A 72,089-nucleotide genomic window follows, 5' to 3' on the forward strand; every position below is an offset into this window, starting at 1 on the left:
AAGCACCTTTGAGGTGCTGCTCTCACGGTGTATGGAACCTCACATCCTGGACCAAAGAAATCCATGTGTACAGCTACGTTGCACATGAATATGTCCCACATCTGTGTGCACTACATCGAGGTGGCCAAGTGCTTGAGGCGATGGACTGCTAATCTATTTCACGCCGCATGTGTAGGTTTGATGCCCATCCTCTTCGCAGCCCTTGCTGTTGCTCCCCTTCTTACTTATGCAGTGTTGACCAGTCTGGGTTCACGTTCAACTTCTTCCTTGCTCTGGCATCTGTGTTGCTGCTCTCTGGTCTCTCTTACTGTCATCCATGTGCACCTATTCTCAATGCCATAATGTGACTAGACCAGGGGTCGGCAACCCGCGGCTCCGGAGCCGCATGCGGCTCTTTCAGCCTCATACTGCGGCTCTGCGTGACTTGGGAAAATAAATTTTAAGTATTTAATTGAAGTGTATTTTATTTGTGTTAGCTCTTTCTTGTGCTAGTTTAAATTGGAAGATTATTATGATCTTAAAATAAAATTATATTTTCTTATTTTTCGTTGCTCAAAATAAGTGTCACACTCGTGGAACAATGTTAAAAACAAACATGGCTCACGTCTCACAGACACAGCTCACAGTCCTGCGTAAAGAGCCCTGATTTTCAGACGCTGTGCGCACAGGGGTCAGGAGCAACTTTGGCCCGTCCCTAATGACACACTAATAAGCTCGTCCGTAGATGTATCATGAAAATCCTGCTGGAAATTGCCACAGAAATCTATTTGATGTAGTGGCAAGTTTATTATCTGCTCTTGTCTCCGCGATGACGTATCACGTATAACACATCAGACACGTCGCTCAAAAGTAGAGCCACAAGCGAGTGAAAATGAGCCAAAACAAAAGTCTTTGGAGAGGTTTTTAACAAAGGAGAAAAGGCCAACTGAGGAACCAGAAGAGGAGACGACCTCTAAGAAAAAGAACGATCAATTTAACAGACAACACCAGGAGTCCTACTTAAAATCTGGGTTTGTCGCTACAGGTTTTTGTCGCTCAGCTGTCGCAAATGAGGCAATGAAACCCTCAACACTACTTTGGCACATGGAGAATAAGCACCTGGGATTAAAGGATATGCCTTTAGAGTTTTTTGAAAGAAACTGCGGAGCAGAGTAGACATAATCACATAATCAGCACAGGGCTCCCTCTGATGCAGCGGTGTGGTGGGTTGTATTTTTTATGCACTTAACTTATTTTTGCCATATTTATCTGCCACGCGTAGAAGGCTTGTCCGTGAAAATAAAACCGACATTATTCCGTTACATTATTATTATTATACACAGTGTTGTCTTCATTTTAGATGTCAAACTATTTGCAGCTCCCAGTGTTTTATTTTTTTCGTGGAAAGTGGGTCCAAATGGCTCTTTGCATGTTAAAGGTTGCCGACCCCTGGACTAGACCAACAATTTTAAGGGTCTTAAAAACCTTCCCAAGCAGGCATTGGTGGTTCAGTGGAAGAATTCTTGCCTGCCACGCGGGAGGCCCGGGTTCGATTCCCGGCCAATGCAGCGCAAGTCATGGTGAATCCATTCTTTGTTGACTTATGTAGAATGTAAATAATTCTGTCAAAAGGTCGATGTCAGAAGTGGGATTTGAACCCACGCCTCCAGGGGAGACTGCAACCTGAACGCAGCGCCTTAGACCGCTCGGCCATCCTGACACGGTCCACAGTGACACTTTGTTGTTCCACGGGACAGTGACACAGAAAAACAACATGAATTCATTCAGGATTTGCCAGAAAATGAGGAACGCTTCACGAGTTTGCGTGTCATCCTTGCGCAGGGGCCATGCTAATCTTCTCTGTATCGTTCCAATTTTAGTATATGTGTTAGCGAACTAACACAACTGCAGAGTGTTCCAACAATGTTTAAAAAGCACCTTTGAGGCGCTGCTCCCACACTCACGGTGTATGGAACCTCACATCCTGGACCAAAGAAATCCATGTGTACAGATGACGATACATTGCGTGTGAATATGTCCCACATCTGTGTGTACTGTGTCGAGGTGGCCAAGTGCTTGAGCCCTTGCCGTTGCTCCCCTTCTTACTTATGCAGCGTTGACCGGTCTGGTTTCACATTTAACTTCCTCCTTGCTCTGGCGCTAAGAGCTGAATAGGGTAGCTTCAGCTGAAACTGGAGACAATAGATGTTTACAGTTTCAGTGTAGTTAGCCCCTCCCTTCAGATTAATATAAGGCAGTGCCCATGGGCAATCTGACCAGAACTGAAGAAGCGGCTTGGATGAGCAGCGAAACATCTTCACTCTTACGCTTTTTTCAGTTGATAGATTTAAACTTCATCTTTTGCTTTTTCCTAAGCTTCAGACCAATTTGTCCATGCAGTTTTCCACGCTTTTGCTCACATAATGTTAGAATCACTTGAATGAGGACTTGTATCCTGGATCATCACAGTAGAAGTCTGGTGTTTTTCCCATGTGACTGTGGTCTTGTGCCTTGGTTGTGCAGTATACAAAGTTCTCTTTAAAGCTTAACAACATGCCAGTAGAGACAGCACTTTCCCTATCTTTCCTTTTGCTCATATAATGGACAAGCTGCCTGAACAGGGACTTGAACCCTGGACCCTCAGATTAAAAGTCTGATGCTCTACCGACTGAGCTACCCAGGACCAAAAAATACACAAGCTTTTTAGGCTAAAAGGTTGGATCGAATCTGGTACCAAAGTCATACCTGACACCCATCTGACTATGGTCCTGCACAGTGCAGTGAGGTTTGGGAATAAATCTCATATGGTTCACTGTACCTGTGGAGCTATACCAGAAACTCTTTCCTAAGTTTCAAACTCCACTGAAAATAAATTTGTCCAGGATGTTTTTCACGCAGAATACAGAGATTTTGCCCTCAGATAAAAAGTCTGATACTCTACTGACTGAGCTATCCAGGCTCTCAACAAAAGGGATTTGCATTCCATAGGATGAAAAAAAAATGCACAAGCCTTCAGCTGCACAACTGATTTGGCAATGTCCTAAGCAACTTAGAAACACTGCACTTCCCTGACCGGGAATCGAACCCGGGCCGCGGCGGTGAGAGCGCCGAATCCTAGCCACTAGACCATCAGGGAGACACTGTTGTTGTGATTTTGGGCGTTACAAAAATAAATGAATTGAATTGAAATTGAATTGAATTGAAATTGAATTGAAGTTTAAGACTAGATTGAAAGCCCACCTTTTCTCCCTGGCATTTAATACTAGCTACACAGGATATCTTGGTGTTTTATTGTACTTTTCCTTTGTATAGTGTGATCTGTATTGAACTGAATTGAAGTAGTCCTTCTGACCAAACGTAGGTCAAACTCTTCAGATGAATGCCCACTGCTCCTGACAGATTTGATACTCAATACTGACTCCAATACTACAATGATAATTAAAAAACACTCTTTCTTTAGACAATAAAATGTAATTTTCAACATTAAATCATAGTAGTTTCTTTTCTGTTCCCATGTGGCTTTATATCTGTGTCATCCAGTTGGTGGTTCCATCGTGGTCGTAGTGTGTGGTCTTATACTTGTTCTGATACAGCTCAAGATCATTCTAAAGCTTTTCAGGAAAGATTCATTTCTGTCATGTGAATGTGACATTTTTAGATACCTACACAAATGAGTATCTAGTTTCAATACTAGTTTTAGCATCAGTATCTGAGTTTTGATACTATTGACAACCCTAATACGTCATAATTATACAAAAATAGACTCAAACAAATTTTTATTGTTTTTAATGCTCATCAAAGGTAAAGATGGTCTCTGTGTGTTTACGTCCTCTGCTTCTTGTTGTTGGAAGTCTGAGGCCGGTTAGAACTGTGAGAGGCAGACCTCCTCTGCTGAAGGATCATTCCTATTTTTACAGCCTGAGCGACGTACCGGCCTTTTACACCCTCAGGTAGACGCTCCCACTGTGGAGAACACAAGCACATACATTTGTTAATATCATTTCATGCATTTCTGGTCCCTCCAAGTTTTGCAGTCAATGAACTTTGAAAGTGGGACTAAGCACATAAACTCCGCCCACAACCACAAACAGAAGCTGAGGGTAAAAGGAACAGTGTGATTGGTCAAACAGGAGTGCACACTTCAAACCTCGCTCCTGCAGAGAGGTGTTTGTGATCACACACTCCTGGCATAAGTGTTTAGTTCCACTTTAAAGGCCCCGTACCTGATCATTTTCATGTATTAGAGCAAAATTCATACGGATAAATTGTTTGAGCAGATCTTGAGGTCAAAATAAGTCTGCTGTCTACTTATCTATCTGCATCTAATTATAAAGCATTATATTGTCTGTTAATCAGGAAGTACACAGTACACATGCTAGTTGTTGTAAATGTGATGGCGAAACTGAAAAGCGGGTATAAATTCATCGTGGTGAATAATTAGGATGTTCAGAAAGTATAAGGTAAGTGAGGAATAACTTTGGATTGCTGCAAACGGTTTCAAATGAATTAGTTCTGTTTTTCTTGTTTTTGGACAGTGAAAATCAGGTACAGCGCCTTTAGCATTTGTCTTTAGGTTAAGCCTGATTGTAATAATCTTTCACTCATCAAATTAAGTTTTACATAAGGCTCTTCAGCACTTTGAATTATTTTGTATTAGCATGTTAGCATTAGCAAAGGCATTTTATAGGAAGAACATAGAAAAGACTTGTTTCAGACTTACTCTTTTTTGCAGCACAGCGTTCAGGACCATCGTGTTTTTGGTCCGGAGCTCAGTCTTGACCTTCTCCCACTGATGCTTTTTGAAAACAGAAAAGGCTGTGGGGGCCTCAGCAAGAGGTGTGGGGCCCATGGATGCAGGAGCAGGGGCTGTGGGGGCCTCAGCAAGAGGTGTGGGGCCCATGGATGCAGGAGCAGGGGCTGTGGGGGCCTCAGCAAGAGGTGTGGGGCCCATGGATGCAGGAGCAGGGGCTGTGGGGGCCTCAGCAAGAGGTGTGGGGCCCATGGATGCAGGAGCAGGGGCTGGACGCTTTGACTCTGTAAGTTTGGCTGTCAAGGGTCTAGAAAACGCAGAGTCCAGCCGGTGGAGAGGAGGGGTGTGAAGTATGGAATCTGTGGGCTCCAACGCAGTATCATGGGCCTCAACCAAAGAGCGAGGCTCCTCAAACATAAAGTCCAGGACCTCAAATCCAGGGGTCTCAAACACAACAGTAGGGTCCACGGACACAGGAGGAGGGTCGATGGACAGAGGAGTGGGGTCCACGGACACAGGAGAAGGGTCGATGGACACAGGAGGGTCCACGGATACAGGATTGGGCAGAGAACAGATGGCCTTAAACATAAAGTCAAGGACGTCAAATCCAGCGTCCACAGACACAGGAGCGGGGTCCATGGACACAGGGTTGGGGCTCATGGACACAGAAGAGAGGGCCGGGCGTTTGGACCCAGGACCCTCATCATGAGAAATTTTACGTTTTCTTGTCCCTCGACAGTGCGGAGACTTGGGAGGAGGGACGTCAAACACAGGAGTAGGGTCCATGGACACAGGAGTGGGGTCCATGGACACAGGCGTGAGGTCCACAGACACGGGAGCGGGGTCCATGGACACAGGGTTGAGGCTCATGGACACAGAAGAGATGGCCTTAAGCATAGAGTCAAGGACATCAAATCCAGGGTCCATGGACACAGGGTTGGGTCTCATGGACACAGAAGAGAGGGCAGGGCGTTTGGACTCAGGACCCTCATCATCAGAACTTTTACGTTTTCTCGTCCCTCGACAGTGCAGAGACTTGGGAGGAGGGACGTCAAACAATGGAGTAGGGTCCATGGACACAGCAGTAGGTGGAGCAGTAGGTGGACTGTCCTCTGTACGTATGTCCTCCTCCTCATCGCCAGGCGTAGGGATAATACGGTCCAACCAGGCGTCTTCATCCTCATTATGGTCTACCCATGGATAAGATAGAGGGTATTTAGTAGCGCAGAAGACGTCAAGCAGGCGGTCTTCTACCACCTCGGGTTCGGCCAGTGGTACCTGAACATAGTCAGGTACAGGGTTTGGTTCTGGAGGACATGGGGACCGGAAATCACGGTCCACCTCAGCTTTGAGAAAGTCCTCGATGTCCAACCAGTGGTCCAGCTCTGTGGTGGACTCAGTATGGCCCATTTCTGGGATGAGTTCATTCTCTCGCGGGGCACTCAGGAGAGACATGATCTCTAACCTCAGGTTGAAGGAGGCCATGTTGGGCTCTTTGAGCGACAGACAGAGGTGAATCTGCAATGGAAACAAATGCATTTTAATACTGTGTTTAAAGTAAAGACGATGTTGATGTGTTTTGTGTTGTTTTAAGGTCAAACTTGTAGTAGTATGCACATGTCGTTCATGATTAAAGTTATAAAAAGTGAATCTAAGCTGTATCTTGTACATAAGACAGTAAAGGGCCTGCAATCAACTACACTTCAAGATGTGTTACTGTTCATTTACATAATTGTCAAATTCTAAATATAACAAAAATCGTTCTAAAATAGAAGAAATAGTAGGTTATTCAAGTTTAAGTTAAGTTAAACCAGGCTACAATTGTAGCTTTAGTTCACATTTTGATCTCAACTTTCTGCAGTAAACACTAGATTACTGTAAACTAAATGAATTTTAATGAAATGTACTGCTATGAAATTCCTAAAACCAGTCTAAAAATGTGCTCACAACACTGTCAACAAAGTTAAAATTGATATGGCAAAGAAATATCTGAGAAATTTGCGTTCACGTCTTTGGTACACTTCAGATCATGGTTAACAGTTTGCACTAAGTCAACGTGTATGTGCATAAACAAATGCAACAATCATATTCACCTGTAGTACTCAAAAATCTGTTTAGGAAGCTGAGGAGTTTTGGAGGAGTTTTGAACTAATGCTGTGTAAAGTCAGGAGCTGACGGGAAAAGGTGCTTTCAGTTCGCTGACTAGTCGAGAAATGAGCCAAGTCTGTGCCGTACAGCCCCTTATAAACTTTTAGGATTCTAGAATCCGATGCTGATGCACATCACCATAGCAACCCCCCCCCCCCCCCACACACACACACACCCCCCCCGCGAGAAACTACTACTACTACTACTGCACATCACCATAGCAACGCTCTGACACAGCTGTGAGGGTGTGTGCAGGTGTGCCCCCCCCCCCTCCCCCACACACACACACGCACCCCCCCCCATATATATATATATATATATATATATATATATATATATATATATATATATATATATATATATATATATATATATATATATATATATATATATATATATATAACATTCTCACAAAATTGAATTGTGAGAAAACAGGTATTATCTGACAACACCTTCAAGACAAAAACAACCACACAGTGAACCAACCACAATGTGGTGGAAATTTAAGTATACTGATGTTGTGGAGAAAATATTCTTGTATGTCGTTGCAGAGACCCAGAGCGCGTGTGCAAAGGCTCTGTCCCCATGGCGCAGGAAACTGTGTTGTTCTACCTGCCTAAGTGCACTCATGGCTTTGATGTGTTGAGCTCAGATGCTCTGGAGGGAGACTTGACACCAGAAGGCTGCCAGTCTGTGGCTGGGGCAGGTCTGGGCCCTGTCCATATCTGCTATAACTAAGAATAAACCTTTTTGTATTTTTTCACCTAGAATTTGTGTAGTATTTTTCCACAACAATAAATGTACAAAAATAGTGTCACACAACAGTATTTGTGATCATTGTCATCTATTTAGTATTTTAGAATGTAAGAGCAGGATGTTGTCAAACCTTTATATTTTTTTGTCATTAATGCATTTGATTACAGCTCAATATATTGGTACACAGAGGTACTACGATAAATGATAATATTATAACAATTTTATGCCACTGACACAATAATAATAACAGTGTAAAATGATTCTAATAAACCATTTTAAATAAGCAGTAGCATTAAAGGCCTGAGCTGCAACAGATAATGCACTATTACTGCTCAATAATAGAAATAGTCACTTATTCACCTTTTATAGCCCAAATGTAACTGTAAATGATGAGATTTGGGATATTTTTGTTGTACTACAAAGAAATTGTATAAACTGGAGAAATATTGAGCCACAAAATCTCTTCTCCCAGCTTTTATATATATATTTCATATATTGAACGAAAAGTGGATATAGTGATTTGGTGACAGACCTACATTACAGTCTCTTATAGACACACAGCTTTACATATTATTCATTCACTCCATGCTCTGTGGTGGTAAGCTTCTATTGTAGCCACAGCTGCCCTGGGACAGACCACCACAAATCACTCACCACATGTAGAGTTGTAGAGTAAGAGGACAGGGGGCGCTGTGTGCTCTGCTTGTGTCTTGTGACTATTGGTTCATATGTTTCACTGATTATTTTCTAACTGTTTCTGTTTATTTTGGTAATTCTTCATTTTTACTGAGACATAAAATACTTACAATAAATAAAACATTTAAACACTTAAACGCCCCTTTTATCCATTTTGACATTTCCCACTATTTCATTTCAGTTACTGCCAAAGACACCACATTTTGTGGAAAGGCTTAACTCTGAAGCTGAAGTTTTTAGTTCCCCATTTTTCTCACAACATCCCTTATCTGTTAAAAAAGGCAGTTTGAAAACTTTTCCAGAAAACTGAGGTCAGGGGATAATGGGATACATTTTGTATGTGTCAGAAAACTTCAACTCTGTCTAAAATTTGAAGTTTTTGGCATTTCAAGTTTTTGTGTAGGATTAGATAAAGTCACTCTCAAGACCGACATAAATGTTCACTTACAAAAACAGATGTAAAAATTATTCATATTTTTAACATATATACATACATACATATATATATATATATATATATATATATATATATATATATATATATATATATATATATATATATATATATATATATATATATATATATATATATATATATATATATATATATATATATATATATATCCATCCATCCATCCATCCATTTTCTTCCGCTTATCCGGGGCCGGGTCGCGGGGGCAGCAGTCTAAGCAGGGACTCCCAGACTTCTCTCACCCCGGACACGTCCTCCAGCTCCTCCGGTGGGACCCCAAGGCGTTCCCAGGCCAGCCGAGAGACATAGTCCCTCCAGCGTGTCCTGGGTCTTCCCCGGGGCCTCCTCCCGGTGGGACATGCCCAGAACACCTCCCTAGGGAGGCGTCCAGGAGGCATCCTGAGCAGATGCCCGAGCCACCTCAGCTGGTTCCTCTCAACGTGTAGGAGCAGCGGCTCTACTCCGAGCTCCTCCCGTGTGACCAAGCTCCTCACCCTATCCCTAAGGGTGCGCCCGGCCACTCTGCGGAGGAAGCCCATTTCAGCCGCTTGTATCCGCGATCTTGTCCTTTCGGTCATTACCCAAAGCTCATGACCATAGGTGAGGGTAGGAACGTAGATTGACCGGTAAATCGAGAGCTTCGCCTTCCGGCTCAGCTCCTTCTTTACCACAACGGACCGATACAGCGACCGCATCACTGCAGACGCTGCACCGATCCGCCTGTCAATCTCACGCTCCATCCTTCCCTCACTCGTGAACAAGACCCCGAGATACTTGAACTCCTCCACTTGGGGCAGAGACTCACCACCCACCCGGAGAGAGCAAACCACCCTTTTCCGGTCGAGAACCATGGCCTCGGATTTGGAGGAGCTGATTCTCATCCCAGCCGCTTCACACTCGGCTGCAAACCGCCCCAGTGCCTGCTGCAGGTCCTGGCTCGAAGAAGCCATCAGGACAACATCATCTGCAAACAGCAGAGATGAAATCCTGTGGTTCCCAAACCAGGCCCCCTCCGGCCCCTGGCTGCGCCTAGAAATTCTGTCCATAAATATAATGAACAGAACCGGTGACAAAGGGCAGCCCTGGCGGAGTCCAACATGCACTGGGAACAGGTCTGACTTACTGCCGGCAATGCGAACACAGCTCCTGCTCCGGTCATACAGGGACCGGACAGCCCTTAGCAAAGAGCCCCGGACCCCATACTCCCAGAGCACCCCCCAAAGGACACCACGAGGGACACGGTCGAATGCCTTCTCCAGATCCACAAAACACATGTGGACTGGTTGGGCATACTCCCATGAACCCTCGAGGACCCGATGGAGAGTATAGAGCTGGTCCAGTGTTCCACGACCAGGGCGAAAACCACACTGCTCCTCCTGAATCCGAGGTTCGACTATCGGTCGGATTCTCCTCTCCAGCACCCTGGAATAGACCTTACCGGGAAGGCTGAGGAGTGTGATTCCCCTGTAATTGGAACACACCCTCCGGTCCCCCTTCTTATACAGAGGGACCACCACCCCGGTCTGCCATTCCACAGGTACTGTCCCCGACCGCCACGCGATGTTGCAGAGACGTGTCAGCCAAGACAGTCCCACAACATCCAGAGACTTGAGGTACTCAGGACGGATCTCATCCACCCCCGGAGCCTTGCCACCGAGGAGCTTGCCAACCACCTCAGTGACTTCAGCCAGGGTGATGGACGAGTCCGCCCCTGGGTCCCCAGTTTCTGCTTCCTCCTCGGAAGACGTGACAGTGGGATTGAGGAGATCCTCAAAGTATTCCTTCCACCGCCCGACAACATCCCCAGTCGAGGTCAGCAGCTCTCCACCCGCACTGTAAACAGTGTTGGTGAAGCACTGCTTTCCCCTCCTGAGGCGTCGGACGGTTTGCCAGAATCTCTTTGAGGCCGTCCGATAGTCCTCCTCCATGGCCTCCCCGAACTCCTCCCAACCCCGAGTTTTTGCCTCTGTGACTGCCCGAGCCGCGGCACGCTTGGCCCGCCGGTACTCATCAGCTGCCTCAGGAGTCCCACGAGCCAACAAGGCTCGATAGGACTCCTTCTTCAGCTTGACGGCATCCCTTACTTCCGGTGTCCACCACCGGGTTCGGGGATTGCCGCCGCGACAAGCACCACAGACCTTACGACCACAGCTACGAGCAGCCGCATCAACAATAGAGGTGGAGAACATGGCCCACTCGGAGTCCATGTCTCCAACCTCCCCCGGGATCAGGGAGAAGCTCTCCCGGAGGTGGGAGTTGAAGACCCCCCTGACAGAGGGCTCCGCCAGACGTTCCCAGCAGACCCTCACAATACGCTTGGGCCTGCCAGGTCTGTCCGGCTTCCTCCTCCGCCAGCGGATCCAACTCACCACCAGGTGGTGATCAGTTGACAGCTCAGCCCCTCTCTTCACCCGAGTGTCCAAGACACGCGGTCGGAGGTCAGATGACACGACAACAAAGTCGATCATCGACCTCTGACCTAGAGTGTCCTGGTGCCATGTGCACCGATGGACACCCTTGTGCTCGAACATGGTGTTTGTTATGGACAAGCTGTGACTAGCACAGAAGTCCAATAACAAAACACCGCTCGGGTTCAGATCGGGGAGGCCGTTCCTCGGGGAGGCCGTTCCTCCCAAAATAATAATATATATATATATATATATATATATATATATATATATATATATATATATATATATATATATATATATATATATATATATATATATATATATATATATATATATATATATATCTTGAGCTTGGGAGGTCAGGGTTTGAGGATAGTGGGGCTAACGTTGATATGAATGTTGAGAATCCAAAGTGTTTTTTAACGTCTGTCCAGGCACACAAAATGTTATACACAACATAAATACTCGATATAGGAGGTAGCATTCTAATATTCATTCTAATATTATTCATAAATGGCAATGACGCCAATGAAACAGGAGAGCAAAGTTCTCTCTCTCAGAGTGTCCAGTGGGGAGCACTTTGTGTATCAAGCAGCCTAACAGCTTTTACTTAACATGAGCAGAAATACAACTGGACGTCTGGAAGCTCCAGTCCCCCTTTATCTTTGGGTTTGGACTGTGTTTTGTAGGCAATTTTATTATTATTCCAAATAAATTGAGTTATATGTTTATTCAGGGATTTAAAGAATGGTTTATTGATGTAGCATAGTAATGATTGATACAGGTATAGAAAACTAGGTCAAATATTCATCTTAATTACATTAATCCTACCAAGGAGTGAAATGGGGAGGAGATTCCAGTTTTCCACTAATTTTTCTAAGTAGTGGGATGTAGTTTGTCTCAAGTTTCCTTTAGATTACATGTTATATTTACCCCTAAGTATTTAAAGCCGTATGTGTCCAGGAAAAAGGGGACAATTCTTTAAGTTGCCTTGTAAGTAAAGCATGTTTTTTTTTTTTTTTTATGTTAACCTTGTAGCACGACACAGCTCCAAAATTCTCAATATCTTCTATTATTAACGGGATGGATTTTTGAGGTTCTGTAGCAGATAGAACAATGTCGTCTGCATATAATGAAATCTTAGTCTGTGAGAGTTCCATTAATAGAGATTCTAGTTTTCCAGTTAACGCAATTATCCCCAAACTAAAAATGTTTAATACTTGTAAAAGGTAGGACCACTCGACCCTCGATCAAACGCCTTTTCTGCATCTAAAGATAAAATTAATGCTTGTTTTTTGATAAGGTTGAGTGGTCAATAATGTTCAGAAGTCTCCTAATATTGTCAGATTCATATCTTGCTTTGGTAAAATCTGATTGATAAGCTGTGGAACTTATTTTTGTAATCTTCCTGCATTTAGGTTTGAAATCATTTAAAAGTCGACTGGTAATAAGGAGATTGGGCGGTAGGATGAGCTCTCAGAAGGGTCTTTACCTTCTTTGTGAATAAGTGATAGAATTGCTGTGTCCACATTTTCACAGAAATTATGGAACATAGGCATGAACAGAGGGACTAATTCAGGCTCGAAACTTTTATAGAATTAATTTGTATCCGTCTATGCCTGGTGACTTTCCAGAAGGCAACAACAAAATGGTTTTCAGGACTTCATCTGCTGTAAATGGAGAATCTAATTGTTTTTTTTAAATCTTGGTCAGATAGAGTAGGGAGAGATATTTTTATATTTATATTTTTTAGTTATCTCAGTTTCTGGTGGATTTTCTGTTGAGTATAATTGCATATAAAAATTTTGAAGGTTATGTTTTATCAACTCAATATCATTTTTGAGGTTTCCCTCAGAAGATCGTATGCATTTAATCATGGGATCACCTTGTTCTTTTTCAGTTGGTTTATTTCCAGATTCATAGTGTCTTTGTCGAGTGAAGAGTAGCATCTTTTTGATTTGTTCTGTTTGTACCTAGTTGAGTTTGTTTTTTATTTCATTTACTTTCCTCATATTTTCTGGTGTTGGTGGTTGTTTGTGATTTGGTTCTGCAACTTGTAGTTTTTTCCTGCAGCTCTTCTGTTTGACTATTTGCTTCTTTTTTTTCTTGCTGATGTATAGGAAACTGAATGACCTCTAATGACGGCTTTCGCTGCATCCCATATTATGGCACAGCTCATGGACATGTCAACATTTTCTTTAGTATATTGTTGGATCCATTTCCTAATGTTGTCACAAGTTTCTGCACAGCTAAGTAATGAAGAATTTAATTTCCAAAATGTATTTTAAGATTTCTGATTTGATATTGTAAGAGAAAGGTTTACTGGTGAGTGGTCAGAAATTAGAATTGATCCAATTGTGCAGGAAGTTACTGATGAGAGAAGGTTATAAGGTAAGAAGAAATAATTCAGTCTAGAGTGGCTATTGTGTGTTGCCAAATAAAAAGTCTAGTCTTTTCTTGTGGGGCTGAGGTGCCTCCACACATCAGTGTCTTTTTGGTCGTCTCCTCTAAAGCTCCTGATGCTTTTGGATTGCCCAAGCCTGTTGAGCTTCTGTCCAAATTATTGTCCCTACAACAGTTGAAATCCTCACCAATAAATCTAATTTGTTGTTATATTGACAATACAATGTTATCATTTCTGTCATAAATTGTGGCCTATCTTCATTTGGGGCATAAATATTTAAAATAGTAATTCCATTTTCAAAAATTGTTCCATTAATTATAGTACGTCACATTTGTTGTTTTGATGCTGATGTAACTGCTGCAATTGCTGTCATGTATGTATTTATTTATGTTGTATTATATTTTTTATGTTGTGGCGCCCCCTAGCGTTTCCTCTACGCTTAACACAAATGTAAACAATGTGTGTCCAGCACCAATCACAGTACAGAGGAGGAACGACTACTGATGAAGAAAATACAAATAAACAGATGTTTTCCTCTAAAATAAAGAGTAAAAGTTGATATAAAGTTGTATAAAAGACTATCCATAAAGCCCATTTAGTTCTGTTATATCACTGGTTTTGTTTAGTTGTTCTTAATTGTTGTTATCCCTTGTTGCACCACTAGAGGGAGCGCGAGTGTACTCCAGTGCGCCGCAGACACGCAGATTATTATTTTACATGGTTGCACAACGTTACGTGCACACACCCCAAGTAAGGACATTAAAAGGAACGTTCTACCTGTACCTGCCTGTGGACTCCCTCATTCTTAAGCCTCACCTGAACATACCTAATCACTGTCCTGACCCTGACTAGCCAGGGTTCAAGCTACTGCATATTACAGTCCTCATTACATAAAGTCGATATAATACTCTAATATTTGAGTATTGTGTGTGCGTGTCGTCAGAGTTGGCTCCTCCCTCACACCTGCCCTGTCTGCTTTAGGAAACGTTTAGTTTCATTTTTACACGTGAACTCGCAATTTCAGAAACAGGTAAACATCATTTATTTACTGTCCCAGTTTAGAGGCAGATCCGTCCTTATCTCCTCTGCTCTGTGTGTAGAGTGTTAGTCTGTGTAATGAGCTGCTGGAACATTTAAATAAACGAAACGACCTCATGTGGTTTTGTTTTGCTCAGATGAAGGAAGTTGAGGTAGTTATATAACTCTTACGTGGTCCTGGGCTCATTTATGACTCCAAAAGCAACATGAGCACAGCACAACTCTGTCATTTCTTCATCAGATGGGTCAAAATGGGGCCAGTCCTTCATTTGGATGATTTCTGTCAATAATGAAAAAAAAAAAAAAGATTGTAGAAAACCCTATGAAAAAAGTAATGTTCTTTTGGGGTCAATTTGACCCAAGTTTGTTCCTTTTTATGACTCATGAGAGAGAGAGAGAGGGTCATTCAATAAATAAGGTGAATTTTTCAGTAAAAGGACTTTTAATACACATAGAAGCTTACTTTTTTGTTTGTTTGTTTTACTTGTTTTTCACATTGATTTAATTTCTTTTGCAGATAAAAAAAAAAAAAAACTTTGAGAGTTTTGGCGATTAACAAAGATGGCCGACCAAGAAGCTCCAGGATTGAACAGTGGTCAGTTATCAAGTTTTCGGTTGCTGAAGGTGCAAACCCGTTGAAATTCACAGGAGAATGTCACTGTGTCTGGTGCCACATGTTTCAGCCAAAAAAAATGTCTACAAGTGGCTAAATAGTTTAAAGACGGAGCAGTGATGAGGATGAAGGCAGAGAGGTCTACAGAAGTGAGAACCAGACACAGTGACATTCTCCTGTGAATTTCAACGGGTTTGCACCTTCACCAACCAAAAACTTAATAACTGACCGCTGTTCAATCCTGGAGCTTCTTGGTCGGCCATCTTTGTTAATCGCCAAAACTCTCAAAGTTTTGTTTTTTAATCTGCAAAAGAAATTAAATCCATGTGAAAAACAAGTAAAAAAACAAAAACAAAAAAAAGTAAACTTCTATGTGTATTAAAAGTCCTTATACCGAAAGATTCACCTTATTTATTGAATGACCCTCGTGTGTGTGTATATATATATATATATATATATATATATATATATATATATATGTATATATGTGTGTGTGTGTGTGTGTGTGTGTGTATGTATGTATGTATGTATGTATATATATATATATATATATATATATATATATATATATATATATATATATATATATATATATATATTTCATAAAAGTTGTCAGTCTGATGTTTGAATGAAGTTGGTCTGAAAGGCCAAACACAGAAATGTATCAGGATTCACTGAATCCCACTGAAATGATCGAGACAATGGCTGAGCTCATTAGAACTTCAGCATCAACTTTTTGTTCTCATTCAAAACTCTGTCAAAAACAAAACCTAAAGTAAATTTAGACCCATCCCACCTAATTCACCAAATAGTGTTTGTCAAGTGCAGTCATGGAAATGAAGAGCTACAGGACATTTTGAGGTCAAAAAATGGGAAATGTGCCCTGTGCATTTGACCCACCTTCAGTGTCTGTGGGTTTAACTGTCACAGGAAAGAGTGGAATATCCATTTATCCATTTCCACATGTTGAGCTAGTTATTTTAACCTGCTAATAGATTATTGTCTTTCCATCAAACTGGGCCTGTCAAAAGTATCAAAAATCACATACTAATTGATACTACAACCCGCATCGAAACTAGATACTCATTTGAGCAGATATTGATACTGACATAAAACATAGTGTTTCCTGAACAGTTTTATGTTGTCTTAAAGGCAATTTTCATGTCTTGAAAATTACAATATTGTGTGATCATGTATTTTAAAATGATCATTGGGCATCACAACGGGGAACTATCTTAGAGTTTATTTTTTAGTATCAAAATCGAGTTTGAAAACTGTTCTGTTTATGTGTTACAGGTCAAAATGTCTGATCCGGAGGAACAGAAAACCTCAGATCCACCGTTTCAGTGAGTCTCTTTTTGAATCACTTCACAGTAAATGAACAGACCTTTACAAAATACACAAAGTAATGTGCAGTGGAGCTCAACAGTGACAGCTCGCAGAAGTCAATTCTCCATTTATTTTTCCCATAGATGATTTTAAAAAATTCAAATATTAAGAGTTCAAAGACATCAGCTAAGCAGCTACGTGCTCACCAAAAAAAAAAAAAAAAAAAAAAAATCACATTTACAATGAAAGATTCTGCAAAATGTTTCAATAATTTTGTGGTTTAGAAAAATTCAGAAACAGATTTTAAATACAATGACAGATCTTGTGGTCAGTAGTTACCACGGTATCCCTGATATGGAGCAGCAAGAAGTAAAGGATAAACTAAAGACAGGGGAACTGAAAAGGCAAACACGCACCGGCAAGAGTGAGGTGTGGAAATGCTTCAAATTGATTGTTGAAAATGCCATAGAAACGTGCGTTGGCTTCGCTGAATGTAGTAAATGTGGCGCTTTGCTTTCATACGAGAGCAAAAAGACTGGCACCTCGACGCTGAGCAGACATTTAAACAGCTGTACTGGCAAAAGTGATGATCAAACATCTATATTATCATTTGTCCCAAAGACCGCACCTCAGGCCATCACAGACAAGTGCGTGGACTTTTGCTGTCAGGACCTTAGACCATTTTCAGTAGTGAGTGACGAAGGTTTTTTATTAGTAGGCTTATTTTTACGCATGTTTAACTTTGTTTGGTTCTTTATTTTTTTTATTTATCCTCACAAATAAAATATGAAATTTCGGGTTTGCTTCGAGCTCGGGCAAATCAAGTTAATTGGTCGGGCTCGGGCCGGGTCGGGCTTTAATACCCGCGGGCCTGGGTCGGGTCGGGCTGGATTTTTTAGGCCCGATCTTACCTCTACATGTTCATACTTATCTAAACTACAGGGTCAGCACGAATACGTCGAATAAGACAAAAAACTGCAGCCTTTGTGATCTGTTCAAATTGCGATTTGAAGAGAGAAAAATCATTTGAGGTTGACAATTTGTGATGTCCAGATTCCAGAACAGTCCGAGCATGTCCAGAACTCTAAATCTGTCTCTACAGAGGTGCTTCAGACCTTAGTCCTGGATTAGTTTTGGTTTAGACCTGGGTCAGTCCCGGCCTGGCTAGACCTGGCTTAGTCCTACTTCTGTTGTGGTGTTGGCAATGCAAGTTTATTTGTACAGCACAATTCGTACACAAGGTAATTCAAAGTGCTTTACAGAATAAGAAAGACATTAAAATCACACAAATCAAAACATAAATAATCACAAATAGTCATCATAAAATTAACATTAAAACAGAAGAGTGCAGAATAAAAACCTTTCAGTCGTATGCACAGATAAACAGAACAGTTTTGAGCCTGGATTTAAACATTGTCAAAGTAGAGACCTGTCTCACATCTTCAGGACTGTTCCAGGTTTTAGCTGCATAAAACTGAAACGCTGATTCCTCATGTTTAGTCCTGACTCTGGGCACCAGCAGGAGGCCGGTCCCTGAAGTCCTCAGAGTGTGAGATGGTTCATATGACACTAACATGTCGGTGATATACTTTGGACCTAGGCCATGGAGAGACGTATACACAAGCAGAGCTGCTTTAAAGTCTATTCTCGGAGCCACAGGAGCCAGAGACCTGAGCCACAGGACTTATGTGCTCATACTTCCTGGTTCTAGTCAGGACCCGAGCAGCAGTGTTCTGGATGTTCTGTTCTGTGTTAAGGCTCGTTTGGAGAGGCCAGTGAGCAGAACGTTACAGTCGTCTAACCTACTGGAGACAAATGCAGGGATAAGTCTGACTTATGTAACTTTGATTTTTGCAATGTTTTTTAGATGGTAAAAAGCTGCAGATGTTACTGATTTGATGTGGCTGTTAAAGTTCAAGTCTGAGTCCATTATTACCTCTAGATTTCTAGCCTGATTTGAAGGTTTTAGAGAGAGAGACTGGAGGTGATGCTGACACTTTCTCTATGTTTCTGTGGCCAAAGATGATGACTTCAGTCTTGTCTGAGTTTATCTGGAGAAAGTTGTTTTTCCTCCACACACTGATCTGTTGATGCAGTGAGTGAATCCACTGGTCCATATTCACCTGCTGCAGTGAGACATAGATCTGAGTGTCATCTGCAGAGTCGTGGTAAGACACATTATTGCTGCGTATTAACTGACCTAATGGCAGCATATAGAGATTGAACAGCAGGGGTCCCAGGATTGACCCCTGGGGCACCCCACAGGTCAGGGACAGTTTATCTGAGATACATTTTCCAATTTCAACAAAGTACTCCCTGTTTTCTAAATAGGACTTGAACCAGTTTAGTGCAGTACCAGAGATGCCCTCCCAGTCCTCTAGTCTCTGTAAGAGGATCCCATGATCCACAGTGTCAAAGGAAACACTCAGATCTAACAGGATCAAGACTGAGACTTTGTCTGCATCAGTGTTCAGGCGGGTGTCATGTGTCACCTTGATAAGAGCGTCTCAGTCTGTGGTGGGTCTAAAACCTGATTGGAAGACATCAAAGGAGTTGTTCATTTGGAGGAAGTTAATAAGCTGTTGGTAAACAACTTTTTTGAGGACTTTGCCTAAAAAGGGTTTAGGGTTTAGATCAGGGTAAGGCCTGGTTCAATCCTGTATTTGTTCTGGTTTAAACCTGGTTTAGTCCAGGGTTAGATCTTTAGTCCTAAATTTAACCTCGTTCAGACCTGGATAAGTCCTGGCTCAGTCCTGGCTCAGTCGTGGTTCAGTCGTGGTTTAGTCCTGGTTTAGTCCTGGTTTAATCCAGGTTTAGTCCTGGTTTAGTCCAGGTTTAGTCCTGGTTTAGTCCTGGTTTAGTCCTGGTTTAGTCCTGGTTTAGTCCTGGTTTAGTCCTGGTTTAGTCCTGGTTTAGTCCTTCTCTAGTTCAAAGCAGCTTTCACTCATTTGCTGATTATACTAATCCAAGTCCAAAACAAGACTGAAAAATAAAGCTGCAACTAATGATTGTTATAGTCATGAAATAGTCAGCAATTCACTTTTGGATTTGTCAAACAGTTAGAGCCTGAATAGTCCAGATAATGATTCTGAAGCTCCTGGTCTTGGTCTGCACACATCAGTAATGTCGTGGTCAAAATGCCGTCACTAAGCAAATGGTATCATCTATTTTCCAGAGTATTGTCCTGTAGTCGCCGGCGTCACTGACAGAACTTCACAAACTTGAGGCGGTAAAGAACAGAGCTGTTAAAGAAAAGCTCGTATCAGACCAGTGTGGCTTTAAAGAGGGCGTATTATGCAACACCAACTTTATGGAGCTTTCTACCATGTGATAATGTGAATGTTGCCAAAACTAAGGACATGGTTATTGATTTTAGACGTGCACCTTCTCATAGTGTCAGTGTCATACATGGACATGTGGTCGAAATCGTCAATAATTACAAGTATTTAGGCTCCGTGATAGACAACAGATTGAGGTTTGATCTAAACACAGAGTATTGTTAAACGAGGGCAGCAAAGAATGTATCTGTTGAGAAAACTGAACTCTTTTAATGTAAACAGAAATATTATCAACAACTTTTATTGTTCTTTTATCGAGAGTCTGCTCACTTTTTCTTTCATTTGCCGGTTTCAGTCTCTGTCCTTGAAGGATAAGAACAAACTGCAGAACATTGTTAAAACCTGCTCAAAAATGACAGGGGTTAAACAGAGGGAGCTGCATTCTCTGTGGGAGGAGCGGGTGCTCCTGGCTCCGCCCCTCCATCCTCTGGCTCCTGACTTTATCATGATGCCTTCAGGGCGTTGCTTTTATGCTCCGATACGGAAAACAAATCGTTTTTCAAATTCTTTTGTGCCCTCAGCTATTAAATTGCTAACTTCTAAGGGTAGTGTTTCTTGAAGTTTACACTGTTTTATATTGTTCTTATATTGTGCTTTGAGTTCCACTTGTGGACTGTAATGGACTGACACACTGTGTGTTTGTGTGTTTGGGGGTGTGTGTGTGTGTGTGTGTGTGTGTGTGTGTGTGTTGGGGTGTGTGTTTGTGTGTGTGTGAGAGAACTGCTCTGAGAATGCTGCAAATGAGTTGTCCTCTGGGATCAATAAAGTTTTCTGAATCTGATAAGGTTGTTCCTTCATGTCTGTGTAAACCCTCAGACAACAACAGCTATTGTTCAGACCCAAAACAAACAGGAACAAAGAGAACAGTAGGTGGCCATTACAGGTTGAATAGGGTAGTTTCAGCTGAAACTGGAGACAATAGATGTTTTCAGTTTCAGTGTAGTTACCCTCTCTCTTCAGACAGATATAAGGCCGTGTCCAGCAGTGAATCTGACCAGACCTGAAGAAGTGTCTTGGATGAGCAGAGAAATGTCTTCACTCCTACAACGATTTGTCCAGTTGACGTATTTAAATTTTCGTCTTTGTTATGATGTTCCCTCATCACAAACGTGTCTGAAGAGGTTTTAGATGTCATCCATGCATGTTTGAGTAATTTAGCGATCTCTCCTGGGTCCTGTTCAGACTTTGTTGGCTCAGAGGCCCACGTCATGGCCCATTTTCATTTTCTTTGATTACTGATACAACCATTACCCTTTTTTTTTTTTTTTTTACTTAAAGAAGACCTACTGTGCTTGTGTCTGCTCTATAGTTATAATCTCTGACACCCGTGGATGATTATGTTATGATTTTGTGCATTTTTAATCCCAATATTCATCTAAAACGACTTAAAACATCATCACAACAGACAGCAGAATCCTACATGTATCACCGATTCAGAAAATAAAACTGGAGGATGAAATAAGTGTAGAGCAGTGAGTGTAAAACGGTGGTGTTGACGTTGAAAAGGGAGTCGACTGGCAAAATGGCGTCGATGACAAAGAAGCAGCTTTCAGACAGTTAAAAGCTCTGAAAAGTCCATTTTGCAAAACAGGTTCTGATTTAATGTTAGAGAAGAAAACAGTATCAGTAACCATGACGATGGATTGATGAATTATCACAGCTCTACTGAAAAATAAATGCATGAAACAGTGAAACTAAAGTCTTAAAATACAAATATGTAATGTCTTTGTTGAGTTTTCCTTTTCTTTTTCAGGGTTCTTCCACCTCCAGACGTCAGGCCTGTAGAAGTCTCCAGGTTGGGGTCCTCTCCCAGTGCACCGTGAGTTCAGAGCAGCAATAATGTTCATGTTTAAAGCTGCACTATGTCATTTTTCTGGTCCACTTGCCAACTGCTTGTCTCCATGGAGGTGTTTGCTTTGTCTGACATGTTCCACATTGTGACATCAAATGTGTCTGTTTATTCATTTGTGGTGTGTTTTTATTGCCCGAAAATAATTAAAGATCATTTTTCTCAACTGTGAACTGAACTGAACTGAACTGACTTGGCCCAATGGAGTCATCTGCTTATCTCCATGGAAATAAATTTAATGCCATTTTGCGGAACATTCTAGACAAGCAATTACATTTCCATGGAGACAAACAACTTGCGGACCCTCCCCCAGAAAAGTGACATACTGCGCGTTAGATTTATGTTCTGTGTACTTCACTTTAGGATCAGTATTGTTCACTGCATCGTTCACTTCAAACACCATGAGCCACACAAGAGCCATCACCTGAACATATCTCCATGACAACGATCATCAGACGACAGAGTGAAGATGCACGGAGGGGGAGAGAGAGAGGGAGAGAGAGAGGAGCCACTCCAGAGAGAGAGAGAGAGAGAGAGAGAGAGAGGTGCCACTCCAGAGAGAGAGAGAGAGAGAGGAGCCACTCTAGAGAGAGAGAGAGAGAGAGAGAGAGAGGTGCCACTCCAGAGAGAGAGAGAGAAGGAGAGAGAGAGGAGCCACTCCAGAAAGAGAGAGAGAGAGCGAGAGAGAGAGAGAGCAAGAGAGAGAGAGAGAGAGAGGTGCCACTCCAGAGAGAGAGAGAGAAGGAGAGAGAGAGGAGCCACTCTAGAGAGAGAAGGAGAGAGAGAGGGGTGCCACTCCAGAGAGCGAGAGAGAGAGAGAGAGAGGAGCCACTCCAGAAAGAGAGAGAGAGCGAGAGAGAGAGAGAGCAAGAGAGAGAGAGAGAGAGAGAGGAGCCACTCTAGAGAGAGAGAGAAGGAGAGAGAGAGAGAGGAGCCACTCTAGAGAGAGAGAGAGAGAGAGAGAGAGAGGTGCCACTCCAGAGAGAGAGAGAGAAGGAGAGAGAGAGGAGCCACTCTAGAGAGAGAGAGGGAGAGAGAGAGGGGTGCCACTCCAGAGAGCGAGAGAGAGAGAGAGAGGAGCCACTCCAGAAAGAGAGAGAGAGAGCGAGAGAGAGAGAGCAAGAGAGAGAGAGAGAGAGAGAGGAGCCACTCTAGAGAGAGAGAGAGAGAGAGAGAGAAGGAGAGAGAAGGAGCCACTCCAGAGAGAGAGAGAAGGAGAGATAGAGAGAGAGAGAGAAGCGACTCTTCTCTCTAAGGAGCAGCTCCTCTCTGAGAAAGAGAGAGGAGCCGCTCTAACTGTGTTGGAGCAGTGGTTTACTGAGCTCCACTTTGCACCAGCCCGAGCTCTGCTCCGGGGTGAATGCTGTTTTAGGTCGACCTCACTAGTGGCAGTGTGAAAACAACCTAAAGCTTCCTCAAGTGTGTAAAATAACTGCCACAGGTTAAATCTGAGAAGTCAAAAGGGTTTCACCAAATATCTCTTTTATGCTATTATAAAAATGTACCATTAAAAATATTAAATCTTTGTGAAAATTCAGTTGTTGTTTCATCTTTTGCAGAAGCACATCCTCATCAGGTCCAACAAAGACTCATGATTCACAGTAAGTGCTCTTCAAACGATGCTCCTCTGTCTCTGCTCCTCTGGCTCTGCTCCTCTGGCTCTGCTCCTCTGAATCTGCTCCTCTGGCTCTGCTCCTCTGGCTCTGCTCCTCTGGCTCTGCTCCTCTGGCTCTGCTCCTCTGACTCTGCTCCTCTGGCTCTGCTCCTCTGGCTCTGCTCCTCTGACTCTGCTCCTCTGGCTCTGCTCCTCTGGCTCTGCTCCTCTGACTCTGCTCCTCTGTCTCTGCTCCTCTGGCTCTGCTCCTCTGGCTCTGCTCTTCTGCTTTTTTCTTATTTATCTTTTTACTATTTACTATATTCTTTTAGAGACCCTAAAAACACAAAAAGGCAATTTTCAAAAGATGTCCCCATGAACTTTTATCAGGATGAGAGCATACAGTGAGTTAAAACAGAGTTATATTTGTGTAATCACTGTTCACAACTTAACGTTATTTGTTGTATCTTTTTAGAAAAGGCCCCCAGAGCCCACGCAGGTCGACATGTTGTATCTCTTAATGGGAATCTTCACTTCTGCTCAACATTTTGTTACAGTTTTTAAATTAATCTGCTCTTAATCATTATACGTGACTGTAGGCTGATGACAAATACTGTATATATAGGTTCCAATTATTGTATTGGTGATAGGAAAAGAAAATTTGTTTCTGTTAACTGGACAAAAGTTATTTGATTGAAGACGTTTGGCTGCTCATCCACTTCTTCAGTTCTGGTCAGATTGCTGGGGACACTATCTGTCTGCAGGGAGGAGCTAACTGCACTGAAACTAGCACACGTATTTGTAAATAGTTTCTGTTTGTGTGAAATGTCCCAGGGTCATTTTTAGCATAAATTGTTCAGACCCCTGGGTAATGAGTCATCTCACGTGCACACTGCCTGGCCAAAAAAAAAGTCACGCCCTTGTTCCGCCTTTAGCTTTGATTACGTCACATTCACTGTGGCATTGTTTCGATTTCACTTCTGCAGTGTCACAAGATTTATTTTCATCCAGTGTTGCATTAATTTTTCACCTGTTGCATTGATGATGGTCGAGTCTGACGCTGCAGCTTCTCCAGAACATCCCAGAGATTCTCAATGGGGTTAAGGTCTGGGCTCTGTGGAGGACGATCCATGTGTGAAAATCACGTCTCATGCTCCTGATCCACTCTGTCACAATTTGATCCTGATGAATCCTGGTATTGTCGTTTTAGAATCTGTCCGTGTCATCAGGGAAGAAAAAATCCATCGATGGCATAACCTGGTCATTCAGTTTATTCATGTGTCAGCTGACCTCATTCTGCTGAACCTCGACTGGACCAACTGCAGCAACAACAACATATTTACTTGGATAAATCCAGGTGGAGACTTTTTTTTTTGCCAGGCAAAAACACACAGGGATACAAAAGGATGGGAGGGCATCTGACACACAGGGATACAGGAGGATGGGAGGGCATCTGACACTTGGTTACAATCTGTCTTGTTTTTAAGGAATCACATTGTTGCTTTTTCTTCAAATCATTTGTATGGTTCTGTAAAGTGGTGCTTTAGTATAGTATTTAGTATATAACAAAAAATAAAAATATTACTGGACTTACAACATAAACTTTAAAAAGGTGACGTTTTGTCTCGTGTTTCAGTGTTTTGCTTCTAGGGGCGTCCAAACTTTTTGCACAGAGGGCCTGATCTTTCTTTGAACCATTAATATTAAAGCCACATGAACTATTTAATTATTTTGTACTTTTTATTGCAAATGGCTTGGAATGGAAGCTCACTCACTACAAACGCAGACAACACCCACGAGGGGTCGCCGGATTCAAAGCGCTTATAAAGGAAGTGAACCGGCAAATGGAGCATGACGTCACCCTCAGTGACTGGAGCTTCAGTCACGTGGTTTTGGTGTTTTTGAATCGGGAAGCTTCACTTTTCTACGCCCATTTTACTCGGCACAAGCTTCGGCGCTCGGGTTCATTTTTCCCATCACTACTTAAGGTAAGGCTCAAATGAACCACTCCCAGTTCTCTCACGATTCTCTGGTTTAAATAATAGCTGATAATGGTATGGAGTCGTTTATGATCACGTGCTCAGACATCTCTAGTTTCTATATTTGACTGTGGCGCATCTGCCTGGTCCACTGTACAGCATCAGCGCGTTAGTCTTTCATTTTAGGGGTAGTCTCTGTGTAAAACCTCTGTTCAGACTTATTTCTGATATTTTTCCAGGGCCTTGTCTACAGGGGTGAGCAGATGGGTGTTTTAAAAGGTTAAAAGTAGTAGTGTCAAACTCATTTTCACATTGGGCCACGTCAACAAAATGGTTGCTCTCAGGTTGCAAATGTAAAGTAAAGTAAATGCAAATACTTGTTAATAAACTGTTTCCATATTTATTACTTATTCAAATTACAAATATTGCATATGGATTTGCATAGATATGAAAAAATGGCTGTGTAACTGTGTCTCTCCTGATATGCTGATATTTTAAGACAGTCATACCTTTTAATTTACTTTGTCACGAGCCGCATAAAATGACATTTTTTAATTTTTTTTTTTTTACATTACACTTTTTTTTCCTACATTAAATCAGTTCCTCTTTTAACCCTCTTTAACTACCCGTTTTCAGTTCACAGTTTTTTTGCGTTCAAGCCTAAATAACTTAATATAAACAGGCCTACATGTTTTCTTATACATGGTCACAGGCTAAAATAGCTTCCTCTTTCAGTTTGACTTGTAAGGGATGAATGACGACGTGGGTGCAGCATGAGTAAATATCACCTATAGTCTGTGTGAGGGCGGTGCCAGTTTAAACAACTCTCTTTATTTAAACCTCTAATAAAAGCAAATATTTGATTAATTTAATTTTACATATAAGTCATCCCCAAGTAACCTAAGTGTTGTAACATAGTGCATTTTGAAAAGTACCTAGTGATGTAATTTGTAACCAGTGTTGGGAAGTAACTGAATACATGTACTAAGAATACTCAGAGTAATCATTTTGAGTAACTATTCTGATGCAGTTACTTTTTCATTTAGTGGGATTCAGAAGTCAATTACTTGTTTAAAATCAAAAGAATACAGTACACTGCGATTGTTTATTACATAATTTAGGCTTCAAACTACAGGGAATTAATGCTAAAAACAGTGAACTGCTCTTGTGCTGAGGCATGTGAGATTCTTCATTCTCTAGTTAGTGACAAAGATTTTTCTAATCCTACATTACATTTTTTCACTATAATTTAAATACAACTCAATGTTGAACACAGTACTCTGACTGGACCATGTATCAGAATACTTAATATATAAAATACATTTTAATGCAGGTATTCAGTTTTCTGTAATTAAATACATTTTCTCCCCATCAATATATGTAACCAATTATTTATAATTTTTTTTCAAAATACATTTTCAAACAGTACTCACAAAGTGTTGGTGCTAATGCTGAAGTTGGTTGTACTAGGAGGGATATTAAACCTGTCCAGAAGTTTCTATCAACATTAATAATTCAATTCAATTCAGTTTATTGTCATTGTCACAGAAGAACAACGAAATTGCGTTTGGAGCATCCCATAAAGTGCAAACCCATAAATAATAAATACCCCTTAAACCCAAGTGTAAACATTAACCCAGTGTGGCTTCAGTACAACATGAGACAGTTCTTGTAGCAGCAAAACAGGGACATACAGACAGGGACCTGAGAATGATGACAAAATGCAACAATGCAACCAGTTCAGTGTTATTAAGAGTTGGATGTGGTTTTTGTCTGTGAGAGAGGGGCAGAGAGGGGAGAGGGGCAGAGAGGGGCAGAGAGGGGCCGAGAGGGGCCGAGAGGGGAGAGGGGCAGAGAGGGGCCGAGAGGGGAGAGGGGCAGAGTTCAGGAGCCTCACAGCCTGTGGATACAGACTGTTGGCCAGTCTGGATGTTCTGGCCCGTATGGACCTGTACCTTCTCCCTGAGGGCAGCAGGTGAAAAAGATGGTGCGCAGGCTGATGTTGGTCCCGCAGGATGTTGTGCACTCTTCTCAGACAGCGAGTGGAGTAGATGGTGCTGATTTCTGGCAGAGTCGTTCTGATGATTCTACCGGCTGCTTTCACCACCTGCTGGAGCGCCTGCTGGTCAGCCTTAGTGCAGCTGGAGAACCACACTAAAAGTCCAAATGTCAGAACGCAACTGATGGCACAGTTATAAAAGTTCAACATCAGAGGTCTGGGAATGTGGGCACTCCTCAATTTATTTATTAGTTTATTTGAAGGGACAGTGTGCAAAAAACATTAATAGATGCTTTGCACCAGATTGTAGCCGAAGCTAATTTCCATCTGTAGTCCCTGAACAGGTGAAAAATACAATACAATATAAAATATATGCAATATAATACAATACAGGAGCTAAAGTGCAGGACATAAACAACAAATAACAGAATAAATACAGTGTAATTTCCTCAGGTAGTAGAGGCGCTGTTGGCCTTCCGTACGGCTGAGGTGATGTGATCGCCCCAGGACAGGTCCTCAGTCCAAGTTTCTATCAACATTAATAAAAAAGTCTAATGGACGAATGTGTTACTGTTAATTACATTTTTCATTTTAGATAGATCTATTAAGTCTGATTAGGTTTTTTGTGGCATATTTTACTTTGTTACGAAGAAGGCCCTGGGGTAGACCCAGGACACCCAGGAGGGACTATGTGTCTGAGCTGGCCTGGGAACACCTTGAGATCTCACCGGAGGACCTGTAGGAAGTGTCTGCGATGAGGGACGTCTGAAAGTCCCTACTTAGACTGCTGGCCCCGCGACCCAACCCCAGATAAGCAGAAAAAGATTGTCATTAGTCTTCAATCTCCAGCTGATGTCAATATTTTCCTTGACCTCACCAGCTGCCTAAAAATTTGTATAAAGCTTCATTGGAACACTTCATTTGAGGAGGACACTGCACAAAATATGACTACAATGCTCTCTTTCCCGTTTTCTAGTAAAATAGGGTCATAGGAGTTTGTAATCAATTAAAATTGTTATGTTATTTTGGGAAAATAACATACGCTAAAAACAACTAGCTTTGCGCTAAAAACAACTAGCTGTTTACCGGCAACTAACAACTGCCAGCCAGCGGCCACATATCCAGCGCGTCGCTGGCCCACTGGGTCTATCAGCAGGATGCCTCCGAAAAAGAGCCCAACGGCGGAAGAATTTGAAGACTTAAAAAGTTCGATCGATTCCCTAAGTAAAAATGTCATCACTGTTAGAGACCAACAGGGGAAACTGATGGAGTTGATTGAGGAGGTAAAGAAACTACGTATACAGAACGAGGAAAAGGACAGGCGGATTTTGGAGCTGGAGAAGCGAGTGGACGATTTGGAGCAATATACTCGCGTGAATGACGTGGTAATCACCGGAATAAAGATCAAGCCTCGCTCGTACGCCCGCGCGGTGGCCACAGACGGCGAGGAGCCCAGTGAGCAGGAGACGCACTCGGCGGAGCAACAGGTGGCATCCTACCTCCATGGCAGGGGGATAGAGATGGACCTGGAAGACATCGAGGCCTGCCATCCACTGCCCACTGGAAATGGGAGATCACCAGCCGTCATTATGCGGTTCGTCAACCGAAAAAACAAGCTCGCCCTTCTGAAACAAGGACGGAAATTAAAAGGAACGAACGTCTTCATGAACGACCACCTGACGAGGAGAAATGCTGAAATTGCCAAGAAGGCACGACTGCTAAGAAGAGAGCACAAAATACAACACACATGGGTAAGGAACTGCAAGATCTTTATTAAACTCAATGGGACTCCGGAGGAAGCAAAAGTCTTAATGGTGAGGAGTAAAGAAGAACTTGATAAATACTGACATGAACGCAAGGTAACTCACTACACATCCCATGCTCACTACACCAAGTAGTTTTTCACACTCAGTTGTAACTGAAAGCAATGGCATGGACACATCGCAAGAACTCCTTCAATTGGATCTGGACACTTTTGTAAATGAAGAAGACACAATTGATCCAGCTGCAGATATAGACCCAGATGCACATTTTCTCTCTTCTGTGTTTAATAAATGTAGTTATATTGTTCAAGAACAGTTTGAAAACAATGTGGAAATAGAGGGCAAATTATCAATCATACATGTTAACAGCAGAAGTATGTATGCAAATTTTCCCTCTATCAGAGAATATTTGCAACATTTTAATTATCCCTTTAGTATTATAGCAATAACTGAAACATGGTTCAATATTGATAAAGGCATAGACTTTGATCTTGAAGAGTACAAACTTGTGTACAAAAATAGGGAAAATAAAACTGGGGGTGGGGTTGCTCTCTATATTCATAACTCACTCAGATATGTGGAATTAACCAACATGACACTTGCATTAGATGGAATCATGGAATGCTTAACTGTTGAACTGCTAAATGGAAAAAAGAAAAACATTCTGGTGAGCGTTGTTTATCGAGCACCCGGCTCAAATATTGACATTTTTAATGAATGGATAGAGAAACTTTTTTCCACTGCCAATCAAAAAACATTATTCATCTGTGGCGATTACAACATAGACTTATTAAATCCAACCAGACAGAAAAGTATAGAGGACTTCACAAATACTATGTTCTCCATGTCCCTCTACCCAACAATAACTAGACCAAGCAGAATAACTTCGCACAGTGCTACAGTCATTGATAATATCTTTACAAATGTCATGGATAATCAAATAACCAGTGGCATCTTTATCTGTGATATTACTGACCATTTACCTGTTTTTGCTGTTTACGATTATGATATAAAAAAAATGAGACGTGAGAGTAAATTAGTCTGTAAAAGAATTATAACCGAAGAAGCAACAAATGAATTGAATAATAGTTTATTGCTCCAAGATTGGAGCTCAGTCTTCAATGAAACAGATGTTGATAAAGCATATACTACTTTTTTGGATATATTCATGGTTTTGTATAAGAAACATTGTCCTGTTAAGGAATTTAAAACAAAAAGCAAAAACGCAGACAACCCTTGGTTGACAAAAGGAATAATGAATGCTTGTAAAAAGAAAAATAATTTGTATAGGAAATTTGTCAATTCTAAAACAAAAGATGAAGAGAGATATAAGAAATATAAAAACAAATTAAAACTGCAAGCAGTGATAAAGGCCCTCGCCACCCCTTGCGACCGCGGGGTACACGCCACCGCGGAGATCCCGCCTTTCATTCCCGCTTACATCGCTCCTCCCCCCAAAATCAGCGACTGAGTAATACTACTCCATTCATTCCAATGAGACCATTTATCATATTGTCACGCTTGAACGGTTGGAAATAGAAGTTTGGCTTCATTGGCTTTTTTTTTCAGTATTATGAGAGGAATATGTGTACCAAATTTCAATGGTCTATGACACAGTAAATATTTTTCATCCTATTTAACCAAAACCCATGTATTTCAATGAGAAATGTCAGACGTTGCCATGGCAACACCTTTAAAAATAGAGATATGGTGTCATTGACTTTTTTGTTCAGCATCAGAATAGGGATGTCCATGCCAAATTTCAAATGTTTGTGACAAAGTAATATTTTTTGTGTACCATTTAAAATTCCAAGGGAGCGCTGTGGAGCAATGTAATATTTGACATATGTGAATTGCATGTCTATGCACTCAGATGAAAATTTTGAACAAAACGTATATTAATGCCGGGAATTAGGACACTGCATGTTTGAGTTACGGGCCATTTAAAACTTCAAAAAACATATTTTTTCTTTGCAGGCTGGCCACACCCACATTTTATGATTTAGGAAAATACAAGAGAGTTCCCTATAATCCCACATGGGTCTAGTTTATTTTTACCAATTTGTAAGTTTCTTGAAAGAAAATCCAAGGCACAAAAAATTCAAATGTGAGAGGTAAAATTTTGAAAAAATGAGGTTCCGCCCACAATGGCCGACTTCCTGTAGGGTTTAGGGTGGGGTCATAATATAATTTTTTACTTGTCTTGACATGTTCTATGTTTGTACCAAATTTCATTTGTCTACGATGAAAAAGGTCTCTTATTGCCGCAATGTATTTCAAATTTTGAGGTGGCGCTATTGAGTCATTTTGATACATAAATTTTTTTGAACAACAAAATAATTAATTTTTCACCAATCTTGAATTTTGGGTCCAATAAAATTGACTTTTCGTTAACGTTCAGGGGGTCAAAAGTGGATTCAAAGTCGCGACCAAAATAAGAAGAAGAAGAAGAATGGAAACGCATTTTCCACCCATTATTTTTCTCCTAAACCATAACAGCTACAGTCATGTGACTTTCTCACATTGTGCCCCATCACAAATAAGGCCCCTGTGAATTTTTTCACATGTCCACGACAAATCGCTTGTCTTCTACGAATTTTTGAAAATGAAATTTGAAGAGGGCGCTAGAGAGCCATTTTGTGAGAGAGTGCCTTGATTTGCATACCATTGTGTTCAGCTCACAAATGTGCATAAACGCTGTATTAGCGTTTTCCCAACAAAAAATGTGTGAAAGACAAATATTTTATTGAAATATTGCAAAAATTGCGATTTTGTTGAAAATTCACCCTGACCACACCCAAAGTCATAATCAAAATGTAATTGTTAATCTTTAATCACACATGGGTTTAGTGGGATTTGGCCAAATTTGACGTGTTTGTGATGAAAACTGGGCGAGAAAATGTCCTGAATGTGAGGGTGTGCACTTTTGTCGTTCTCGGGTTTGATCCAATATGGCCGACGTCCTGTACATTTTAGGGCGGGGCCATAATATCATTTTTGTCATGTCCCGACATGTACTATTTTTTTATGTAAGTTTCGGATTTTTACGTCGACTTTTTTCCGAGTCGGGCTCCCATTGGCCCCATGAAAATCAAAGTTTGAGGTGGCGCTACCGAGTCGTCTTTCGTTATTTTTTCTCTGGGTCTTTTGTGACAATTAGAGCTCGTCGAGTTCTAATTTTTGACACCACTCATTGCCATGTCGGGGCGTGTTTACTACTTGATTTTTGCCATTTTCCGGGTTTCGGACGCGGTTTTAATGAGTCCCTCGCCGGGACAGAGTCCCAGGCTCGGGCCTAATTAACAGACATAATTAGAATGAGTAAGAAGTTATATTATAGAAAACAGTTATATGAAAATAGAAGTAATATGAAAGGAATGTGGAAGACATTGAATAGTCTAATTAAACAAGAAGCTAGAAAGTCTGTATATCCGGATTACTTTAACAATACAAATGGTGAAATTCATAACATGAGTGATGTAACCAATAGCTTTAATCATTTCTTTATTAACGTGGGTTCACAGCTGGCTGCAAAAATTCATGATAATAAAGCTTGTCAGTGTAGGATAAGTATTGATCAAAATCCACATTCTATGTTTTTATCTGCAACAAATGTTCAGGAGGTGACAAGCATTGTTCTCAAGTGTAAAGGTAAGACATCCAGAGATTGTCATGATATTGATATGGCATTAATAAAAAAGGTAATAGATAACATAGCAAAACCTCTGACACATATCTGCAACTTATCATTTCAGTCAGGTCAGTTCCCCCAAAAAATGAAAACCGCAAAAGTAATTCCAATATTCAAAAGTGACAACAAACACTGCTTTACGAATTACAGACCAATCTCTTTACTACCACAGTTTTCAAAAATTCTTGAAAAACTGTTTAATTCACGTCTCGAAACATTTTTAGATAAGCATCAAATTATCAACGAGAGACAATACGGGTTTAGAGCAAAAAGAACAACTTCAATGGCAATCATTGATGCAACAGAGGAAATCACAAATGCATTGGACCAAAAACAATATGCTATTGGTATCTTCATAGACCTGAAAAAAGCTTTCGATACCATCAATCATGATATTTTACTAAAAAAGCTTGAACGATATGGGATCAGAGGACTAGCCGGTAACTGGTTACGAACGTATCTCACAAAGAGAGAACAATTTGTACAGATGGGAGTGCACACTTCTGATATGCTTGGTATTGCTTGTGGAGTTCCCCAGGGCTCCGTTTTGGGGCCAAAACTGTTTAATATATACATAAATGATATCTTTAATGTATCCCCGTCATTAAAACTTATCTTATTTGCGGATGATACTAACATATTTTACAGTAGTCCAAATTACAATGAACTCATTTGTACTGTAAACAAGGAACTTGATAAAATAAAAAAGTGGATGGATTGCAACAAATTATCGCTTAATTTAAAGAAGACAAAAGTTATGCTTTTTGGAAATTTAAAAATTAATACAGAGCTACCAATCCTGATTGATGATGTTCAAATTGAAAGTGTAAATGAGATAAAATTTTTGGGTGTTATAATAGACAATAAATTATCATGGAAAGCCCATATTAGACAAATAAAAAGCAAAATCTCAAAAAGCCTCGCAATAATAAATAAAGCAAAAAACTACCTTGATCAAAATGCCCTACGTACTTTATACTGTTCCTTAGTACTCCCATACCTCACTTATTGTGTTGAAGTGTGGGGGAATACTTACCAATCTACACTTAATCCACTAGTTGTATTACAGAAACGTGCTTTGCGAATCATCCATAAAGTCGGATACTTGGAGCACACACATGCTTTGTTCATATATTCAAAGCTCCTAAAAATTCCTGATCTTGTAAAATATGTTACATTAACTATACTATTTAAAGCTTCCATAAACGTGTTACCGAGTAAGCTGCAAGTTTTGTTTACAGCCAAAGAGAGAACATACAATCTTAGAGAATATGAGAAATTCAAATTGCCTAAAGTTAGAACTACTCGAAAAAGTTTCTGTGTATCGGTATGTGGTGTTAAACTTTGGAACAGTCTGGATATACACATCAAGCAATGCCATAGTATCAGTACGTTCAAGCATCGATATAAAAATATGATCTGGTCGCAGTATCTAGAGGAAGAGTCTTAATATAATTTCAGTAATCTTGTAATGCTGGCTTGTATCTGCCATTTCTTTACCATTGTTGGTATCTGTTGTCCATTACCATTGTTGGTATTGTTGTCCATTACCATTGTTGTATTTTGCTGTCCATTACTATTGTCGTATTTATTGTCCATTACTATTGCTGTATTGCTGTTCATTACCATTGTTGGTATTTACTGTCCGTTACCATTGTTGGTATTAATAACTTTCCTTACCATTGTTGGCACCTTATCCAATATGATGTAACACATAAGTTGCATGAGTTTAACTCATAGTCCCCAATGTAATCATGTAATACAATCATGAAAAGGAAGTAAAGTATGCTAAAATTAAGAAATAATAGCAGAGGGGGTGGGATTAAATAAGTTTTCTTCTTCCCACTCCTTTTTGGGCAATCGGAGATACTCTTTTTTTTGGTGTGTGTTTTGCTGTCTGTTTTTGTTTATTTTTCCTTGTCTCTTGTATCATGTTGATTGACATCGATTGTGGCTGCCTAGGCTATGCAAGAGAAAAGATGTCTATTTGCCCAAGACAAATAATAAAAAAAAAAAATAAAAAAAAAAAATGTCAAAATCTGATATCAGACATAAAAAAACGAAACCAGTTGATATAGATCGTGTGAACAGCCCTGCTCTCTGTTGTTGTTGACATTTATCTTTGTTCTTAGATGTGACTCACTTCCTTCTCTGTGAAATGACAACATGTCCAGTTCATATAAAAACAAGGAAGGTCTTTCAAATCCTGAAGGACCGGAATTTACGGCTACTTCTGAGGATTCCTTAAAAACAGATGAAGGGGAGTTGGAGCTCTGCGTTTGTTTAAAGTAAGCTCTTTCACTTTACACTTTGGTGATACAAATCAATGTGATCTAATCCCTGTGACCATAAGACCAAAATAACATCACTAATCACTGTGTTGTGATAGCGCTCTGAAGAGGGTGTGACTTAGCACAAAGAGCAAAGGGAGGGGAGACTCATGTTAATAAATTGTTTTGGGCAAATATAGTATTTTCAAAACAATAAAAGGTAACGTGGTGATCTAAATGTGTTATGTGTTAGCAGTTATTACCTCTTTAACTGATCAGTGTTGTGTGAACTCAGAATAAGCAGATGACTTACTTTACCTCTTAAAAGAAATAGAAAAATACATGTGATACAATTGAAAAAGTGATATGGCTACAAGAAAATCAGCCAAATACTAATTACTGTACATCCACCCCTGGAGCCTTGCCACCAAGGAGCTTGCCAACCACCTCAGTAACTTCAGCCAGGGTGATGGATGAGTCCACCCTTGAGTCCTCAAACTCTGCTTCCTCCTCAGAAGACCTGACACTGGGATTGAGGAGATCCTCAAAGTATTCTTTCCACCGCCCAACTACATCCCCAGTTGAGGTCAGCAGCTCTCTTCAGCAACACTGAAAACAGTGTTGGTGAAGCACTGCTTCCCTCTCGGTTTGCCAGAATTTCCTCGAGGCCGACCGATAGTCCTCCTCCATGGCCTGCCTGAACTCCTCCCAGCCCCGAGTTTTTGCCTCTGAGACTGCTGCACGGGCTGTGGCACGCTTGGCCTGACGGTACCTGTCGGCTGCTTCAGGAGTCCCACAAGCCAGCAGGGCCTGACAGGACTCCTTCTTCAGCCTGACGGCACTCCTTACTTCGGGCGTCCACCACCAGATTCGGGGATTGCCACTGCGAGAGGCACCAGAGACCATGTGACCATAGCTACGTGCAGCCTCATCGACAATGGAGGTGGAGAACATGGCCCACTTGGACTCCATGTCTCCAACCTCCCCTGGGATATGGGAGAATCTCTCCCGGAGGTGTGAGTTGAAGACCCCTCTGACAGAGGGTTCCACCAGACATTCCCAACAGACCCTCACGATACGCTTGATACATTTGTCCGGCTTCCTCCTCCGCCAGCAGATCCAACTCACCACCAGGTGGTCCAGCCCCTCTCTTCACCTGAGTGTCCAAGACACGCGGCCGGAGGTCAGTTGACACGACGACAAAGTTGATCATCGACCTCCGACCTAGGGTGTCCCGGTGCCATGTGCACTGATGGACACCCTTGTGCTCGAACATGGTGTTTGTTATGGACAAACTGGCTAGCACAAAAGTCCAATAACAAAACACCACTCGGATTCAGATCAGGGAGGCTGTTCTTCCCGATCACGCCCCTCCAGATGCCCACGTGAGCGTTGAAGTCCCCCAGTAGAACAATGGAGTCCCCGGTCGGTGCACTGTCTAGTACCCCTCCCAGGGACTCTAAGAAGGCCGGGTACTCTATACTGCTGTTCAGCCCATAGGCCGACACAACAGTAAGAGACCTGTCCCCGACCCAAAGGCGCAGGGACACGACCCTCTCGTTCACCAGGGTGAACTCCAACACGTGACGGCTGAGCTGTGGGGCAATAAGCAAGCCCTCACCAGCTCGGCGCCGCTCCCCACGGGCAACGCCAGAGAAGTGGAGGGTCCAACCCCTCTCAAGGAGTTGGGTACCAGAGCCCAAGCTGTGCGTAGAGGTGAGCGCGACTATATCTAGCCGGTAACGCTCAACCTCCTGCACAAGCGCAGGCTCCTTCCCCCCCAGCGAGGTGACATCCCTCGTCTCCACAGCCAGATGCTGTGTCTGTGGACCAGGTCGTCGAGACACCCGTCTTGGACCGCAGCCCTGTCCTCTTCGCACCTGACCCCTATGAGACCCTCTGTGGGTGGTGAGCCCACAGGAGGGCAGACCGACGTTGTCCTTTTGGGCTGAGCCCGGCTGGACCCAGTGGGCAAAGGCCCGGCCACCAGGCACTCGCATTAGAGCCCCAATCCCAGGCCTGGCTCCAGGGTGGGGCCCCGGCTGCGCCATACTGGGCGACGTCACACGTTATGTTACTCATCATAGTGGTATTGGGAACTGCTCTTTGTCTGACCCATCACCTAGTACCTGTTTGCCATGGGAGACCCTACCAGGGGCATAATTCCCCAGGCAACATAGCTCCTAGGATCATTCAGGTACGCAAACTCCCCCACCATGATAAGGTGGCAGTTCAAGGGGGAGGCTCAGTTATAATGATTTACATTAATTAGTATTTTGATGGATGAGATCCGTCCTGAGTATCTTAAATCTCTGGATGTTGTGGGACTGTCTTGGCTGACACGTCTCTGCAACATCGCGTGGCGGTCGGGGACAGTACCTGTGGAATAGCAGACCAGGGTGGTGGTCCCTCTGTATAAGAAGGGGGACCGGAGGGTGTGTTCCAATTACAGGGGAATCACACTCCTCAGCCTTCCCAGTAAGGTCTATTCCAGGGTACTGGAGAGGAGAATCCGACCGATAGTCGAACCTCAGATTCAGGAAGAGCAGTGTGGTTTTTGTCCTGGTCGTGGAACACTGGACCAGCTCTATACTCTTCATCGGGTCCTCGAGGGCTCATGCCCAACCAGTCCACATGTGTTTTGTGGATTTGGAGAAGGCATTCGACCGTGTTCCTCGTGGTGTCCTTTGGGGGGTGCTCTGGGAGTATGGGGTCCGGGGCTCTTGGCTAAGGGCTGTCCGGTCCCTGTATGCCCGGAGCAGGAGCTGTGTTCGCATTGCCTGCAGTAAGTCAGACCTGTTCCCGGTGCATGTTGGGCTCCGCCAGGGCTGCCCTTTGTCACCGGTTCTGTTCATTATATTTATGGACAGAATTTCTTGGCGCAGCCAGGGGCCGGAGGGGGTCTGGTTTGGGAACCACAGGATTTCATCTCTGCTGTTTGCAGATGATGTTGTCCTGATGGCTTCTTCGAGCCAGGACCTGCAGCAGGCACTGGGGCGGTTTGCAGCCGAGTGTGAAGCGGCTGGGATGAGAATCAGCTCCTCCAAATCCGAGGCCATGGTTCTCGACCGGAAAAAGGTGGTTTGCTCTCTCCGGGTGGGTGGAGAGTCTCTGCCTCAAGTGGAGGAGTTCAAGTATCTCGGGGTCTTGTTCACGAGTGAGGGAAGGATGGAGCGGGAGATTGACAGGCGGATTGTTGCAGCGTCTGCAGTGATGCGGTCGCTGTGTTGGACTGTTGTGGTAAAGAAGGAGCTGAGCCCAAAGGCAAAGCTCTCAATTTACCGGTCAATCTACGTCCCTACCCTCACCTATGGTCATGAGCTCTGGACAATAACCGAAAGGACAAGATCGCGGATACAAGCGGCCGAAATGTGTTTCCTCCGTAGGGTGGCTGGGCGCACCCTTAGAGATAGGATGAGGAGCTCGGTCACACGAGAGGAGCTCGGAGTAGAGCCGTTGCTCCTCCATGTCGAGAGGAGCCAGTTGAGGTGGCTCGGGCATCTGCTCAGGATGCCTCCTTGACGCCTCCCCAGGAAGGTGTTCTAGGCACTTCTCACCGGGAGGAGGCCCCGAACTGAAGAAGTGGCTTCGATGAGCAGCAAAACATCTTCACTCCTAAAACATTTTGTCCAGTTGACAGATTTAACTTTTCCTTTTACTATGGATCAGACCTGGATGACTGAGGGATTACAAAGACATGGGAATAGAAAGCTAAGTTTACTTTGAAACATTTGCCATGGAGATAGATGAATTTTTATGTCCTGCTCTGACAAAATTAGCCAAAGGACCATTTTCATGGAAACAAACAGGGGGAGGGCGTCCTTCAGGACAAATACTAGTCAGTTTTGTGGAGAAGCAAGCATGTCCACAGGTTTTTTTCTGTGGACTAAAAATGAGCTTTTTGTGTGTTAAAAGTTACATACTGGGGCTTTAATGTAACTGTAAAGGAAATAAATGACCGCAGTGGTGGCAGAGAAATCCTCCACTTTCCTTATTGAGATCACATTTGTATCCTCTCTTATTACAAATGATTTGATTTGCTTGATTGTTGTGATTTTCAGCTCTGAGGCAGAAGGTTCTTATCCATCGTGTGTTTCTTTAAAAAGTGACTTCTCGAAGGATGTGCCTATGAATTTCAAAGGGCAGGACAATCCAGAGTAAGTGTTCTACAAACTTAGATTATCCTCGGGGTAAATAAAGTTGTCTACAGGAAAAGTACTGCTCCATTTGACCAAACAGGCCAGTGAATTTATGGGTTTCAGCCTCCTGTTATATGCAACTTTAGAGCATTTTTTCTTTTTCAAAATATATAATATTTAGTTTTAAATGATTAATCACTTGTGATTTTTCATTTTCAGACAGTAGAATGTGGAGGGGTCCTGAAGAGGAGCCAGTATTCTAGAAATATCCAAAATGAAAATGAATCATATTATTTTTGTCACCATTTTTATATTTAGAAAAACCCTTTAAACAAGGTCATAGCCAAAAGTGTTTTATTTCATTTGTAAATAATCAGACTGTTATAATTAAGCTGACTTTTATACACCTTTGTACTTACTTAAATGTGATTTTTCAGGATGGCGGCTGACATCTTGGACTGTTCCTGTCTTTCTTTAAAGAGTAATTTCTCAAAAGATGTTCCCATGAATTTCAAACAACAGGATTTCAATGAAGAGTAAGTTGTATTTCAGTCTTTGTGAACATTTGCTCCGAGTACATCACAAACACAAGACCGTTAAGTTCTTCCATTAGGGACGCTTGAGAAAACCTGTAGCTTGGTTTTTGTCTTTCCATCACACTGAGTGTATGTGTGTGTATATATATATATATATATATATATATATAGTTGGCTAGGCACCTGCTTCAAGTGCAAGTACCATTAAAATGCAACCATATTCCCAAATATGGAACTTTGCTACACTGTGGTGAAGTTGTTTGGATAGTCGATATATTAGACATATTTGCTCACACGGAAAGCAATACGTGATCGTGCCCAACCAAAAGCATAAGGCGGGATTGACTTTGCTAGGGGTGTTGGCAAATGTTTCGGATAATATTTAGAGACTGTCAACAAATGGCAATTGATTTTTATTTTGAAAATCTGTGATGCTCATACTTACTAACAGTAGCCAAAAAATAGTAAAGTACAGATACCCTCAGAAAAGTTCAATGTTATTAATTCATTACTTAAGTAAATGTACGTGTACTACCCACCTCTAGACTCAACCTGGTTTTGACAGTTAAATCCTATTTAAAGTACAACAGAGGCTGAGAGCTACAGCTCTAGAATGTGATCATGTATTTATTATAAAAAGCTTCTCTTTATCACGTTGACCACAGTGAACAGATGCCACGTGTTTCCAGGACTGACTTCTTTCCAGAAATGGACCCTGTATTTGAAGTGAGTATGCAAAGCAATAAATTAGATTTAATTAATTTTATATATTTAAATGTAAGGCTTTTTTTTTTTTGTTTCAGGCGCTTCAAATGTCCCTTCTTAAATTTGTGAGCTCAGAGCTGAGGAGGTTGTGGGAGAGTGTAAACTCTATGGCGTGTTTTATGAAAGCTGATGAAGTGGAGCCAGATGAGTGGAAAAGGCCCAAAGAGGCTGTTCTGGACATAACTCTGCATCTCCTCAGGCAAATGAAGCAGGACGCACTGGCAGAGTCTCTCAAGAACAGTAAGAAAAGACTCAAACTTTTATGCCTCATCAACTCCATTGCATCTCCAGTCTGACACCTCTGCATCAGCCAACAATGTGTTAAAAGTAAATTAGCTTGTTTACACTGCATCACATCTCTCATCTGTCTGCGACTCTGCTGCAAAAATATGCAAGGGGTGTATTTTTTACTTATGCTGCAGTGGTATTAATCATTTTGTACCAACTTTTTATATCAGGTTTCCATGGCACTTTATTGTATCATTACCTTTCATTTCCTCATTTCTGGTAGCTCCAAAACAGAGACGAACATCAACACTGGCCACTGGCGTGTCTGTATTTCTATTAGTCTTCTGCTGTATGGGTAGGCTAAAAGCAAACATTTGATCGCGGGCATTTGTTAATATTTTACAGGGCCAGGACCAGACCAGACTGACTGAGGCTCCAGCTAAGTTTCAAAGAGATGCCTTTACAATATTTTTCCATTAAGTGTCTATGTGCCTGAAAAGAGGTTTCAAACACTCTTAAGTGAGGGTGCAATGCACCCTTTTTAAAGTGCAGTATCCATAGTGTGATTTTTAAAACCCTTTATTAATAATGTAGCTGCATCCCTGACACACACACCCAATGTAAAGAGGAATGCATGAAATGGCTATGATAGAGTTGGTCCAAATGAGACATTACTGTCTAATCTCAAACTGCTAATGCATTTTACTGATGACTAGAGCTATAATAATATCTGATACATGTAATAAAGTAAATTTGCTCCAGTACAGTGATACTGTAAAAGCAGCTCTTAGGATTAAAATAAGACCTGCCTGCATCTAATAGGCCCTGTGCACAACCGCACGCTTGTCAGTCACATCCCCTCACTGTCCACTGACTGATGTTTAAATTAGGGCTGAGCACGTCAATGTGTTTTATCGTGTTAACTCTAAGAATAATTAATCGTGATTCATTTTTTTATTCATTAAAGCAGGTCACATGTATGTTTCACTTCTGTGTAGACTCTGCACACCTGACTGTGCGACAGGAGCGTAGTGAAGCGTAGAGAAAAGTTAAGAAAACTCCCGCACACTGTGTCACTCCTGATTCAATTTTATTCTCAATTTGTGAGAATCTATTTGTCAGACCACATGTGTCACAGAAAAAAAAGCACAGAATCAAAGAGTCTCAGCCTTTTTGATATTATTTTGGCAGTTTCAAATAACTTCCCAGATACTTAGAAAAGGTCAAACAGCACAACACCGGGCGAGTTCTACAGTATATTTAAGACAAAAGGGTAAAATAAAAAAAAACTATTTAGGAGCCAAATTATATTATTATGATTATATTGTTTTTTAACTTTTGTGCACAGCATGCAATTAATCATCATAGTTCAAACATGCTATTATTTGCTATTAACATGTTTTGTTGCTGCCCAGCTCTAGTTTAAATATTTATTATTTTGAGGGCAACTCTGCAAAAACCTCAAAGGAGATACACAGAACACTAAGTAGTACCTCACCCAGACCCACATTGACACTGCAGAGGTCAGTGTGGCAGGGTAATAAACGCACTGCAATGTAATTAGGATGCCTAGAATACATTAGGAAAGTGATTAATAATTTTAGACTACTGCAAACAGTAAAATGACCAGTTTGACAAACACTGACAGAGAGCATGGAATTACTTTTGCTTTTATTATACACTATTTAAATCTGAATCCTTAATAAGGTATTGGATTTATGTAGGGCCTTTCAAAATACTCAGATCACTTTACAGTGAATTATTCATTCACTCCACAGCTGCCCTGGGACAGACTGACAGAAGTGCACAGGCCCAGGCTTGGGTAGCATCAACGAGATTGAACATTCTTAAGGTGGTCAGGCAGTAATGAGAGCAATATTTTCCATTGATAGTTCCTATGACCTTTAGTGCTGCTAGTTTTCTTTCCACATCTTTACATCCAGGATCTGATTATGCAGAAAGAAATGTTATGTTTTTTATGTTTTTGTTTTGTTTTTCCTTTAGAATTTCTTGCACCCATCTGCCAGTGCCACCTAAAGACCAGATTCAAGTCCAAGTTCCAGATGGTGTTTGAAGGAATACATCCAGCGGGTAAAGCCTCTCATCTGGATGAAATCTACACAGAGATGTACCTCACAGAAGGAGGAGCCTCTCAAATAAATGAGGAACATGAAGTGACACAAATCCAAATGAGACGACCCAGAGCCATGAGGACCATCAGCTGTTCAGACCTCTTCGTCTCTGCTCCAGAGGGACAGAGGAGCAGAGTGGTGTTGACCAAGGGCGTGGCCGGTGTGGGGAAGACTCTTCTGATTCAGAGGTTCAGTTTGGACTGGGCTGAGGGCAGAACCCACCAGGATCTACACTTCATCTTTCCCTTCACCTTCAGAGAGCTGAACCAGCTGAGAGAGGAGAGCCTCAGCCTGTATGGACTCATGGGACATTTCTTCAGTGAAATGAACCGCAGCATTTGTAGGTTTGAAGAGTTTCGCTGTCTGTTCATTTTGGATGGGTTAGATGAGAGCCGTCTGCAGCTGGACTTCTCCAAAGCTCCGTCCATCTCAGATGTGAGAGAGAAAACCTCCATTGAAACTCTCCTGGTCAACCTGATCAGAGGCACGCTGCTTCCTTCTGCCCAAATATGGATCACCACACGCCCTGCAGCGGCTAATCAGATCCCAGCAGACTTTGGCATCATGATGACCGAGGTCACAGGGTTCACAGATGCACAGAAAGAGATTTACTTCAAGAAAAAATTCAGAGATGAAGATGAATCTAAGGTCCTGTCTAACGTGAAAGCCTCACGCAGCATCTACAGCCTCTGCTACATCCCACTCTTCTGCTGGATCACTGCCAAGGTCATGGACCACATCCTCCAAAGTGGAGACAGACAGGTCAGTTTCTCTTTCATATTGTTATTAAGAAGCCTTTACAGGCAGTGACTGAGGGATTTAACAATGATATGGACCTACTTTCACAATCTGACAGCATCCCCAGTTGAGGTCAGCAACTCTCTACCCGCACTGTAAACAGTCTTGGGAAGACACTGATTTCCCCTCCTGAGGCATCAGTTGGTTTGCAAGAATCTCTTTGAGATTCTGGCAAACGGCTGGTACCCATTAGCTATCATGACAAGTACCGCAGACCTTACGACCGCAGATACGAGCGGCTGCATCAACAATAGAGGCAGAGAGCATGGCCCACTCAGAATCCATGTCCTCATCCTCCCCTGGGATCTGGGTGAAACTCTCCCGGAGGTGCGAGTTGAAGACTTTACTGAAAGAGGGCTCTGCCAAACATTTCCAGCAGACCCTCACAATACACTTGGGTCCTCCTCCAATTTACCACCAGGTGGTGATCGGTTGACACCTCTGCCCCTCTCTTCACCTAAGTGTCCAAGACACACTGCCAAAGGTCAGATGACATGACAACAAAGTCGATCATCGACCTCCAACCTAGGATGTCCTGGTGCCACAGGCACTGGTGGACACCCTTGTGCTCAACTGGTGTTTGTTATGGACAAACTGTGACTGGGTTCAGATCAGGGAGGCCATTCTTCTCGATCACCCCTCTCCAGGTGTCACTGTTTTTGCCCTCATAAGCGTTGAAGTCCCCCAGTAGAACAACGGAATCCCCTGTCAATGCGGTGTCTAGTACATCTCACCTAGGACTCCAAAGAAGCCGTTACTCTGCACTGCTGTTTGGCCCATGGGCCAACACAACAGTGAGAGACCTGTCCCCGACTGGAAGGCGCAGGGACATGACCGTCTCGTTTACTGGAGTGTACTCCAACATGTGGTGGGATAATTCGGGTACTTAGACCTCTCCACCACGTTAAGGTGGCAGTTCAAGGAGGGGATTATGTCGTTCAGGTTATAAAAATAAATGGTAGCTACACCTGTCTGGAGGATTGAGTCCTGAGTCACTGCGCCACCAGTGTCTGGCCCTTGGAGCCGTGAGATGCAGAGTGAGACCTGCCCTGATCCTTCCTGCTCTCTGTGTGGGCTCACAAGAGTCAATACTCAAGAGGTTTTCAGTAATGATGGAACCATGTTTCTGATTCTGTGTTTGCATAATTAAACCAATTGCAAAGATACTCTGTAATCCTTTTCTTCTTTGTCTCCACAGCTGCCCCAGACCCTGACAGAGCTGTACATTCACTTCCTGGTTATCCAGGCCAAAATCTCTAATGTAAAATACAAAGGACAATCTGACATAGACTTTGTCTGGACCCCAGAAGGAAAGAAAAATCTGATGGTTTTATCCAAACTGGCCTTTGAGCAGCTGCAGAAGGGAAACCTGATCTTCTATGAGTGTGACCTGAGCGAGTGTGGCATCGAGGTTACAGAGGCATCAGTGCATTCAGGAGTTTTCACTCAGATGTTTAAAGAGGAGACTGGCCTGTACTACCACAAGGTCTTCTCCTTCGTCCACCTGAGCGTCCAGGAGTTTCTGGCAGCCCTTTATATTCACATCAAATTTATGGATTCTGGAGTCAATCTGCTCTCAGATAAACAGTCTTTTTGGTCCAAAATATTTTATAGCAAAACTTCCCTCGTAAAGTTTTATAGAGCAGCAGTGGACACAGCTTTGGAGAGTCCAAATGGACATTTGGACCTGTTTCTGAGATTCCTTCTAGGTTTGTCTCTGGAATGTAATCAGAGACTCCTCAAAGGGTTGGTGAAACCAATAGGAAGTCCACAGATAAACCAGGAAACAGCCCAATATCTGAGAATTCAGTTAGACTCTGGTCTGTCAGTGGAGAAGAACCTAACTCTGCTGCAGTGTCTGATCGAGCTGAAGGACACAGGTCTCTGTGAAGAGGTCCAGGCCTGGCTCAGCTCTGAAAATATTCCATCAGACCTGTCTCCTGCCCAGTGGAGCGCATTGACCTCCATCTTACTGTCCACAGAAGAACCAGAGTTTGACCTGAGCAAATACCAACCATCAGAGACTGCTCTGCTCAACCTAATGCCCGTCGTCAATCTGTCCTCCAAAGCTCTGTATGTTTGTATATCAGTACAGGTCTGTTCTGTCACATTTAAAACTACTGAAGACAATCTAATGTCATGGATATGTTTTAGACATGAAATGTGCAGTTGTTCCTTACATTATTATTACATTAACACCACGGTTGATTGACGTTCTTGTTCCTCCTCAGGTTGTGTGGTTGTGGTGTGTCAGACAGAGGCTGTCAGGCTCTGGCCTTTGTGCTCAGCTCTCCCTGCAGTCTGAGAGAGCTGGACCTTAGCTGTAATCCTCTGCAGGATTCTGGGGCCCTCCGGCTGTGTGAGGGGTTGAAGAAGCCAGACTGTGCTCTGCAAACACTCAGGTCTGTGAGGGTTTAGACTCTGCCATTACACTGACATCTCTTCAACTCCTCCTCTGCTGTTACACTGGCACCTTCTCAGCTCCTCCTCTCTAAGCCGATGTTCTGTGCTCTGTTTAAACTCCTCCATCCCTCAGGCTGAGCATCTGTGGTCTCTCCGCTCTGTCCTGTGAGACTCTGGTCTACGTCCTGGACTCAGACAGAAGCAGTCTGACGGAGCTGGACCTAAGCAACAATGACCTCCAGGACTCAGGAGTCAAGACTCTGAGCAGAGCCCTGAAGAGCCCCCACTGTAAACTGGAGATACTCAGGTCAGCGTTCCATCAGCTAAAATAGTGCTAACAGCTAACTGCTAACGTACAGCTAACATAGAACTAACCACTGACCTAGAGTTTGATGTAACATTTTTGCTGTTTAAATTGGCCAAATTTGGAGTCTCATGCGACAGATGTTTTGATAAGTAGGTTTAACTTACTCTCTTCAGCCACAGAAAGTCGCTCGAATTCAGTCGCTGAGCATTTTACAATCCACACACAGCATTAACATTTTTAGTAAAAGTTAATGGAGGCGGCCTGGGTTCACCTTCAGGCGTTACTGGTGCACATCAGCAAAATCACCTGTACATGCGTTTTGGCGTTATTATTAAAATGTAATTACATTATAATCACATTATGTTGAGCCTTTTGCTAATTAACAATTAAAAACAAAGCAAACATCAGCCAAGTAATCAGCATTTCCAAGTCCCTTAACATTGGCATTGGTATTTCATTTTCACCAAGGGCCACATTAGCAAAATGGCTGCCCTCAAAGGGCCAGATGTACTACTTTTTTAACTTGTTAATTAACTGTTTCTGTATTTATTACTTATTTAAATGACAAATATTGCATATGCATTTGCCTAGATGTAAAAATATGGATGTGTAACTGTGTATCTCCTGATAAAATTACATTTTAAGACCATCATACCTTTTAATGTACCCTGTCGAGGGCCACATAAAATGATGTGGAGGGCCACAATTGGCCCCCGGGCCTTGAGTTTGACACATGTGGTGTAAACGATGGGGCCCATTTACGACTTTGGCACAGAGGAGTAGGGGCCAGATCACGACACAGTTGCTCATGTACGTGCACATGTATGACTAGAGTATACAGGCTCTGTCACGTGTGCTGATGTTGACTAAAACAGTAAATAAACTCCACTCCAAACCACACAGTGCATCCACACATACTGTACGACTGTGGACAGTGATAGAAGTTGGAGCCTCTTGTCTCCTGTTTAACACTCACTGCTCCACACTGTTGTTAAATCCATTAACTCCCAGAGCGAACCACAACACGACTCAGAATCACTAAATCAGAGATATTTCTGCCACTGATCTTATTTTCTCTGTTAAAGTGTTAGCTCTTCAGTGTGATATATCAACAAATACAGTTACTTGATGACATCACCAGGCTGTGGCTCAGGGTTGTGCAGATGTGTGGGTCATAGGACACTGAGCACGGCACGTTCAAAAGGCCTTGTGTGACTGCGCCCTAACATAGGGCTAATAGCTAACATAGTGCTAACATGTACCATGCTAATAGTTTCTGACGTGTGCTCTGCAGACTGTCTGGTTGTCAGGTCTCAAAAAGCGGCTGTGCATCTCTGGTCTCGGCCCTGAGCTCAGGAGGCTCATGTTTAAAGGAACTGGACCTCAGCTACAACTGTATAGAAGGAACTGAGGCAAAGCAGCTGACCGCTCTGTTTGACCATCCACAGAAGAAACTCAGGTAAGAAAACATCCCAGAAGATTATTATTATTATTATTATTAAAAATGTGTGTATTTATTAAGGGAGTAATATTACAACAAAGGCAAAAAGGATGAACTTTTATATAAACCTTTTCATTCTGTTTATAGCTTAGACCATGGAGGAGAGGAGAGATTACAAAATGGTTTTAGCAAATGTAAGTGTTTCTGAATTCTGATTCTGAAGTTAAATGTTTTAAAGTCATTGACTTAAGGTAAATATATTGTTGTGTATTGCAGATGCATGTCATCTCACATTTGACCAAAATACAGCAAACAAAAGGATCAAATTCTCCTATAACGATCGAAGGATTTCCCTGGAGAAGGAGAAGCAGTCGTATCCCGATCACTCCGAGCGGTTTGATTATTGGAAGCAGGTGCTGTGTGCAGAGGGCCTGAGGGGGCGGAGCTACTGGGAGGTGGAGTGGAGCGGAGATGTGTACATCGCAGTGACGTACAAAAGCATCAGACGCAGAGGGGCTGGAGAGGAGAGCTGTTTGGGGAAGAACGCACTGTCCTGGAGCCTTGGTTGCAATAAAGAGAAGTTCTCTGTGCTTCATGCAAACAAGAGAAGGTCTTTAAAAAAGTCTGTGCATCGAGTGGGCGTGTACTTGGACTGGGAGGGAGGAGTCTTGTCTTTTTATGGTGTTTCCTCTGGTCAAAGGACTCACCTGCAGACCTTTAAAACCAGGTTCACTGAAGAGGTCTACCCAGCGTTCAGAATCAAGACCCAACCATCAGACTCCTTTGTCAGGCTGTGTCCGGTGTGATGTGGAATCATTGTCATTTTATGGACCTGATTTTTACTGTCTTAAAAACATGAAAATAGAACTAGTTGCTTATACAATATATCTGTACAGGGGAAAGACTTTTACTGAAACACATGGGGGCTTTAAACCTTTAGACCAGAGGTCCATCTAAGTTACTGAGAAGAAAAAGGTGATGAATATTGTGACAATAGTGTCCAATTCACTGTGTAGGTCAACCAAAGTCATTTTGTGCAGCTTAAAGTTTGTAATGTGTATGTTGTTTAGATGATCTATCTGTAATTTGCTCATTTGAGCGTCATGACTCTGCTAATACATTGTGACATGTGCCTGAACCTGAAAATACAAATAAAATGTATCCCCGAGGGGCAATTAAAAGACACTGAGAGAAGCAGAGTTACCTGAGTGTGATGATGATGATGATGATGATTGTACTTTAATGCAGTAATAATGATGAGTAATAAACTTCACAGCTGGAGCAGTCAGTCTCTGTGTTGTGTGTAAACAAATATTTACCAGACCTGTTTTTCTAGTGTGGCCAGTTCATCAGGGTTGACTGAAGTTACAAATGCAGCTCTATGTTCATACTCTGCTCTGTGTCTGCTACATAATCTGACATATATGGATCATCAGCCCTCATCACTACTCTGCTCTGCTGGCTCTCACCATCAGCCTGGATTCGGGCCTGGCCTCAGGCTGCTCAAATATCTTTTGGGCTGGGTCTACACTGAGAACCACCTGGTTCAGAGGGTTTCCTCACTTTCACTACTGACTTTCACCTTTTATGTGATCAGTGTTGGGAAGTCACTGAAAACATGTACCAAGAATACATATTCATAAAAGAAATACAATTTTAGATCATGTCTATTCAAAGTCCACTTTAAGTATATATGCCTCAAATTCTGTTCTTAAACTGATTCATCTTAAAGTGCGTAGTTCACTGTCCAAAATGAACTTTGTTAAAATGTGGGTCAGTTCAACAGTAGTTGTTGTTATTTCAGAAATGTGGCTTAAGAAATCTGTAAGTGACAAACACTTTTCTCTCAGTGTTTTACTGTATTTTGCTGTGACTGAGAGTCTGGGAAAAACGCCGAAGTGGCACTTTATGTTAAAGAATGATGCATGTTGAAGTGCAATAGACAAAGGTTGAAAATTACCACTGGCTATAATCCTGCATATTTACAGGTGTGGGATTCGTTCCCCATGCCTCTGTTCTTAATATGCATTGTCCCTTCATTAAATAATAAACAAACAAACAAACAAAAAATACAACTTCAAGAGAGTAAATGGTGAGGGGAAACTATTTAAGCAATTTATATTAAAATTATGTATTTTGTTGGATGTGCCAAATGTATTCATGTGGATTTAATGAAACATGTAAGTTTAGTTTTGACTTGCAGTGAGACATAGGACAGTAGCTCCCAAAGTGGGTCACAAGGCAGTGTCCTGGGAGTCAGTGAAACGTGACTCAAAACACTCTTTCTTTAGACAAAATAATGTGATTTTCAACATTAAATTGTAGTATTATCGTTTATATTCCCACGGGGTCTTATATCTTGTCCAGTAGGTTCATAGTGGTCCATGGGTGTGTACTGGTCTATGTGTCTTATTCTCACATCATTCTAAAGTTATTCAGGAAAGGTTCATTTCTGTCCTGTGACTGTGAGTCCTGGGACATTTTTTTTTTTTTAAGTATTGATAACTGTTGGTACATAAGGAGGATCTTGTTTTAATACTGGTTTTAGTATCTGTTAGTATTTGATAGGCTTTTTGTGCAGTACATTCTAAGACCAGCAGAGGGAGACAAAGACTGTTATATGTCCACACACACACACACACACACACACATGTACAGGTGAAGTGTCCCTGTCCACACACACACACACACACACACATGTACAGGTGAAGTGTCCCTGTCCACACACACACACACACACACACGCGTACAGGTGAAGTGTCCCTGTCCTCACACGCACACATACAGGTGAAGTGTCCCTGTCCACACACACATGTACAGGTGAAGTGTCCCTGTCCTCACACACACACATGTACAGATGAAGTGTCCCTGTCCACACACACACACATGTACAGGTGAAGTGTCCCTGTCCACACACACGTACAGGTGAAGTGTCCCTGTCCACACACACGTACAGGAGAAGTGTCCCTGTCCACACACATATGTACAGGTGAGTTCTTGTTCAAATATTGACCTGGACATGTGACGAGTGAGAGTCCAGATTTAATTTCCGCTGCAGAACGAGTTTTCCAGTGTGTGTTTGAGTGTGTGTGAAGAGCAAGGAACGGGAGTCGGGGGCCGAGGTTCGAGAGACATGAGGCGAGGGACAAGGAACTGGGGAGTGGGGGATGAGGGGTGAGAGATAGAGGGCGAGGGACAAGGAATGGGGACGGGGATGAGGGACGAGGGGTGAGGGGTGATGAGGGGCGAGGGACGTGGGACGAGGAGTGGGGGACGAGGGGCTCGTAAATGTAATGATGGAAACTGTCCCATCAACATCAGGAAATAAAAACCACAAAAGCAAACCACATTTACGACTAAACGAGAGCTCAACACAGATCAAAACAGGTCTGTAACAGGAGAGACGAAACAGGACGGGACCAGGCACTAAACCAGGACTAAACCAGGACTAAACCAGGTCTAAACCAGGGACTAAACAAGATCTAAACCAGGTCTTAACCAAGGACTAAAGCAGATCTAAACCAGGTCTTAACCAAGGACTAAAGCAGGAGAAAACAAGGTCTGAACCAGGTCTAAACCAGGGACTAAACGAGATCTAAACCAGGTCTTAACCAAGGACTAAAGCAGATCTAAACCAGGTCTGAACCAGGTCTGGACTCTAATCTCTGCTGTATGTTCCTAAGGTGGTCTTGGTCCATAAAACAGAAAGTTAAACAGATCTGAGGTTAATGTCTAACTGAGCCACAAACACGAAACTCTTTAACCCCACAGTCACTAAGAAAGACCACACCAGGTCTAAACCAGGTCTAAACCAGGTCTAAACCAGGTCTAAACCAGGTCTAAACCAAGTTTAAACCAGGTCTAAACCAGGTCTAAACCAGGTCTAAACCAGGTCTAAACCAGGTCTAAACCAGGTCCAAACCAGGTCTAAACCAGGTCCAAACCAGGTCTAAACCAGGTCCAAACCAGGTCTAAACCAGGTCCAAACCAGGTCTAAACCAGGACTAAACCAGGTCTAAACCAAGTTTAAACCAGGACAAAACCAGGTCTAAACCAGGACTAAACCAGGTCTAAACCAGGCCTAAACCAGGTCTAAACCAGGACTAAACCAGGTCCAAACCAGGTCTAAACCAGGTCTAAACCAGGTCTAAACCAGGTCCAAACCAGGTCTAAACCAGGTCTAAACCAGGTCTAAACCAGGTCCAAACCAGGTCTAAACCAGGTCCAAACCAGGTCTAAACCAGGTCTAAACCAGGTCCAAACCAGGTCTAAACCAGGTCCAAACCAGGTCTAAACCAGGTCTAAACCAGGTCCAAACCAGGTCTAAACCAGGTCCAAACCAGGTCTAAACCAGGTCCAAACCAGGTCTAAACCAGGACTAAACCAGGTCTAAACCAAGTTTAAACCAGGACAAAACCAGGTCTAAACCAGGACTAAACCAGGTCTAAACCAGGCCTAAACCAGGTCTAAACCAGGACTAAACCAGGTCTAAACCAGGTCTAAACCAGGCCTAAACCAGGTCTAAACCAGGTCTAAACCAGGACAAAACCAGGTCTAAACCAGGTCTAAACCAGGTCTAAACCAGGACTAAACCAGGTCTGAACCAGGTCTAAATCAGGACTAAACCAGGTCTGAACCAGGGCTAAATCAGGACTAAACCAGGTCTGAACCAGGGCTAAATCAGGACTAAATCAGGTCTGAACCAGGACTATTCTGGGGCAAATGGTCCAAAGTTACCCCTCTCTTATCTTATGCATTGTGAACATCCTAAATATTCACCACAATGAGTTTGTTAGCACTGTCCACAGCTCAGAGACCAGAGCAGAGTTTTGTTATCACAGTAAAGCAAACAACAGCCGTGAAGTAAAACAGTTCATAATCAAATGGAGACAGTGCACAGCAGATTCATTTTGACCTCCAGAGCTGCTTATACAATATATCTGACTGGGACACGCGTACTTTGCTCAAATACATGGAAAAATGAATATGTTTGAAAAATGAATGAGTTTGTGGAGCCAATCCCAAACTAATATTGAGAAGGTTCAACATCTGTGGATCATAATTTTCTTTCAAAAACAATGAGTTACTGAGACTATGACATCGTCCGGTTCTAATGTTGTGAATGTGTAACTCTATGGGAGATCTGCTGTTTTTGAGAGGATTTCCAAACACAAAGCAGCGGCAGAATGGGGTCTGGTTGCGAGCGGAAGGGCATCTGGCACAAACGCTGCTGCTGGTGACACACAGAGCGTATTGAAAGTCGTGAGGAGGTTGTAGCTTCGGGGGGATTTGGGTTTGGTCTTTGTCTTTGTGAGTGACACAACTTAATGTGGCGCCACCACTACTACTGCCCTATGTTCACCCCCTCACCCCACGACCTCAACCAGGTCAGTCCTGGTTCAGTCCTGGTTCAGTCCTGGGTTAGTCCTGGTTTAGTCCTGGTTTAGTCCTGGGTTAGTTCTGGGTTAGTCCTGGTTTACTCCTGGTTTAGTCCCGGTTCAGACCTGGTTTAGTCCCGGTTCAGACCTGGTTTAGTCCTGGTTTAGTCCTGGTTTAGTCCTGGTTTAGTCCTGGTTCACTCCTGGTTTAGTCCTGGTTTAGTCCTGGTTTTGTCCTGGTTTAGTCCAGTCTGGTACAGTTTCCTTCCACCTGTCGCTGTTGGAAACACTGATTAAGTCTGGACCTGCTGCTCGTCTGTGATTGGTCCAAACCCGTGTAAGCCCCGCCCTCCATCCCCGACCAGCCTCTCGGCGGTCAGAGGTCAGGGGTCAAGGCTTGGTCGCTGTAATGACTTCCTCCTTCTCCAAATAAAGGAGTGATGTATGAGGAGGGGAGGAGAGAGAGAGAGGATGAAGAGAGAGAGGAGTGAGAGAGGGAGGAAGGAGGAGAGAGGAGAGAAAGAGAGAGGGAAGGGGGAGGTGACCAGCAAGTAACCCCCGAGGAGCACCCAGTGAACGAGGAGAAAGAGAGAGAAGAGAGGGAGGAGAGAGGAGAGAGAGGGAGGGGAATAAATAGAGTTGTATGTCCAGAAAGCATCTTATTTATTTTGTATAAATACAAAAGTTGATCCACTTTTCTGATATAATGTTCTATCTGCATGTTTTATTTGTTTATTTTATTAAAAAGGAGGTATTTTACTTTTAACTGTTTTAACTCTTCAGTATATGGTATAATACCATCTCTCAAAAAATAAAGTTGCAGTGCATTGTGGGTAATTTGCAGCAGGTAGACAGTGACACACAGGTGCATGCTGGGTAAATCCATTAATCTTACAAAAGAAAAGATGATTTGTAGCAGATTTAGCTGCTGCTGTTTCTATCTGCAGGGCACATTCAAATACACATTTCATGACAATGACGTTAAAAAAACTAGATTGACATAAGGAGTTAAATATAATAAAATGTCCTCATGTCCAGGACATGATGTTTCCTCCAGTTCAAACATAAACATGTGCAGGTTTATGCAGAACATTACATCATTTAACATTACATTAAATGAATTAGACTGACGTGGGCACATTTATTTATCTAAAATGCACTTTTTCAATTTTCTAGTAAAATTATTGAAATCTACAAACAATTTCAGTTTGTCAGGAGCTGATTCTCTGATGGTTTGAAAAGAAAAGTCGACTGAGCAGAGGATCTGTTTGGATCTGTGCAGTTCACAGAGGACCCAGTTTGTTCAGAACAAAGTTTCATACATTTTTTTCAGTGTAGGTGGAGCTGCTTTATGCATAAGTTTGAGAACTTGAGTTCTTAGATTTGAATAAACAAATTGTTGAAACTGAACATTTTGTATTAACTTAAGACATTACAGTAGTGATAATGAAGAATGTTTTTTTTATCGAGTGCCTTTATTTCCTGATTATAGATGGACCTGAGAGCTTTGAGCATCATCTGTGCACATGATTATGTCTGCGTCTTTGCACGTCTGAGAGGTCATTGATATAAATGCTGAACAACACGGGCCCCAGAATTGACCCTTGTGGGACCCCTGTTGTACAGGGCTGCAAAGAGGACATAGAATTGTTTATTCTTATGCACTGTACCCGACTGGGGAGGTACAATTTTACCCAATGCAATACATCAATGTAAAGATGGAACTGAGAGAGCGTGGACACAGCGCCCCCTGTGTCTGAGACTAAGGGTCTAAGGCAGAGGTGTCCAACTTTTCTCATTAAGGGCCACATAAAAAACACAGACAAAGCTAAGGGCCGATTGAGGACCACAGATTGGTCACCAATACAGTGAATACTTCAAATCTGCGTTATAATTAAAAGTTTGACTGAAACAATAGACCTTTATTCATGCTTATGTCCTCAATGGGACACATTTATATGTGATATGGACTTGTTAGATTTAGAGTAGATTTTCAGAAATACAGTAAAAAGTAGTGTTTACAGTAATATGGGCTGATTTTGAGGGCCACAAAAATCGGTCAGAGGGCCACATTTGGCCCCCGGGCCACAGTTTGGGCATGCCTGGTCTAAGGGTTATTTTTAACACGGTCATAATTTGGGCAAAGAAAAACATACAAATAAAAACACCTGAAAAAAAATAATAATAATTCACACGACCTGCCAGATTCAGTGCAGCACAAGTTCAACATCTGAGCAAACAGAACCATCAACATCAGAAAAACTGATCAGAGGCAAACAGACGAACTGTCCCCAAACGCTGAAGGCCAATCCCACCTCACGAGTCTCAGATCAGATCGAACAAACTGTTGATATTTAAAGCGACCCTCCTTCGTCCCTGTTTGTGTCCAGTGTTGTGGTTAAACCCCCCACAGCCTCCTCTCCGCTCTCTCCTCTGTGAATCACTGTTTCCAGGCACTTTCTTCCCCAAGGGAAGTAATGATTTAGTCCTGGTTTTGTCCTTCTTTGTTTAGTCTTGGTTTAATCCTGGTTTAGTTCTTTTTTAGTCTTGGTTTAGCTCTGATTTAGTTCTGATTTCATTTTCGTTTAGTCCTGGTTGAGTCCTTAGTCCTTGTTTTTCTGTCTGAATTTACCACACTTTCCTGACCCCCAGGGGCTGATGGGAAATATAATGTATCATTAGTCCTGCTCTAGCCCTGATTTAGTTCTTGTTTAGTCCTGTTTTTGGCTTCATTTGGTCCTGGTTTAGCTCTTGATTAGTGCTAGTTTAGTCCTGCTTTAGTCCTGGTTTAGATCTGTTTTAGTCCTGGTTTAGATCTGTTTTAGTCCTGGTTTAGATCTGTTTTAGTCCTGGTTTAGATCTGTTTTAGTCCTGGTTTAGATCTGTTTTAGTCCTGGTTTAGATCTGTTTTAGTCCTGGTTTAGATTTGTTTTAGTCCTGGTTTAGATTCGTTTTAGTCCTGGTTAGATTCGTTTTAGTCCTGGTTTAGATTTGTTTTAGTCCTGGTTTAGATCTGTTTTAGTCCTGGTTTAGATCTGTTTTAGTCCTGGTTTAGATCTGTTTTAGTCCTGGTTTAGATCTGTTTTAGTCCTGGCATAGTCCTGGTTCCTGGTTGAATCACAGTTTCCTGGCACTGACCCCCCACATCAAGGGCTGATGGGAAGTGTAGTCCTGGGGTGCCTCTCTCACCACTGTCTCCTTCCTCTCTGTGACTTTATGGGGATTTTACATGGGGGATTTTTCATAAAAGTCTATAATGAAAACCAAAAACAAGAACCAGGGTCCTGGCTCAGATCTGCTCCTGACACGTTTAACCCAGAGACACTGAAGGGTGGGTCAAATGCAGGTTTAACCCAGAGACACTGAAGGGTGGGTCAAATGCAGGTTTAACCCAGAGACACTGAAAGATACAGGGTCAAATGCAGGTTTAACCCCGAGACACTGAAGGATGGGTCAAATACAGGTTTAACCCAGAGACACTGACGGGTGGGTCAAATGCAGGTTTAACCCAGAGACACTGAAGGATGGGTCAAATGCAGGTTTAACCCAGAGACACTGAAGGGTGGGTCAAATGCAGGTTTAACCCAGAGACACTGAAAGATACAGGGTCAAATACAGGTTTAACCCAGAGACAGTGAAGGATGGGTCAAATGCATAGGATACATTTACATGAAACTATAAAGTAAATACTCTGTACTCTTCTTTTCCATGTATTTGAGCAAAATGTGTCCTGTCAGTCCAGACATTTTGCATAAGCAGATCCTGAGATGTTTTACTGTCCCATAATCAGGAAGTACCATGTTAGCATGCTAATTGTCGGTAACTTAACTACAAAACTCCGCTCTGGTCTCTGAGAGTTGTGAAAAATGCTTATAAACTCAAAATGCATAAGGTGAGGTATAACTTTGGACCACTGCAAACCGTTTGAAATGAACTAGTTCTGTTTTTCACCTTTTAAGACGATAAAAATCCCGTACAGAGACTTTAAGATCCTGCTCTTTAATAAAAATAAAAAAAAGTCTAATAGTTTTTTCACTAGGGGGCGACATGTGACCATTAAAATCACATCATTTGAACTTTGGGCAAAACAAGGCTCTGGCACCACATGTTTTGGAAAGACTAATTATCTCATGATGTTTGGTGGTTATCCTGTCTCCTCCCTCTCACCAGGAGGTTGTGGGTTAGACTCCTGATCTCACTGAGTGGAGTGTGCATGTTCTCCCCGTGTGACTGTGACAGAGTAGTTATCCTGAGGTTGTGGGTTCGACTCCGGCAGCTGTTTCCTTGGAGGCTGCAGCTGGACACGAACAAACGACAAAAACACAGAAGAAGAAAGGCCGAAGAGGAAGCGAAGCTGGAGGAAATATGTCCGACCGCAGACGTACAGGAAGTGGGGGGTTCCGCTCACACTTTGGGTCCTGATTCGCCACCGCTGCTTTTGGACTTCCTGTCTTTTCTTTTCTCAGACGATTGTAGACGTTTGAGGACAGGAGGGAAAACAGCACAATAGTGGCAGAGTGGTTAGCTTCACCACGTCACTGCGAGGTCCTGGGTTCGATTCCCCGGTTGGAGTTTGCAGACTCTCACTTCGTCCTCAAACCGGGAGAGTCCACGTTATAAACTCATGCACACACCGCACATTCAGACCAGGTAAGATGGGTGAAGTGTCTTGCCCAAGGACACAAAGGCAGTATGTGTTGATTAAAGCTGGGATTGAACCGCAGACCATCGAGTAAGTGGAGGAACGCTCTGACCACTGAGACACTGACGACTGGACTGTGTGTACATTTGTATGTGCCACGTTTAGAACAAAACCAACAGAAATGACCGATGTCTTTGCAGTCCATCAGAAATGTGCTAAATGTTAAAGTTAAAGAGGGAAGAGGGGGTATTTTACATATGTGGGGTATTAAAGAGGAGGTGTTTTACATCTATGGGGTATTAAAGAGGAGGCATTTTACTTCTATGGGGTATTAAAGAGGGGGTATTTTACCTATGTGGGGTATTAAAGAGGGGGTGTTTTACATCTATGGGGTATTAAAGAGGGGGTATTTTATTTCTATGGGGTATTAAATGGAGGTATTTTACTATTATGGGGTATTAAAGAGGAGGCATTTTACTTCTATGGGGTATTAAAGAGGAGAAATTTTACTTCTAGGGGTATTAAAGAGGAGGTATTTTACTTCTATGGGGTATTAAAGAGGGGGTGTTTTACTTCTATGGGGTATTAAAGAGGAGGCATTTTACTTCTAGGGGTATTAAAGAGGAGGTATTTTACTTGTATGGGGTATTAAAGAGGAGGTATTTTACTTGTATGGGGTATTAAAGAGGGGGTATTTTACTTCTATGGGGTATTAAAGAGGAGGTATTTTACTTCTATGGGGTATTAAAGAGGAGAAATTTTACTTCTAGGGGTATTAAAGAGGAGGTATTTTACTTCTATGGGGTATTAAAGAGGAGGCATTTTACTTCTAGGGGTATTAAAGAGGAGGTATTTTACTTCTATGGGGTATTAAAGAGGGGGTGTTTTACTTCTATGGGGTATTAAAGAGAGGGTATTTTACTTCTATGGGGTATTAAAGAAAGGGTATTTTACTTCTATGGGTATTAAAGAGGGGGTATTTTACTTCTAGGGGTATTAAAGAGGAGGTATTTTACTTCTATGGGGTATTAAAGAGGGGGTATTTTACATCTATGGGGTATTAAAGAGGAGGTATTTTACTATTATGGGGTATTAAAGAAAGGGTATTTTACTTCTATGGGTATTAAAGAGGGGGTATTTTACTTCTATGGGTATTAAAGAGGGGGTATTTTACTTCTAGGGGTATTAAAGAGGAGGTATTTAATTATATGGGGTATTAAAGAGGAGGTGTTTTATTTCTATGGGGTATTAACTGTAACACATAACATATTTAGATCACCATGTTTCCTTTTATTGTTTTGAAAATGTTATATTCGCCCAAAACAACTTAACATGTTTTATACGTTTCACTTTGGTTTTTGACGCTGAGTCTCTCCTCTCTTTGCTCTCTGTGCTAAGTCCCTCCCCCTTCAGAGCACTATAACAACACAATCAGCTGCATCCCATTATTGAAACTCCTGCACATCACATCAGGTTTGTCGAGTAGCTGTGTACCATTTTGTGTCGTGTTTTTGTATATTTATGGAGAATTGTTGCGTGGGAGCGTGGGTGATGTAGGGTTGTGGGCGGAGCCTTGCACAGAATCTTACAGTGATTGAACATTTGAATAGGGTCTAGGAGAGATCGCTAGATTACATAAACATCTAAAAAGCTTAGACATGGTGATGATGAGGGGTCAATGTTACAACATGGTAGAATTTTGCATAATACCTCCTCTTTAATGTGTGTGTGAGGTTCAAATTTAAAGCACTGGGGTTTAAATTGAAACAGAATTGTGCAGAATATAATATTATTTGAACGATTATACCTAGACTTTAATATTTGTTGCGTTTTATTCTTACACTTTTACTTTTGTATTGCAGATTAAATATTCAATACGGTCATAAGCCTCTTTGTCGGCGATGATGCACGAGTCGCCCAAACGCAGCCACAAATGTCACATCTGACGCTCAGCTGTGAGGAAGTTTGAGTTGTCGCCATGGGAACCGCTGAAAGTCCATTACAACACCTTTTTGTTTTGACCAATAACATTTAAACTTCTGCAGAGCCATGACCAGATTTGGGAAAGAAAGAAACTCAAACATGTACCAGAGAAAGAAAAGCTGATCAAATACACAAAAACAACTTTAAACGTCCTGTATTGCACAAAATGTTTGCGTAACATTTTATTATTAGTCTGTAACATCTCCAAAGCTCAAAATACTCTGTTCCACCTTGTGATGTCATGAAGTGGTAGTTTTCAATTCGACAGCTACTTTTGAACTTTAATTTAGCAGAGATCGGCAATTCCAGGACTGAAATGATCCAAATGATTCTAGTGAAGCTGTGTGGAGTTTAAAAACACAGTGGAGCACTTCCTGTATTACCACTTGATGACATCACAAGGTGGAACGGAGCGATTTCAGTTTGAGAGAAGAACTCAGCCTAAATATGCAGGAGTTTGTGTGTTAAAGATGCGTGAATGTAACAAAAAAACACAACCCCAGGCTTGTTTTTAGTGATGAAATAAACATTATAGCAGATCTGAAAACACTTCCTCTTCCATCTGCTGGTGTTCAGAATACAGTTACTTTTTAAAATCTAAAGTAATACAGTATAGCAGTACTTCATCTGGAAATTTGGCTTTGAACTGCACAAGAAAAAAGTAAACAGAGTATTCAGAATGCAGTACTCTGATTGGACCACGTACCAGAACACGTTACAAAACACATTTTAATTTGGTATTCACTACGCTTTTACTAAATACATTTTCAAGTATACAAGTATTCTTCCTGTCGCTGCTTATCTCCATGGAGACAAGTGTGTAAAGTACCCGTCTTTACCAGAAAGGTTACACAGTGCATCTTTAGCTCTTGTACACGGGCATTCAAAACTAATTCTTCAAAAGTTTGGAGTTATAGGATTAAAATGAGCTGTAAATGAGCGGATGTCTCTGTGATCACGGCCTTTCAAACTCACATCACACTTATGTCATTTAAATACTCCAGAAATCACATTATAATCAGATTATAATCAGATTATAATCAGATTTTAATCAGATTATAGTCAGATTTGGATGCGCATGTGAACAAGTGTCAACCAAATAAACGAAAAAATCTATGATGGTTTCAAGAGTTTTCATTTATAATTTGAATTTATTCTGAAAAGACAGTGAGTTTTATGCCGGATGCCCTCCCGTCTACACGTCCAGCAGAAAGGGGACAGGTCAAATGTCTCTAGTTAATGTACAGATGTTGTGCCAGATGCCCTCCCGTCCTCCTGTATCCCTGTAGAGTCAGACTGAGATGGGGGCGGGTCAAATGGCTCTAGTTCTGCAGGTGTTGTAGTGCGTCAGATGCCCTCCCACATGTCGGGGCGTGGCTGGATAAATACAGAGAGATAATGGACCTCATCACTGATAGAAATGATCAGGGAAAAAAAGAAAAAGTGACTTTTGTAGACTGATTATGCTATGTCCCTCCTCCCCTCTCCCACCTGGCGCCCCTCTTCTCCAAAGGGCGGGACTCGCACCTCCTCTCCGCTCTCTGATTGGCTCGTCACTCATCGTCGCCGGGGGAAACAGTCATTATCAGGAGGATGTTATGGAGTCTGGCTCTTCACCACAACACAGCCTCGGTTTTATTTATGTCCATGTTTATTAGACAGAGGAGCGGGAATGTGGGCGGCCTCACGCACGCCCCCGCCTCGTGCACGCTCCTCTGTCCCCGTTTGATGATGTCACCGGACAGCTGGTGTCTGTGAAGTGGCAGGAAACTCGTCTTCTCCTTGTGATCCTGATTTAGACTCGGGTCTGAAATAGAGCAAAAGGGGGAAGTGACAAACATAGACGTAAACAAGTCTGATTTATGCACAAAGCTTCCAACGTCTAATAAACCACATACTATGCACTCATTCAGAAAAGCGTCAGCTAGTTCTCAAAAACATTAGAGTTCTGCTGACATGTTTGATACGAGGAAAAACTAGAACGGAAATTTCACACAGCAATGAACCGTCCTGAATATCTTTAGACTGATGTCGAGCTGTATCTTTCATAAGTATAAGACACATAGACTAGTACACACTCATTAGTACACACTCATTAGTACACACTCATTAGTACACACTCATTAGTACACACTCATTAGTACACACCCATGTACCACTATGAACCTACTGCACACTGAGGGAGTACACACATATAACAAAATACAACCATTTAATGTGGAAAATCACAGTACAGTGGTCCCTTGCATGCTTTTTTTTTACACTGTCTGAACGTACATTGTGTCGTGCGTCCTGATTGGCTGTTGGACTGTAGGCCATTGTGTTGTGCGTCCTGATTGGCTGTTGGACTGTAGACCATTGTGTCGTGCGTCCTGATTGGCTGTTGGACCGTAGACCATTGTCCATCAGTCTCCTCTGTGCCGTGTCTTCTGTCCAGTACAGAATGTGTTCAGACAAATTCACATAAACGTTGTATCGCAGTGTGACTCTGAAGTGCTGTACGTTTGCGATTTGTTTTCTCCCCGACAAAACCCACAATGTGGATGAAACGTTCTGCACCGACAAATTTCAGAAACGCTTGGACTTAAAAAGTGTTTAAACAAGAGAAAAATGTGAGAAAATGTGAACGCCTGTGTGCGAAAAGTGTATTAAGTGTGTGGTGAGGGGTTTTACAGACAAAAACAATAATTGTAAAAAAAAATAAAGCTGACTACTTTGCGGATTTTACTTTTAGAACATAACCTCCGCGATAAACCAGAGACCACTATATACTTACCAAATAAAGAGTATTTTTTATTATCATCGTGGCATCAGAGTCGGTATTGAGTATAAAGTCTATTCTTTATTATCGAAATTGTGTTTAAAATTTTAGTATCATGACAACACAAGTCTGCAGTTCTTATGTCCCGTGTGACCTAAACGTCCCTGTGTGTCAGATGCCCTCCCTGTGCCTCCATGGGGGTCTTATTCAGTGTAAAAGCTGCTAACCCTGTAGCTTAAACCTCTACAAACATATTCTGAAATGTCCCTGTGTGTCAGATGCCCTCCCTGTGTATCACACCTTGAATATTTGATGTAAAAATGACCCTGTATTTTTGTATTTTTTTCCATCTCTTTTGTTAGTACTTTCTTGCCGCTCAAACCCTCTCTCCTCTTTCCTGTATAAACCTCATGACTCACTCTCTTCTCCCTCTCCACGGCCACAGAATCGCTCGCTAATCTGCCCCAACCCTGAGCCCCGCGCTGGGCTTAGCGACTGACGAAACCCGCTGCGGTCCTGGGCATTAGCGCTAGCATTACCGTAGCATTAGCGCCATTGTGCGGGCTCTGGTGGAACGCAATGACACGCACATGTTAGCACACATGTTAGCACACACTTTAGCACACACTTTAGCACACACTTTAGCACACACTTTAGCACACACGTTAGCATACTGCGATTTGAGTCAGAGCCGAATTTGTGTCATTATTCATCAGTCTGTATATGCCCAGGTGTTTTTGTGTCACTATGGCAACACATACAGGGACAAACTACATGTGTGCATCAATTAGTTGTAAAGTGCTGTACTTAAGTAGAATTTTTAGGTATCTGTACTTTACTTAAGTACATTTTATAGTGGATAATTTGTACTTTTACTTCAGTACATTTGAGAGCAGTATTTGTACTTTTTACTCCACTAGATTTTTGAACAGAACTGAAAAGTAAAAAGTACTTTTCATATGATTTAAGGGGTTATTTTTTACCATCTCACTACATTTAACACAAATGAATAACAAAAAAATCAAAATCTGTGTGAAATATTTTTACTCTTTACTCTTACAGTACATTTTTAAACGGGTACTTAAACATTTTTACTTAAGTACATTTTTTCATATGATACTTTTACTTTTAAGGCTTGCGAAGGGAGTTAAAGAAGTTATTTTTGTTAGGAAAGACAATCCTTCCTTAAACCTGAGACATAATCTCTCGCATATCTATGATTCCATCCTCAGACCCAAAGCAAACAAAGGAAACAATAGAGAACAATAGTAGGGCCATTAAAGCTTGAATAAACAATAGCTATTTACAGTTTCAGCGTAGTTAGCGCCTAGATATAAGACAGTGTCCAACAGTAATCTGAAAAGAACTGAAGAAGCGGCTTGGACGAGCAGCGAAACGACAGATTTGAACTTCGTCTTTTGCTACTTTTACTTTTACTTGTGTAACTTTTACCTCTATATCTGTACTTTTACTTTAATAACAACATTGATTACAACCACTACTGCTGGTGAGTTATGAACAAAAAGTCAAGCTAACGACTAGCATGAGTGAAGCAAATTGTGGATCGACGTACACATTAGCACAGACTCATTTATTCTTAGAAATAGAAAGAAAAATGATACACCAAAGTATGAACTCAGGCTTAGCTAACGCCGCTCTGCTTTTGAATGTTTAGTAACAGCTTAAATACCAATGTTTGCGCTAGTATTATCAGTATCTGGGCACACACGCTTTAAAAAAAAAAAAAAAAAAAAAAACGTGTCAAATTGGGCAATAACAACAGTAACACATTAGCATTAGCAGAGACGTTAGCTGTTTACCTGTTTGCGGTGCGTTCAGGTGACACTGGGTGAATCACGGCGCTATTTCAGGGCTTGTTTGAGGAGCAGACCGCTGCACTTGTGTTTGGTGATAAACAGGATCAGAGGCTCAGACTTTAGATTGAGACATGCCTCGGGATCTCGGGGGGACGGTGTAAATCCCACTGAGGTCTGTGACTTTTCCTGATTCATAAAACAACAACTAAACAATCATTACGACGGATTAGTTTGAGAGAAGTTTCCGTTCCGAATGTGTATCCCAGTTTTTTAGACTTAGAGATACTTTTACTTATTATCAGTCCATTACTGTATACATACTTTATTCAGTTTGATACAGTTGACGTTCTCTCCGAGTTGAAGCTAACCGGAGGCACGGCTCTGTCTGCAGCTCTGTTACTAAAGTCAGGCTTTAAAGGTCCTATAGTATAGTATTTTAGTCATGTCATAATGCCGTCACCTCCTCCAAAACAGACCTGCACTTAATTATTAGTCTGTTTACATCTCCAAAATGCTGTGTTCCACCTTGTGATGTCATCAAGCAGTAGTTTTCAATTCAACAGCAACTTTTGACCTTTAAATGAGTAGAAATCGGGAATTTCGGGGGCTGAAATGTTCCAAATGATTCTAGTGAAGGTGTGTGGAGTTTAAAAACACAACGGAGCACTTCCTTTATCACCAAACGATGACATCACAAGGTGGAACAGGGTGTTTTCAGTTTGAGAGAAGAACTCTTTTTGTGTGTTAAACGTGTGTGAACGGAACGAAACGCAACTCCAGGTCTGTTTGCGATGAAGAAACGAACGAGTACATATGAATTACACGTGGGTCACGCTGCGTATTTCAATGACATTTTTGAGACTATGATAAATGAGACGCATATAACCCTGGGATAGTGTCAGACAGAGCACGCCCGGGCAGAGAGTCGTGAGCTAAAGCCGCTAATACCCCCAGTGTATGGCCCAATATGTGACAGTACCGCGCTCGCCACAGGTATGGACCAATCTGTCCCTCACCCACCACAGCTGAATCACACGAAGACACTTACTCATCTTCACTCAGGGACATTTCGTTTTAGACTGCACAACACACATATGAAATACAATACAAATAATATAAAAACACTGCAGTAGTTCTCATTAAAGCGGGGGTATTGTGTAAAATCAACTTTTTTGAGCTTTCTACCCTGTTATAACGTTGTTCCCTCATCAAAAACACGTCTGAAGAGGTTTTAGATGTCATCCGCGCATGTTTGTGTATTTTGGGCCCTATCCAAACCCTCCTAACTGTTCGCCGTAAGATTCTGTACAAAGCTCCGCCCACAAGCCTACGTCACCCACGCACCCACACGACAACTCTCCATAAATTGACAAAAAAACGTGACACAAAACCGTACATATCAGCTTGACAAACTGATGTGACGCGCGGTAGTTTCGTTAGCGGGATTGTGATTGTGCTGTGACGGCGCTCTAAAGGAGGAGTGACTTAGCACGGAGAGAAAAAAGAGGAAGAACTCAGCGTGTCGAAAATGAAACTTGTTAAACGTGTTATTATGATGTTTTGTGGCTACTATAGGATTTTAAGAACTATGTCAGGTAACATGGTGATCTAAATATGTTATGTGTTAGCCGTTAGCATATAAGTACAATACCACCGCTTTAAAGCAATAACACTGGTCAAATCTAGTTAGTACTGCTGTTTTTTTGATATATCTTGTGAGACCAAAAGTCCCAAATCCTCTCTCTCGTCTGCCGCTCTGGAAAAGCCCTCGGAGCTGGTTCCCAACATTGTGATTGTGAAATGAAAGTTGGATCGTCTCTGAATGTTACAATGCTCCATTCTTCTGCAGAGAGCTACTTCCTTCCTCTGTTTTTACTCACGATTTTATGAATGAACTGAGCACCTGCGTGGTCCTGTGTGCGCAGGTGTCCGAACAGCTGAAGGAAGCGCGCGCGTTTACTCCGCAACAATACAGGACTGAGCGAATGTGAACAGGGGACAAGGTCAGTGCGAGCTAAACTCTTATAAACCTAATAAAACCATGTCCAGTTTGAGGTACTTTTAATCTCTGTCCTTAGATGGCGCTCTTCTTCTTTGGAAATAAAATCGCTACTCCAAAATAGGACAGAATCTAAACAGCACTAACCTAAGACTAAACCTGGACTAAACTAAAGAAGACCTACAACAGAACTATAGGAAGAAACCAGGACTAAACCCTCACGAAACCAGAAACATTTCAAAAAGACTTATGTTATGTTCACATCGCTGCGTCGAAATCGGGTCAAGCGCTTCTAGTTAGACCCTGTGCCTAGACCTTAGAATGTGCAGTATTTATAAATGGACATGGCTAACCTGCTATTCGCTGCGTTCCAAATAAGAAGTGATCATGGGCGCGCTTCCAGCTCCATCGTCTCTGGCTCCAATTCACTTTCTATTGAAAAACTGTGGCCCCTCTCTCTGTACCTGCTGCCGTCAGACTTGTCATTTTTGGTCTTAAAATGTTCGTATTAACCCGCTCTACATGATCCTAGGGTTTTTATTTCAGCGTTTTCTAAGATATGTACATTAATCGTAGAAAAATCAGGTGCCTTCTTTCCCCAAGGTCGCGCTCCTTTGATTGACCGCGTCCACTTCTTTCTTTATACAATCAGAGTTCAGATGTAAACCTGACGCTCTGATCTAAACTATAAGTGTTTTTAAACTTGTCATTACCTCCTTTCTGTTCTTTACTGACCCCTGGTGGCTGAAGTTATTAGCGGGAGCAGGTTTACTGTACAAAGATTAAATCAAACCTATTCTGCAAATACTTTTTCAAGACTTTTAAGCATGTTACAGTTGTTTCCCATCACCATTTATCCTACTAAAGTTGTATTTAGAGTAATTCATGTTGAGGAATCATTAATCGCTTATTTTCAAGATGCAATTTTGCAGATTGACCTCTTTTTTCACCTCCACTGGTCTTTTTTCACCTCCACTGCGACGTACGCACTTCCTTCTCATGTTTTATTTTCTTAATCGGTGATACTCGTAGGATTCGGCACCGTCATGTCGTCATTTTGGTACAAATAAAAAAAAAAAAAAAGGGCTGCTCGCTAGTGTGATGTGCGGCTATCCATAGGGGGCGCCGACAGCAGGCTTTGTTGTGATGGAGTTTACTTGTTTTAGATGAATATTGTGTTTTAAAATGTGCAAATTATAACATAATGATCCACAGATTATAACTATAGAGCAGACACAAGCGTAATAGGACTGATTTAAAAAATAAATAAATAAATAAAAAATAAAATAATAATAATAATAATAATAATAATAATAATAATAATAATAAATAATAAATAAAAATAAAATAATAATAGTAATAATAATAATAACACTAACAATAATAATAATAATAATAATAATAAATAAAAATAAAATAATAATAATAATAGTAATAATAATAGTAATAATAATAATAACACTAACAATAATAATAATAATAATAATAATAATAATAATAATAATAATTAATAAATAAATATTAAATCAAGTATCCATTGTTTGATTGTGGTTTCATGCAAAATGAGGTTTAATGTGAAACCATAAAGGCCAGAGTTATAATAAAGTCCATTCAGACAGATAAGTCACCTGACCAGACCTGAAGAACGCACTGAAGAACTGAAGCGCCTGAAACTACGCCGCTTTACTACATCACTTTATAATTCATTTATTTATTTTTACAGGGAACTGGTTTAATTCAGCCGGTCCACCCTGCTCTATTGGTAAAAACGCATTTGCATATTAGCCTGTTTGTGTTTTCACTCGCTGATCGACAGAGGAAGCCATGATGAAACCGCAGACCTCACTTTGCTAACGGCGTCTGGGCACAGCAGGGCGCGGCCGAGGTTTGAACCCAAAACCTCCTCCACGCGGGTTTACATTCCAAGCGTATACCAGCAGCAGACAGTGACTCACGGCTCTCCTCAGACATAAATGTTCAAACACCAAGAACGTTTTTAACAACACCGACACTTTTACCTGCCCGATAAGAACGCAACGCCACGCCTCAGATACTGTACTGCGTCCTACAACTTTGAGACTGTGGTATTTATGTGTGGAATTTAAAGCACTGTACCTGATTTTGTACTCCTCACTGACCTTATGCATTCTGAACATCGTAATTATACACCATGATGAGTTTATAAGCTCTTTTCACAACTCTCAGTCACTAACAACAACTGGCATTCTAACATGTACTTCCTGATTTGAACACATTTTGGACACATTTGCCTTGATACCGTTTCACGATTTTAAATAGCCCACACGTAAAACAAAAATCTGTAATTCTGTAGTGGCTGGAGAGGAAAAAAGTTGAAAAATGTTGCAGGAGTTGTGCTTTGTGGTAGTTTGAACGATGACGTGATAAAGTCTGTGAACTTATGGACCACCTCATGACATCAGCAGGTGGAGCACAGCGTTTCATTCTTAGATTGAATATTCTATGTGCAATGCAAGGTCCCAGTTTAGTCCTGGTTTAGACCTGGTTTAGACCTGGTTTAGTCCTGGTTTAGTCTTGGTTCAATCCTGGTTCAGTCCTGGTTTAGTCCTGGTTTAGTTCTGGTTTAGACCTGGTTTAGTCGTGGTTTAGTCAAGTTTTAGACTTGGTCTAGTCCTGGTTTTGTCCTCGTTTAGACCTGGTTTTGTCGTGGTTTAGACCTGGTTTAGTCCTGGTTTAGTCGTGGCTTAGACCTGGTTTAGTCCTGGTTCAGTCCTGGTTTAGACCTGGTTCAGTCCTGGTTCAGTCCTGGTTTAATCGTGGTTTAGACCTGGTTTAGTCCTGGTTTTGTCCTCGTTTAGACCTGGTTTAGTCCTGGTTTAGTCCTGGTTCAGTCCTGGTTCAGTCCTGGTTCAGTCCTGGTTTAGACCTGGTTCAGTCCTGGTTCAGTCCTGGTTTAGACCTGGTTCAGTCCTGGTTCAGTCCTGGTTTAATCGTGGTTTAGACCTGGTTTAGTCCTGGTTTTGTCCTCGTTTAGACCTGGTTTAGTCCTGGTTTAGTCCTGGTTCAGTCCTGGTTCAGTCCTGGTTCAGTCCTGGTTTAGACCTGGTTCAGTCCTGGTTCAGTCCTGGTTCAGTCCTGGTTTAGACCTGGTTCAGTCCTGGTTCAGTCCTGGTTCAGTCCTGGTTCAGTCCTGGTTTAGACCTGGTTCAGTCCTGGTTCAGTCCTGGTTCAGTCCTGGTTCAGTCCTGGTTTAGACCTGGTTCAGTCCTGGTTCAGTCCTGGTTCAGTCCTGGTTTAGACCTGGTTCAGTTACAGGTGAAGCAGGAGAGAAGTGAAAGTAAACGCATCATTTTAAAACTTCAGACAGTCCGATTCCAGACTTTCTGTTTCTTCCTCTGAATGTGGAGACTTGTTTTTATTTCCAGAATTAGCTTCTTTTGTCCGCTCCCTATCAGCCTGTAATAGCCTGTTGTGTTAGCGTCCTGGATTAGCTTGTTGTTTAGCTTGTTGTGTTAGCGATTCTTGGATTAGCTTGTTGTGTTAGCGCTCTGGATTAGCTTCCACTTGTCTCCAGGTGTGGTCGTGTCGGGGATAGCCCTTTTGAATCCTTCAGTCTGAATCATTTCTGTGTCTGCACCTGAACCGTCCAAAACAAATATGAAAATGTCACAATAATGAGTCTGGTAGTTTCAGACAGATGTGAAAGCGCATTGTTAACATACCTGAGGCTGCGGTTTGCTAACTGTTTTCGATAGTGATGCTAAGTGGGGAATTATAAAGGCATTTGTGGTTAAGCAAGACAGAGCATGGGAGGTATTTGAAGTGACACACAACTTCTACTCAAGAAAAGTGAAATATTTACACATCGTATTTATATCTGTGCCACATCCTCTGCTTCGTCTGATCCTCTCTTCTTCTCCTTTAACCCTCTCCTCTGCTCCTCTGACCTTCTCCTCTGACCTTCTCCTCTGCTCCTCTGACCCTCTCCTCTGTTCTTCTGACCTTCTCCTCTGCTCCTCTGACCTTCTCCTCTGCTCCTCTGACCTTCTCCTCTGCTCCTCTGTCCTTCTCCTCTGCTCCTCTGACCTTCTCCTCTGCTCCTCTGTCCCTCTCCTCTGCTCCTCTGACCCTCTCCTCTGATCCTCTGACCCTCTCCTTTGCTCCTCTGACCCTCTCCTCTCCTCCTCTGATCCTCTCCTTTGCTCCTCTGACCTTCTCCTCTGCTCCTCTGACCTTCTCCTCTGCTCCTCTGACCCTCTCCTCTACTCCTCTGTCCTTCTCCTCTGCTCCTCTGTCCTTCTCCTCTACTCCTCTGTCCTTCTCCTCTGCTCCTCTGACCCTCTCCTCTGCTCCTCTGACCCCCTCTTCTTCTCCTCTGACCCTCTCCTCTGCTTCCTCTTCTCCTCTGACCTTCTCCTCTGATCCTCTGACCTTCTCCTCTGCTGCTCTGACCTTCTCCTCTGCTCCTCTGACCCCCTCCTCTGCATCCTCTGCTCCTCTGACCCTCTCCTCTGCTTCCTCTTCTCCTCTGACCCTCTCCTCTGCTCCTCTGTCCTTCTCCTCTGCTCCTCTGACCCCCTCTTCTTCTCCTCTGACCCTCTCCTCTGCTTCCTCTTCTCCTCTGACCCCCTCTTCTTCTCCTCTGACCCTCTCCTCTGACCCTCTCCTCCGACCCTCTGCTTATTATTTAAACATTTCATTTCACATTTCTGCTCTTATTTCTCCACACATAATTGAAATCCTCACCTGAGACAGCTCCCTCTCCCTCCGCTCTGAACGTCACTCGCGCTCATTCATCACCATAAAGCTGTGCAGTTTAATCAGGCACCTGTAGGGGCAGTGTGGGGCCTCACCCTGACCCCGGGGTCACATGACGCTGATTTAAAGCCGGTGTCGCTGGAGGAATGGGTCAAAATCTCATCTTTTCACAGCCACAACTCACCACCCAAGGTCCCAGCTGACACGGAGCCAACATCAATCTAGTACAGGCAAATTAAACACAGGTCTCACTCACGGGACAGGAGTCTAACCCACAACCTCCTAGTGAGAGGGAAGATAACCACTCTGCCACAGTCACACAATGTTTAGAAATCCACAGGAACTGACGGACGATCAGTTTTGGGGCGGATATATAGGACAAATTTGAATTATTTCCCCCAAATTGTGTCATTTAATTTAGCCACTGCAGCCCCTTGTCACGTTTTACGCTGGTATCTCTTCGTATTTAAGTGCTTGTGCGTGTTTTTTAGGCAGCAGATCAACCAAAACAAAATATCGACCTGTGCTGGATGTGCCGGACGATAGATGATGTGCTAAAAAGTAGTCCCCCACTCAGAGAGATCAGGAGTCAAACCCACAACCTCCTGACTCACTACGTAAAGATCCGGATGGATGTGACTGAGGGCCGTGTGGCGTTCAGGGACGTCTAGGAATTTAGCATTAGCGCTAAAACTTAAAAAAACAAGACCATCATACACCACCATAACCACACTTTCAGAAATCGATAAGTATGATCTCATTCACACTCCCAGTTAAAAGTTGGTACATTTTTGAAAACAGTAATATAAATTCTAAAAATAAATATTCAGTAGAGTTTTATAAGTTTTATTCTTTACTACATAATTCCATATATTTGGCTTCATATATCTGATATCTTCTGTGTGTGTATAAAATGTAGAAATAATTAAAAAAAATAAAAAATA

The 72,089-nt window shown here is 42.2% G+C and overlaps 1 protein-coding gene and 4 non-coding genes across 5 annotated transcripts; 2 read left to right on the forward strand and 3 right to left on the reverse strand.

The window, feature by feature from the left end:
- Positions 1 to 1,476: 1,476 nt before the first annotated feature.
- On the forward strand, positions 1,477 to 1,547 carry trnag-gcc (transfer RNA glycine (anticodon GCC)). Its single transcript has one exon. It is a non-coding gene; the product is annotated as a tRNA-Gly (tRNA).
- A 69-nt stretch (positions 1,548 to 1,616) lies between these two features.
- On the reverse strand, positions 1,617 to 1,699 carry trnal-cag (transfer RNA leucine (anticodon CAG)). Its single transcript has one exon. It is a non-coding gene; the product is annotated as a tRNA-Leu (tRNA).
- Positions 1,700 to 1,776: 77 nt separating this feature from the next.
- Positions 1,777 to 1,882, reverse strand: LOC117384496 (U6 spliceosomal RNA). The gene has a single exon (XR_004542485.1). It is a non-coding gene; the product is annotated as a U6 spliceosomal RNA (small nuclear RNA).
- A 1,161-nt stretch (positions 1,883 to 3,043) lies between these two features.
- trnae-cuc (transfer RNA glutamic acid (anticodon CUC)) lies at positions 3,044 to 3,115 on the reverse strand. The gene has a single exon. It is a non-coding gene; the product is annotated as a tRNA-Glu (tRNA).
- Positions 3,116 to 25,274: 22,159 nt separating this feature from the next.
- Positions 25,275 to 49,131, forward strand: LOC117384074 (NACHT, LRR and PYD domains-containing protein 3-like). The gene is made up of 13 exons (XM_033981347.2): positions 25,275 to 25,365; positions 34,942 to 35,097; positions 39,141 to 39,236; positions 39,656 to 39,754; positions 40,420 to 40,480; positions 40,558 to 40,759; positions 42,752 to 43,641; positions 44,876 to 45,750; positions 45,909 to 46,079; positions 46,214 to 46,387; positions 47,682 to 47,846; positions 47,976 to 48,022; positions 48,105 to 49,131. The coding sequence occupies exons 2-13, from the start codon at positions 34,976 to 34,978 to the stop codon at positions 48,632 to 48,634; spliced, it is 3,432 nt and encodes a 1,143-aa protein (XP_033837238.1). The 5' UTR covers positions 25,275 to 25,365; positions 34,942 to 34,975; the 3' UTR covers positions 48,635 to 49,131.
- The last annotated feature ends 22,958 nt before the right edge of the window (positions 49,132 to 72,089 follow it).

Source organism: Periophthalmus magnuspinnatus, chromosome 16 (genome assembly GCF_009829125.3).
Source record: "Periophthalmus magnuspinnatus isolate fPerMag1 chromosome 16, fPerMag1.2.pri, whole genome shotgun sequence".
NCBI classification, from domain to species: Eukaryota; Metazoa; Chordata; class Actinopteri; order Gobiiformes; family Gobiidae; genus Periophthalmus; species Periophthalmus magnuspinnatus.

Bases quoted from the DNA above. Each gene is read 5' to 3' on its own strand.
- LOC117384074 (XM_033981347.2), top strand. From the start codon at position 34,976: ATGTCCAGTTCATATAAAAACAAGGAAGGTCTTTCAAATCCTGAAGGA. The intron at 40,760-42,751 runs GTAAGAAAAGAC...TTTTTCCTTTAG, and splicing joins GGCAGAGTCTCTCAAGAACA to AATTTCTTGCACCCATCTGC. The intron at 46,388-47,681 runs GTCAGCGTTCCA...TGTGCTCTGCAG, and splicing joins TGTAAACTGGAGATACTCAG to ACTGTCTGGTTGTCAGGTCT.